A 60,948-nucleotide genomic window follows, 5' to 3' on the forward strand; every position below is an offset into this window, starting at 1 on the left:
GTCCACCAGCCATCTCATAGCTCTTTCCCCCTGCAGTGAATCCGTGCAAACAGGTCAATCTCAGAATTGGGGTGAGAGAACTGGCTGGGAACATAGTGGGTGGCAGAGAAGCCAAGATGTGGCAGGGCTGGGGCTGAGGAGAACCAACCTGCAAGGTGACCTGCTCCCACCCTGGTGTCAGGGGCAGTGGGATGGGGAGGTGGCCAAGTGAAGGTTGAAGGGGCCATGGTTAGGGGGGCCTAAAGGAAGCCTGCAGAGGGATGATACTCATGCATGCAGAGGGGAAGGGCAGGGTTACAGCCCAGGGAAAATCAGCTGACAGTTTCCAGCTGGAGCTCTGGTGGGAGCTCCCTGGCTCTCTGGGAGAGAGGCTAAAGCTTGGAGAGTTTGCCGGGGTTTACTCCAAGCCTTCCAGGCACTGGGGCTGGGAGTGAGGAGTGATTGCTCCTGCCTACCTCCCTTTCTGTCCTCCTCATGGACCACCTCCCCATGCCCCTGTGCCCCCAGGCCCATTGCTGGTCCTCCAGCACACCCCGCGCCCCTCTGCCTGGGATGCCCTCCCCACATCACTGGCTCACTGCACACAGCTTCTGCTTAACTGTCACCTCAGCCAAGAGAACTTCGCTGTCTGTCCACGGGAAATATCACACATCCTTTCCCATCCCCATCACTCTCCAGGCCCCTATTTTCTACACAGCGCTCATCACCCTCCCACCCATGACACATTCGTTGGTGAATTTGTCTACTTCCTACACCACGATGTATGCCCCAGGAGGGCAGGGCGTGCTCATATTGTATCCCCAGAGTCTAGACAAATGTCAGCACTTGAGCGCATAGCTGCTCAATAAAAATTGGATGGATGAAGGAATGAATGAATGAGTGGGTGAGTGAGTGAATTGTCAAAACCCATCTGTTGGTCGGTAAAGGACACTAACATTCTGAATTGGCTCCAGAACTGGAGAGGACTGAGTACTCATGGCCTAATGAAGATCACAGGTACTAGGTGCTGTGCCCTGGGAATGGGGAGGATAGGCTGAGCGTAGAGAAGGCAGCAGCTCATCTGGGGGCTCCCCTCTATCTGTTTCAGGTATCCATCCAGGGATGTTCTTATTAGGAGGCTCCTGTGTGCTGAAAACTTCCTCTTGATTCAATGGCCTGAATCCCTGATGGTGGGACTTTAGGCACCGTGGCTGGGGGGCAAAGGTGTCGAGGTGGTTGGCTCACCCAAATCACACCTCTGAGTCACCTCATGCCTATTTAGAAGGCTAACTCCAATAGCAACCAATAGGTCATTTATACAGACAAGTCATTAGAGAAATTAGAAAATTTAAATCATAGTTTTCAGTGCGTTACCCAAATAACTGACAGTATGTAGCTAGGGCTTGGATGGAGTTCTTGCCCACAGGCCAGGATTTCTTCTCTCTGGTGCTTAAATTCATTGCTTGGGAAAGGACACAGCAAGCCCAGTAGCATTACTATGAACAACTCTTAACACAGTATGCAAGAATATCCAGGCCCCACCCAGATGCCCATGGTCATGACGCTTACCCAATCTCATGGCTGAATCCATTGAGAGGAATTATTTCAGAACCAATAACATATTTCTCCAGTTTCCGTCCATATGTGAGGAGAAATGACAAATGCCTCTCTCTGTGACAGTGCCCAGAAAGAAGCAAGCTCTCACACTGGTGCATGTGAGGGAAACCTCACCCGCAGCTGTGGCCAACATCTGAGAGGCTTTCTGGGGAGCCTCCTTGAAGAAGCAGTGATATCTTCCTGAGGAGGGTGCAGCACATAGTGATAATATGGAAGGGGAAAAAGCAGACGAAAGAGCCATTCTCAAAGTGTGGGCTCAGAAAGCGGGGACTCTGTAAGAAACAGTCCTTTGGGGGCATGTAACCGCTGCCTCTCTTGTAGCTGCTCAGCCTTCCCTGCCTGCTGTACCCCAGGGCTTTGCATCCCTCCTCCACTGTGACTAGTTGCAACAAAGCCCCATTCCCACAAAAGAGATGCATCTTCACTTGAACATGTTTTGATTTATGCCTGGAGAAGTACTCTAGCTTATGTCCACCTCAAAGTTGTCACCAATCCCCACCATAACTGGAGAGGAAATGGAGTCTGCACCTTAGTGCTCCCACTTAGCTGTGTGACCAGGACAAGCTTATTAACCTCCCTGAGCCTCAGGTTTTTCATTCGTAACATAAGATAACCTTATGCCCATGGGGCTATCAAGATTAAACATGATTAAATGCAATTACATACATAAAGAATATATAAAATGCCTGGGAGCTAGCAGGTTCTTAACAAATATACTGTCCTAATGCCTCCTTATCTTGCTTATTAAATGATGTTACATTACTTTGTAGTGGATTATTATTTATTTTAACTTCCAATCTAGACAGCCCCTCTTAGCTTCTATTTTTGTTTTAGATAATGTAGGATAGGAGTTCCCTGGTGGCCTAAGGACTCACCATTGTAACTGCTGTGGCTCAGGTTCAGTCCCTGGCCTGAGAAATTCCACATGTTGCGGGAGGGGCCAAAAAAAAATGTAGGATATGTTTGGTTTTTAGTTATAATAAAGTTATATGTTGGAACAAGCTCAATCTAATAACACTCTCAAATAGTAGAGTGATTTCAGGGACATTCATTCCCCCATTAATTCATTTATATCCCACCTTGTTCCAAAAGTATTTTGAAGGGGCTCACAAAAATAGATACAGCAGGATACAGAGAGATAAGATTAATTGTTACAGATTGTTCACAGAGTTAGTCCTGAGCTTCCCAGAAGCCAAAGCAAAGAGGGAAAGCCGAGCAATACTAAGATTCACAGTGTTTGCAAGATACCAATTGCTTCCAGGAAACAACGTGTTTCCTATATTAAGTCTCTGTGAACTCCATCCCATCCTCAACAGTATCTCTATAGAACAGCTACCTCTGATCCTACCTGTTGGTATAAACCAGGACACCACACCTGAGGGTTGCTCAAGAAAGATCCAAGCAGAGTGGGTTTCTATTGGTCTGTGAAATGTGTATCTGTTCCAGCTACCATAGATTCACAACAAATCACCCCCAAATTTAGTGACTTATAGCTACAATTTTATTTTGCTTACAATGTTTTAAGCCAGAAATTTGGATGGGGTACAACACAGATAGCTTGTTTCCTCTCCACCATGTTGGCAACTCACCTAGGAGAAGCTCAAAAATGGGAAAATAGAGGCATCTTCACTTACATGTCTGGTAGTTGATCTGGCTGTTGGCTGGGACAGGAGGGCTCACACGTGACCTCTCCTTGTGGCCAAGGCTTCCTTGCTGTGTGGCGTCTTCAAGGTAGTTGGAGCTTTTACATGGGAACTCAGGGCTCTGAGGATAAGGGCCCCAGAGAGGCAGGCACAAGCTGTAAATTTTGCATATCTCTTGTCTACCTCAGAAGTGTACAAAGTCCCTGTCACTGAAGTCCCTGTCACAGCTAGTTACAAGCAAGTCACAAGCCCACTTAGATTGTGGGGAGAGAACACAGACACCACTTCTTGATTGGAGACCTGTTAAGGTCATACTGCAGAAAAGCATGTGGGTGGGAGATACTGTTGTGCTATGCTTTAAAAAAAAAATCTGCTAGAATATCCTTTAGCAATCACTCATAAATACTATATCTGCCACCAAGGCTTTGATAAGAATTAAGTAGATCTAAAGGGCTTAAAGGGAATCTTTCTGATACCCTTTAGGAGGTCTTGGCTTGGTCTAAAGAGCATACAGGTAGCTTTAGAGTCACAGTGACCATATGCTAAATAGATCAAAAGATCTAGGTCTCCATGCATATTATTCTGCTCAGACCCCATATGAAAATACCATAGACTGGGTGCTTAAAAAACAGAACAGTTTACTCACAGTTCTAGAGGCTAGAAGTCTGAGATCAAGGTGTCAGCATGGTTGGGTTCTGGCTAGAGTTCTCTTAAGTTGCAGATGGCCACCTTCTCACTGTGTGTTCACATGACCCCTTCTTTATGTGAGCACAGGGAGAAGGGGAGAGGGGAGAGGGAAGGACGGAGAGAGAGAGAAAGCTCTCCGGTGCCCCTTCCAATAAGGGCACTAATTCCATTTATAAGGGCCCCAACTTCACAGCCTCATCTAACACTAATCACCTCCCAAAGAATTCATCTCCAAATGCCATCACAATGGGGGTTTGGGCTTCAACATACCAATGGGAGCACAAATATTCACTTCATAATACCATGGCTAAAGACATGCCAGCATTCAGTAGAAAATGATGTCAATTCCCAAATATTTCCAAATATCTGGAGTCTTTAATCAAGTAGATAAATCACCCACACATGTGAATTTTTCACTTTCTTTCCAATTTAGTCTTATAGTTAAAACTCAAGCCAGAGACTATGACACAGATATAAATAGAGCATCATTATATATAATTTGGAAAGGATTTCACTGGTGTACATCTGTAAGCAGTTCAGGAACACTTTCAAGCTGTGTTTACATGATATCAAACATCTGGATGAAAACTGAAAAAAATAATCAACTTGGATTGGAAACAAAACAGAAGTACAAATCTCAGTGCACTGGCCCTTGGAATACTGAACACAGAGCTGATCTCCATACCCCAGGAATGAGATAATGGTGCAAAGAAGGGCCATTGAAATGGCCAAGGCAGACTTTAAAAAAGGAACTCCATTACGCAAATGGGATGGGAGGGATGGAATCAAAGACTACGAAAAACATGAAGAATACAAATCTCAAAGAATCCAACTGCAGGAACCAGGAGCTTTGAAGCTTGAAAGCAAGGCTTTTAGTTCAACTGAAAACCCAATACATCCTGACTCTGAGGTAAAGGGGCATCCAGGAAACTCAAGCTTCTAGACAGCCGGCGAATGATTCCTTTCAGCATTACACCCTATTTTTACTCCTTCAGGCAAAAACCTTTCTAGAATTGTGTACTTACTTCTCAGGCTTCCAAAACAGAACACACTATCCTCAGATCAGGACTAGAGCCCTCAGGGCGGCAGTAATTATGTCACATTCCCTTCTCCCAAAGGTCCCTGCTAAATGAGCCCACGGCTCCGATACTTTACCTCTTGCCCCTACTTTCTCAAAGTTCTTCTATTGTTTCTCTCCATCATTTGACAGACTTTTGTTCTTGCCACGTGATTTAGGATAGCTCCCTGAGACTTGGACCCTGAAATGAGGACTTGAGGGCAAGTTGTTTGTTTGGGTGGTGATTCCAGGACACTCCAGCAGGGGGCCAAGAGAGCAAGAGGGAAAGGCAGGCAGCCCACACCAGTGCACTGCTTACTCCTGAAAAGTGATTGACCTCCTAGGGCAGCTGGGGCCTCTACAGGACTGTGCAGAGCTACCCCAGGAAAGGCAGGAGCTAGATTTTACCCCCAAAGTCTGTCTGCCATTCCTGGAAGGCTGCTGCCATTAGTTCCCCGGCACTTCCAGAAGCTGCAGGTGTTTGCACTGAGAAGCCAGCAGGATGGAGGGGAAAGTGAGTGCCCAGGGGATGTGATCAAGGACAGAAGCTCCTTCACTCTGGTTCCCGTGCTATCTGGAGTGGCCGCTCCCTTTCTCCCTCTTGTCCTCCCACCTAACAGAATTTGGAGATAGAGAAAGAAAACTAGACTATAAGTGAGCTGGAACATAAGGGACTCTCCTCTGACGAAAAGATAACTTTTACTTTTCTGATATCTCAAGATTCTTTACTTCCTGCCTTCTCCTGGTTCTTGGTTAAATCCTTAATAGGTGCTGTAAGACACCTGGTAGTTTAAAAAAAAAATGAGGCCACTCAAAAATATCCAATCTAGGATTCCTTTGTAACATGGTGGGTTAAGGATCTGGCATTGTCACTGCAGCGACTCGGGTTGCTGCTGCTGCAGTGCAAGTTCAATCCCTGACCCGGGAACTTCCACATGCTGTGGGCAGGGCCAAAAACTCCAATCAGGAGTTCCCATCATGGCTCAGTGGTTAACAAACCCAACTAGTATCCGTGAGGACATGGGTTCGATCCCTGACCTCGCTCAGTGGGTTAAGGATCCTGCGTTGCCACTGTGAGCTGTGGTGTAGGTCACAGACATGGCTTGGATCCCAAGTTGCTGTGGTTATGGCATAGGTTGGTGGCAGCTACACCTCTCATTCGACCCCTAGCCTGGGAACCTCTATATGCCTCGGGTGCAGCCCTAAAAAGAAAAAAAGACCAAAGGAAAAAAAAAAGGCAATCGAATTAATTTTTGAAGCAAAATAAGAGTCTACAAATAGCAGGTTATACTGGGAAAAATCTCTGGAAATGAAGACTGCCATATTCATCTTACCTCAAGTAACAGGAAATGGCCAGACCTCAGAATCAGTGTCCAGAATGAGGCCATCACGCCAAGAAGAACACGGGAGTGAAAGTAGGGAAATATGCAGGACCCAAGCACCCTGGTTTATATAGTCTATACGACAGAACAGAAAGAAAAACTAGATCACTGAATATGCAGGGTAAGCTTGAAGCCACAAACAAGATTCATGTCCTCCCTTGTCCTGTAGGAGGAAAGGGAATTGGTCAGCACAGGCCCAGCACAGGCTCAGGCCCTAACAGGGAGTGTTGGGTATGTTCAAGGCAAGCAAGTTGGCAAACTGAAGGTGCTCAGAACTGGCATTTGAAGAGGGCTGGGTTAGGCAGCCCTGGTTATTTATTTATTTATTTATTCATTTAAATGATTTTTTTTTTCCCCATCATAGCTGTTTTACAGTGCCCTGACTTAATTAAAGTCACACATCAAGTCCATGAACAGCCAGGACAAAAATCCAGGTGTCTTCCCTCCAACATGGCCGAAATTACCCAACACTTAGTGGCCTAGAGGCAAAACCAAAAAGATGTAGGTTCCAGGAATACCAGGGCACACTGGCCCAGATTTCCCATGAGGATAATTCTGGGGAGAGGGGCCTGAGGCCAAGTCACAGAGTCAAAACCTCCAGGCATCAGAGCAAAGCATCCCCACTGGCAGGAAGGAAACAGGCCTTTCCCTGGGGGCAGGAGTAGGGAGGGGCCCACGTATCAGGGATGGAGCTGCAGCAAACTGAGAACTGAGAAATTAAGACAAGGAGAGACTGAAATGGGGTGAACATGGAGCAAACTCATCCCTGCTTAGAGTCTGGCTAGTTCTTTGTCTTGATATCTGTCCAAGGCTTTCCGGTGTGTACGGAGCAGAGCAGGAGGGTAAAGATGCAAACTCTCAGATAAAAGCGACTGGGGTGTTCTTGTTGTGCTTCAGTGGGTTAAGAACCTGACCCGTGTCCATGAGGATGCACATTTGATCCCCGGCCTCTCTCACTGGGTGGGCATTGCCACAAGCTGTGGTGTAGGCCACCAGCTGCAGCTCCAATTCAACCCCTAGCCTGGGAACTTCCATATGCTGCAGGCGTGGCCCTCAAAAAAAAGAGTGACGGGTGAGGGAGGTTGAGCTCTGGCTTGGGTGTGGTGGGATTTGGGGAAGGCTGGAGAAAGCATTGTTGCAGCCATTAAGACACAGTGAGGGAGTTCCCATCGTGGTACAGTGGTTAACGAACCCGTTTAGGAACCATAAGGTTTCGGGTTTGATCCCTGGCCTCGCTCAGTGGGTTAAGGATCCGGTGTTGCCATGAGCTGTGGTGTGGGTCCCAGACACGGCTCAGATCTGGTGTTGCTGTGGCTCTAGCATAGGCTGGTGGCTACAGCTCCGATTAGACCCCTAGCCTGGGAAACTCCATATGCGGCGGGCGCAGCCCTAGAAAAGACAGTAAATAAATAAATAAATAAGAATGAAGTTATTTAAAAAAAATTAAAAAGACACAGTGAGGATTCCCGTTGTGGCACAGCAGAAACGAATCTGACTAATAACCATGAGGTTGAGGGTTCAATTCCTGGGCGTGTTCAGTGGGTTAATGATCCAGGTCACAGACATGGCTGGCACCTGTAGCTCCAATTCAGCTCCTAGCCTGGGAACCTCCACGTGCCTCTGGTATGGCCCTTAAAAAAAAAAAAAAGGCAAAACAAAAACAAAAAACAAAAAAAAAAAAGATAAGTGAAAAGCTGGGAGGAAAGAAACTGTGGATTTGGAAAGGAAAGGGTAAAATCCAGGGACTTGTAGAAGAAATAACATTAGAATTTGATAGGACTGTGACTGCCAAAGTGGAAATAAGACAAAAATCAGAGAACTAACTTGAAGACTACAAGTCTGGGGAACTGGGAGGCAGCTGGCACCTTGAGTAACTATGGAGATTTTGGAAAGATGTGATTGTTTGGAATTGAGAGTTAGCGTTGCTCTGACCCCACCCTCTGCTCCATATCTAGGCGAGGAGAGCTTTATGGGGTTAGCATCCTATTGTCCAAGGCCGCCCTCTGTCCTCAGGGCCATTCCCCATCCCTGTTAACTCTTGCAGCTGTATCACCTGGACTAAGGAAGGAGACAGATGTATAGAAATCCAATATTTGATCCTTGGACTTAGCAACTTCATCAAGAGGTATTAAAGTATGAGTTACAGGATTGTGAAGGGTGAACAGAGTTCCTGGATTCTTGACAAGTATGTGACTTGATAAAATCCACACTGGAAGAAAGTAACACAAAATTTGGAAGGATAGAAGAATGGAATTATGGTGTCAATGTGTCCTTTTAGGGGTAGGATTACTTCACTTGAACAAGGTCACTGTGACTCAAATGTATATTGTAATAATGTAATCCTTAAAGAGCTTCCATAAATCTAACCACTCATGAATGTCTAGATAAGACGAATTTGGAAAGATCTAATAACTGGCTAAGACTGATACTGACATCCAAAAGAGAAAGTTGTTGAAACACTGGAAATTCCCATGGGATGATATGTGGGGGTTTTTTGTTTTGTTTTGTTTTTTCGTTTTTTGGTGTGTTTTTTTGTTTGTTTGTTTGGTTTTTTTTTTTGTCTTTTTCTAGGGCCGCACCCACGGCATATGGAGGTTCCCAGGCTAGGGGTCCAATCGGAGCTGTAGTCACCGGCCTAAGCTACAGCCACAGCAACACAGGATCCAAGCTGCCTATGTGACCTACACCACAGCTCACAGCAATACTGGATCCTTAACCCACTGAGCAAGGCCAGGGATCGAACCTGCAACTTCATGGTTCCTAATCGGATTTGTTAACCACTGAGCCATGATGGGAACTCTGATATGTGTTAATAATTTGAAATAAAATAAATGTTAGGAGTTCCCATTGTGGCTCAGCCATAAGGAACCCGACTAGTATCCATAAGGACACGGGTTTGACCCCTGGTCTCGCTCAGTGGTTTAAAGGATCTGGCATTGCTGTGAGCTGTGGTGTAGGTCACAGACAAGGCTCGGACCCCAAGTTACTGTGGCTGTAGAGTAGGCCAGTAGCTGCAGCTCTTCGACCCCTAGCCTGGGAACTTCCATATGCCATAAGTATGGCCCTAAAAAGACAAAAAACATAAAAAATAAAAAATTATTTTTTGGCTACAGGAGGATTTTCTATCTATGCCACAGTGTTTCAAGTATTAAGATAGTGACATCCAAAATCAAGAGGCCAGGGAAGTAACAGGGATAGGGTCCAAGGGTCCTGCCAAGGAATGACATTGATTTATGACTTTCCTCAGAGATTGATCAAAGGTTTATGGCAACCAGGAGTTAGATCCAGTGTTTGAAAGATTTCTCCCTTAGAAGTGTTGATGGATTCAACTAGGCGGATGGGCTTTGAGCACAAAAGGGAGGGACCAGTTAAAGGACATCGCCAAGAGAAGACTGGATGGGAAAGAAAATGTTGGCGAGAGAGGAGAGAAGAATGGGAAGTGTGAGGATCCAGAAAAGAAGGGGAGGGAAGGAAAGGGGAGGGAAGGGGAGGGAACCAAAGGAAGTCATTGATGAGATACAGAAACTAAAAAGAGGGATTGTTTCAAGTGGAGACAGGCTACTAAAATACCAGCAAGCAGGAGTTGAAAAGAGGGGGAAGAGCAACACTGGGGAAGAGATTTGGGAATTGAAGGCAAAAGCAGATTGAAAGCTGGATGTAGTGGAAGAGAGTAAATGGCTCATAAGGGAGCACATGGTGGTATGATGAGTGTTTTGAACTCAGCCCTCAGACCTGGGTTCCAGCCCCACTTCTGCCTCTGTTCCATCTTTCTGAACCTGTTCCTTTACATCTAAAGCGATCAGATTAGACTAGGTGACCTTGAACATTCCCTCCCTCTTCTGCAGCATAGACATTATGAAATCAGAGACTTACATAAATGGAGCCTTCCAGATTGGAACATGTATTTAGCTTTTCTAAGTAGAAAATGCTTTGAAGGGAGGGAAAAAAGGTTCCACTCAACACTTGGCGAGCAGTATTTGTTCTGTAAAATAATTAGTGAGTGAGTATTATTGAAATAGGTTCTCACATAATTATGAGAAAATTTTAAAAATAAAAGGATTTAGGAGACTCAATTTTCCCTCCCATAGATCATTAGAGTGATTAATGTAAACCATGGATGGGTGATTAATATATATGCAGGTGGAGAGAACTAGTATGAAATGAGAAGAGTACTGATCCAGGGTCAGGAGCCCTGAAGCATAGTCCCAACTTTGAAAATACACAATTTTCAAAAGAGTAATGCAGGAACCAGGCTACTTAGGTGGTCTAAGAGCTGAGAAGCCAGGGGACAGTAAGGCAAAGTAGATATTAGCAATAGCAGGAAGCCCCTGCCACCCTGGGCTAGAGGGACAAAGGGGAGGAGGTGCAGTGACTGGGACCCAGAGGCTGTGGACACCTGATGGAAGCTGGGACTACAGTGGGTCCATCTGGTGGGAGCTGGAGCCACAGAGGCTATGCAGCCACTGTCAGGAGCACTAGGAACTGAGGGATAGCGGATTGGAGAGACTATCCCTGCTCTCCCTCTCCCTGCCCTCCAATCTTTGCCAGTGCTTCACACTGGCTGGACCCAGCTGGAAACTAGCTTAGAGGATGGCAATGCAGTCTGCAAGGGCCATCTCCTCCATGCAGAAGACAGAAAGAACAAGGATAGAGCTAGATCTTCACACAATAGAGGACATTCTTCCTGTCATGTCTTGTTTTCATTCTTCCTAAGTCTGACACTCAAACTTCCTCCTACAGAATGTTTTCCAAACTTCCTTCATTGTTTTGGTTCCCCTCCTCTGGGAGTTCCCTGGTATATCTCCTTAAAGTGTGGTACCAGCTCACAAGACCCCTGGTGTCCATAATACTAGCTCAGATACAGAGGAGTATTCTTGCCCTTGTTGTAGCAAAGCAGCTGCTATCCCATTGCTGACTCATGTGGAGTTTATGGACAATCAAGACCCATATTTTTTTCCATATGATTCCAAGTCTCCCTGACCTGTCCTAGCAGGGTAGCTATACATTTGATAAGCCCAACCAAATTCATCCTCTAAATCACTATAAAAAAAAAAAAGGAGTAGAATAGATCAGAGCCAAGGACAGAGCATGTGTCATTTCACTGGAGACCTCCCTCCAGGTTAACTTGGAACCATGAAGCAAGGCTAACTGGGTAGGGTTGTTCAACCAGTTCTAGGTTCACCTAACAGCAAGAGAATTGTGCAAGACTTCATCAAGTTCCTTACTTAAATCACAACATGGAGTATCTGTGGCAGTTAAGTTCCCTTCACTTTTCACCTAAATCACAGAGGGTGCTTAACTCATATTTGCTGCCTTGAAGCTTAATAATATTATCTTGATTTATACACCTATAACCCTGTTTAAAGAAAATTAAACATGGTCCTTTTAATGGAACATTGATAATGAACTCGTGTTGACTGCTGGTGATCACAGTTTTCTTCTTTAAACATCTATAAATCTGTGTGTTCCAGACTTTTGCCAAAGTGACAAAAAGACCATCAGTCTTTTATCCTTTATTCTCTTTTGTCTTTTTAGGGCCGCACCCATGGCATATGGAGGTTCCCAGGCTAGGGGTCTAATCAGAGCTATAGCAGCTGGCCTACACCACAGTTCACGGCAATGCTGGATCCTTAACCCAGTGAGTGAGGCCAGGGATCGAACCTTCAACTTCATGGTTCCTAGTCGGATTCATTCCCACTGCGCCACTCCGGGAACTCCAGACTTTTATTCTTGAAATCCACTCTTTTCTTACTTTTGAAAACTGCCACAATATTGCCCCTATCCAATCTTGGGGTGATCTCCTACCTTCCTAAACCATAAGGACTCTCATTGCTGTGTAATTAAGCCTTGTGGGTCTTGAGTCCTTCTTCTCCCTAGTAGGAATAAATTGACTCTTCCCACGTCACAGAGCTGTGCAAGGATCCAGGAGGATGGGAAGACAAAGAACATAGCTAAAACAGTCACTTAGGGTGCCCATATAGGTGGCACGTGGAACGTTGTAAGCATAGCTTCAGTACAGCACGATCACATCCTGCAGCCCCCAAAGTGAATGCCACAGAGACCAAGACACCGCATGCAATCCACAGAGACTCTTGGCGAGGCTAAACCTGTGATCCTGGTCCTGCTGTTTAAAAGGCTTACAACCAACCTTGGAGGAAGCTGGGGCCAAAGCACAACAGAGACCAGGGCCATAGAGTTTTCTTCTTTCTCCCTCTTTTCCTCCCACCACCTCCCCACCCCCCACCCCCATCTCAATGTCTCAATTTGCCTCTCCCTCTTTAGAGTCACTGTCTCTGCATTCACTGCTCAGGAAACCATCTGGTACGCAGCTCATGAGGGCAGAAGCTAAAAGCCTGGGAAAACAGCCTCATGGCCACACTGCCAGCCTCAGCCACCTCTGCCTCCCACAAGCTGTCTGGACATGGATGGGCCTGTGTAAAGGACACACTGCCCACAAAGGAAATATAGAAGGATGTTTTCCATTCCTCTCCTCAACCTATGGGAATGCCCTCTGCGCTCAGTCAATTCTGGGTAAATGCAAGAATGAACTCAACTAACCCACCCTCTACTGAGAGGGGTCATGTCCATTAAAATTCTTGATAACATTAACTTATCAGGATATATATAATAATTATTTGGTTAGGTAAAATTTTCTGTCTTGTTTCTTTCTCCCAAGAACAAAGGAGGCTGCTGAAGTTTCACAGATATTGATTAAAGATGTGCGCAAAGATTTGGACATGAGGATGTTCACTGATGTGTCTACCAGAAAAATGGAAACAACCTCTATGCCCAACAACAGAGGATTGTTTAAACACCTTATAGTACACCTATCCAATAGAATACTGTGCATCTATTAAAAATCATATTGTTCACTGCTGTTAAAAGGAAAAAAGCAAGTTACACAAGCAGAATGCTATTCACACAGAGAGGGAAATTTTTGAAAAGATATGTTAAATAGTTATCGCAACTGGTGGAATTATGAATGGATTTTTAAAAAATTTTTAAATTTATTTTCTGCTTATAAGTGTTTTCGAGTTTTTCTACAGTGATATGCCCTGCTTTTAAAATAAGGCACGGTGGGGTAGGGCAATATAACTTGTTTTTGCTAGCCAGGAAAAAAATATAGGAAAAGCCCCCTCTTTCAAGATTGTCTTCCGGCATCTTGTTCTGCCAGACGGATATGAAGCGAACTCATACCCCACAGTCCAGCTTGTCTAGAGCCCCACAGAGGTCACCTTGGCTCTGGGAAGAAGCTTCCTGGTGCCAGCATACACCTTGAAACCAGTTATTTAAAATGAGGCTACCCTGGCTAAGGTCTCGCTCCAAAGTACCAAAGGCTACATCGGCCCAGAGGAACAGCAGTTCCAGAACTCTGTGGGTTTTCAAAGCAGAGTAGCAGCCCTAGATTGTGAGAGGAACCTCCCTCCCTCCCTCCCTCCTCCCGGCTGCCTGCTGAAGGTTTGCAGACAGCTCCCTTTCCATCCCACAAGAGGAGACAGGCAGATGAGTCATAGCACTGGCTCGGATTAAAGGAGTATTATTGTGTTAGCAGAAATGGATCTATTTTATTATCTGTTTCTTGACACCTAACAAATAGATATGCTTTTCTCACCAGACAGGCAAGTTCTTTAAAATGCCACTGATTTTGTTAACTGAAGCTAAGAAATGACCAAGAAGAGTTAGAAATTTTTGTGTTTGAAGAGTAGCCAGGCTGAAAAGATGTAGTGGAAACACTGAGAAAAGCGGTTTATAACCCTCAGACTCTAGATTCAAGTCTGCAAAGTGATGCCATTCTTCTAAAAATACACAAAGGAACTATGGAAGTCCTTCCCCCTTCTCTAAGAGCTTTCTCTTTCTTTCTTTTAAAGAAATATAAAGAAATATATTAGGATTGCTTAGTAAAGGAGATTCACCATCTCACTGTTTTCATGGGGCTGATGGTCAGGGGAATACTATTTTAAGGACTTCCTTCTCTTATACAGATTTTTTCCACACTGTGAGGGCAGATAAGGTGTGTTCCACTAATGTTCCTCATTAAACACACATGCGTGCCAGTAGTCATTTCCCTTTGTCTTGCTATCCCATGACAACAGATTTCATATCAGAGGAAATTGGAATGAAGACCTTATTTAGTTTGGATCTCTCTTCTCCATTGTTTAATTCCACATTCAGTTTTTCATTCTATGTCTGTCTCCTTTTGCAGCAATAGACTTCGACTGATTATAGAGACCAAAATATGAATAGGTGTTGTTTATTAAAGGCTCACTTCATAGATTTTTTCAGCCTCCACAGATCAGCACTTCTGCTCCCTCTGCCTCCGGAATTTTCTCGCCAGGCTGAAATGTAGTAGGTACTCAGTAATGATCTGGACATATCTGTGTTGTAGGTCTGTGCTCCCAGTACTCTGTCTACCGTTCATCCAATTCCAGTACCAAGCTTCCCTATTTGCACTGAGATGCATAAATGGCTCAATGGTATTTCTGTCTTCAGTCCAGACCACCTGTCTATTAAAACAAACAAATAAGCTAGAGTTCCCTTTGTGGTTCAGCTGTAACAAACCCAACTAGTATCCATAAGGACATGGGTTCGAATCCTGGCCTCACTCAGTGGGTTAAGCGTCCAGCATTGCCGTGAGCTGTGGTGTACTTCAAGGACAAGGCTCACATCTGGCATTGCTGTGGCTGTGGTATAGGCCGGCAGCTGCTGCTGTGATTCTACCCCTAGCCTGGGAACCTCCATATGCTGCAGGTATGGCCCTAAAGAGCAGAAACAAACAAACAAAAGCAAAAAAGCATCCATCAAGTGCTAGGAACAGAGGTCGAAGGGGACAGAGAATGTTTCATATTTCCTGTTGTTGAATCTAGGCACGGCCTTTAGAGGAAGCTGGATGCCTTTTCAATCCAGTATGCTCTGTTCTCTGACACTATCATCATTGTTTTTCCTTAAGACTGCAAAACTATGATGCCAAACTTTTTATAAGATTCCCAGCTATTTGTTTTTTGGGGGTCAACCTTTATCCAAATGTTGCTGTTACTTTTTTCTTTTTGCTTAAAAATGTGATTTTAAAATATTTTGTGGGAATTCCCGCTGTGTTGCAGTGAGTTAAAAGGATCCAGCATTGCCACAGCTGTGGCATGACTCGCAACTGTGGTTTGGATTCAACCCCTGGCCCGAGTGCTGCCAAAAATAGATAGATAGATAGATAGATAGATAGATAGATAGATAGATACATTGTGTGTGTTTCTAAATAGGATCTATTAAATCTATGAACTAATGTTCTTTCGATTCATCAAACATCAACTGTGTGCTAGGCATTGGGTACTAATTTTCATACTCATTAATTCATTTACTCTCTTACAACCACCCTATGAAGGAGATGCCAGCACCTGAGGAAACTGAGGGAGGTTAAGCCATTTGCCCAAGATCACAGTTCTAGCGGTGGGTTCTTTTCACCCTTTCATTGAAATCCATCCAATTTTTACCAGCTGAGGTCCAAGAATTTGGCCATCTAGAAAACATTTTCTGAGAAGACAGCGGAGAGCTGTATTTGCACTCTGTGAAGCCCATACCTTCACCAAAGGAGGCAGCCTCCAGGTAGCCAAGAGGAGAAGCTCACTTGTGACACTATACCCTAGTGATCAGGAGCATGTTGGGACATCAGATAGTCGTGGTTTCAAGGCCGAGCTCACCCACTTTACTGGACCTGAGACACAGGAAAGTTATCTACTCTGAGATTCAGTTTCCGCATCTCAAAATAGAGATAACAATATAGGTTAAATTCTACGAAACTGCCAACATTTTTGACCTCCAAAAAACATTTTGAAATTGTTCGATCTAAATTCCTCACTGGGCCATCAGAGATTAAGGAGTGCAAAGAGAAAACACTAAATGGTGATTTTTCATAGGCTTTTCTCTTCCCAATTTCATTTTGCTCAGGTCAATAAAGCGAGTTTGTATTCCCTGCCCACAGTTTATATGGCGAAGAGCTGGCCTGAGGTTATGTAAACGTTGGAGGAGCCGATAATTCAGGGTGAACAAAAGACTGCGTGGATAATCGAGAATTAACAACAAAAGAACCCCTCTGGTCTTAATGCTCTGTGCATTTTCCCCCTATTTAGTCTCTGAATTACTAAATAAATATACAAATGCTTCTCTCGCTCTATTTTTTTTTTTTTAAGAAAATGCAGGAAGGGGATATTGAGGAGTTTAGCACTTTGTGTTAAAGACAAAGCAAAGGTTTAAAAATCAATTCTTGCCCCTCAGGTCAGGGCTTGGAAGTGGCCAGGCTCCCGCCTTGGACAGCGGCTCCCCATCTCAGAACCAGCTCCCGCGCGGCCTTCCCAAACTGCTGCTCCCGCGTCCATGTCCGCGCGGGGGAGAACCACCCGCGTCAGCATTACCTGCTGCGCGTTGTTTACTTCCTCGTGGGGTGCCAGGCCTTGTTCTCGGCCCCTTACATGCATTATTTTTATACTCCTCTTACAACATATCGGACAAAAAGGAACTCTCATTTCTCCCATTTTCCAAGTGAGGAAACAGACACACGAAAAGTTAAGCCACTCTCCCAAGGACCAGGGCAGGAGACTCTAACTCGAGTTCCTGGACTCAGGACTCCCACTTGAACCTCTCCTTTTCCTACTTGAGTAGAGGCGCTTTTCAACCTAAGAAACCTCCAAACTTGGCCACAAGTGAAAGGGGTCCGCCCCGCCGACTCGCACGACCCCGCCGCGCTCTGCCAGTCCCGGGGTGCAGACGCCCGACTCCGGGCGCGGGTGGAGGAGCGGCACCGCCCTCGGGTATTTAACCCCAGTCCGGCGCACCCGGAGCGCCGGACGCTCCCGCTCCTCCCAGCTCGCGCCTCCCCGCCCTCCTCCCCGCGCTCTCCCAGCGCGCCCCACCCTCAGCCCCGCGCTCGCCTCGCGCGCAGGCACCGGCCGGGGAGCGCGGGGAGCCGGGCGCGGGCGGCGCTCGTCTCTGCCGAGCCGCCCCCTGGCCGAGGCCGCCGCGCACTGCCTGGCCCGAGCGAGACGCGGCAGCCCGAGCAGGACGCCGGCCCGAGCGCCCCGCGGACTGGCAGCTGTGGACTCCCAGCTGGCAGCCCGCAGCATGGATTCGGATTCGGGCGAGCAGAGCGAGGGCGAGCCCGGGACCGCTGCAGGTATGAGTGGTCGCAGCTTCCCGCGGGGAGGGCTAGGGCAAAGAAGAGGGGAGCCGGGCGGGAAATCGCGAGTATCTCCCGGAGATACCAAGCGGGAGGCCGATAACCAGCAGCCCGATCCCTTCCAGGCCGGGACTGGGATGGCTCTGCTTTCGGGCTTTCTCTCCATTGCACTTGGGCGCGGGAGCGAGTAGGTGCGTTTTCGGGTGGCCCTCCTCCCTGCACGAGCCCGTCCGTGGGCTCGGGTCCGGGGCTGGGTGGGGGTGGGGCGGGGTTCGGGAAATCCGCCTCTTGTAGTTTGCTGCAGCGAGGGTTGCAACACGTCTGCTTTTTGAAATAACTTTCCGAGCGCTGGCCGGGCCCTCGAACCCCGGGCGCCAGGGACGCTGCGGAACAGGTGACCCGCTCCGAGGGCATGGCAGGAGACTCCGGGAAGGAAAGGCCCCTGCGGGTGGGCGGGTAGGAGTCAAATCACAGCTTGTGGTTGCGGTTCCCGAGGCTGCTAGAGGAGCTGGTGCAGAAGCGTTCGCCCATCTCTGCTCAGCACACGCGGAGGAGGTCCCCGCAGAGAGTCCGTGAACACAGACCCGGCGGCTCGTGGGGGCCGGGCTTCTCCTTTAAGGGGCGCCGCCAGCTTTTCACAATCGATAGTGTATCGAAGCGATGGGTGGATGCTTACTTAGGAAAAAATGAATGTCCTCCCCCGCCTCTCCCTGATACTGAGCAACAGGAGGAAGCCACCCACAGCCTTGGGTCGATTTACCGCCAGGCTCTGCCCACCTCCATCCTCTACACCTCCCGCTCACCGGTCCACCGGCAGGAGACCTGATCGCCCTCCCACGTGCCTGTGGCTCCCCCGGTGCCCGTGCGGCCCTGAAAACTAGCCCTGGCCCGCCGACCTGAGACCTGAGAGTTGGGACCCTCAAGGTCCTGGACTAGTCCCCACTCTGCCCAGCGTCAGACCGGCGTCCTGAGGGTGGGGACCGAGTAACAGGAGGCACCATCAGCCCAGGCGTGGGTGCAGGAAAGGCAGGCTCAGGAATCAGGCAGGACAGTGCCAGGAGCTGTGCCAGGAGCCATACATATATTATTTCCCTTCATCATCACAGCACCTAGCCAGGTGGTTATTATCTCCATTTCACAGAGGTTTAGAAAGCCTAAGTGGCTTACCAGCAAATTTCAGCCAGGGAGTAGGAGCAAAGGGCAGAGTTACTCCTTTCTACTGCATCATACCCCTCAGCCTCTCTCAGCTGGGTGGAAAGGGATGAGGATGGCAGAAAAGAAAGATGGCATCATCAAGATGCCTGTGTGTGAGGATTCCTGTGTGTGTGCAAGGGCCACCTGCTTTGTGTAGATATGTGTGGACATAATAAACATGAAGCCCTTTGCCAAGCTGTATGTTTTTGTGACTATGAAGCACCAAGATTTTTTTTCCACAGGTGGCTTATGGATCTCTTCACATCATTTAAAAGTTGCAGTGGGTGTTTTGTGTGCATCTAAGTATATCTCCAGAGCTCAAAAGAAGAGGGGGGTGGTACATTGACACTGACACTTTACTCTCTCATAATCCCAGGAACTAACATGATCTCCCTGCCCCACTCTCACATCTCTTATGCCTGATGGAGAAGGAGAGGAGGAGAAGGAGGCTTTGACAAAGAGGAGGGGAGGAGGAGAAGGGGAGTGGAGGGATACACTCAGAAGAGTTGGTACTTGGGTGAAAGGGAAGGGAAGGAGTTCTTAAGGGCCAGGGTGCTTCTCCCCCAAATTTGCAAGCAAAGAGTATCCCAGGGTGTTCATGACCATTTGTGTCAAAAGACCTGGGCACAGCTAGGAGTGGATGTGACCACTGAGGTTGGATGGGTCTGATGAAGAATAGGGCAGCCAGCTCTGAGACTGGTCACCATTTGTTTGTGCCCTACTGTTTTCTATAGTCATTTCTTCTTCCTCTGTGTGCTTGAATCTTACAAGTTGAACATTTACTTGAGTGTCACAAGTTATTCTGCTACATGGCATTCAGTCTCACTCATTATTTTCAGTCTTAAAGTATTCTTCTTGACAAAGCTTCAGAATTAGATGCTACTTCATCATCTTACTGTGGCTGCATCCTACCAAACAGAAACTCTTGTTGCATCTTCATTTACAGGTTAAATTGTCCACATGGGTTGACCAGTGTCCCATTGTATCTGTGCAAACTGGATGGATTTGTAACTGAGGACCGCAGAGAAAGTGGGACTTCTGGGAGTATCCATGTGTGTGTCTGTGTGTGTACCTACCTCACAGGGATTTGAAATGAAGGGCTGCTTCCCTCTCAGTGCCCTCCCCTTACCTGAACTTGTGGAAAAGCCCTGTCATAAAACAGACCTTATTTAAGGTCCAGAGCCTGGACTCTGGAATCAGAAAGACCTGGGTCTCGATCTCTATCTGATGGCTAAATAACTTAAACTCTGTAAACCTCAGCTTCCTCCCCTAAAATAAAAATGGAGATAACACCACCACAAGGTAGGGGTGGGGGTGGTGTAAAGATTAAATAACTCATAAAAAGTGTTCAGTGTTCCTCCTGGTAATCATTCGATAAATGATAGCTGCTATTTTTATTATCACCTGATTGGATTATTTGCTGTAAGAATACTCCTAAATAATGTTCCCCAGGGCTTTGTAAAACATCAGTCACTAGGCATATGTAAAACAATTAGTTTTATTGTCATTACTATCACATTAATTTAACTGCCTAAGGAGATTTATTTTGAATTTTCTCCTTTTCACTCCCTCTTTCTCTCTCTGGGGGCCGGGGTGGGGGGTGGGGGGGAATACGCGCGTGCATGTGTGCACAAATGTGTTTGCTTGTTTCATTTTTTAAAGTTACCTCTTCTCATCCCCATCATCTTTGACATCAAGGCATAAAGATGGGAACATTCGAAACTAAGGCTTTCACCATCCTTTTCTTCCAGCTCTAGGGAAAGTTGCCCAAAGTAGAAGATCCCTTACCCAGCCGGCCTACTAACCTGGAGATTAGCCACTTTCAAGCCACTCCAATAGAAGAAGAGAGGTTAATCCCCTCCCACATACTGGTGCACCTTTTCCCTTCAAGGTAACAAAGGGGAGGCACTCACTGTTCTCCCCTCCATTTTTGCCCATCTGGTAGCCTTCCCAGTCAGAAATTGACAGAGGAATGAGGAAATCTCTGAGCACCGCATACTCTTTACTGTAGCCCTTTCGGGAGACTTTTCCAAAGATCTCCCCAGTATCTGCTGCGCAGCTTTCTCATCGAGCAATACCCTGCATAGGGAGGTAAAGGAGGAAGGATGAGATTTGTCTTAATCTGCATTCTCTGTTTTTCGTGAAGCACAGGATGGTGCTGCTATATCATCCTGCTGCCTGCAGTTCTCCTCTGCCTTTCTGTTGTTTTATGGTTCTTTCTATGTTTAGAAAAAAGGAGAGAGGATTTATGAAACACTGGATCCTTTCCAGAGACCCAGCTTGGCAGTCTCTCCTTTGACAAACCCACCATCCATCTCTCAGGGATCCCAGAGCTTAGTATATTAACTCGGCAATAATTGAATCTTTCCTAAGAAGCAACAAGCAACTCAACATTAGCGGTGACAGCTTTTCCCCTTTCTGTCTTATGAGACTGAGATAATACATCCAGCTGAAGGCAGACAAGATCCTTCCATTGGAGGGAAATGGTCTGGAGCAGTCAAGCTGATGGGGTGTCCCTGAGGCTGCATAGGTGCTACAGAAAAGCATTTCCATGTGATGGAGTCAGGAAATGGGAGGGGAACTTCAAGATAATAAAAGAAGTGGGAAAACAGCAGGCCCTTGACTTTGCCCTTCCTGTCCTTTCCATCTCCTAGGTGCTAAGCTTGGTCCATGTGGACAAAGTGGCAAGGAGTGGGAAGGATTCAGTTGGTGGCCAAGAGGAGAAAAGGCATTACAGAAGTCAGACACCACTTGAGCAAAGGCATAAATAAACAGGGAGGCGACTGGAGTGGAGGGCGCAACTAGGGAGTACTGGGTAATAAAGTTAGATGATGTGGGGAGGGCCGCTTAGTAGAGGAGGTCTTAATAACTTGGTTCTGATGGTGCCAAGGGAGCCCCCATTGAGCTGATAGTAGAGTGGAGACGTGATCCACTGAGAGGTGGGTTTTCAGAAGCCACATCCATCCAGCAGGACAGATGTAAAGTGCAGGGATGGCCTGGGCTTGGAGCCTCAGCTACCAGGGTGAGGCCACAATATCCAAGGGGGTGGTAGCACTAAGTGAGGCAGAAGAGGAAGGATGCAAGTGCCATTCCAGAGAAACAAACAACAGAAGCTGGTGACAGATTGTACAAAAGCAGTAAAAGGAGAGAGAGAGTGGAAGGAGACTGGTGTGTTGAGTTGGGCTGAGTCAGGGAAATGCAGGAGATAGGTTTTCCCACCCCACCAGTGCTTCCTCTCTTTCCATCAGAAACTTAGTGATCACATAAATTTTGCTTCAAGGTGCTTTTCCCTTGTAGATTGTAAATCATGCTGGGGCATTGGTTTCCAGGGATCTTGAAGTTCTGAAATTTATTGATTCTCCTTTTAGGTAATTTGTGGAGGCTGCTCAGTAACCTTGGCTGACTGACAGATTGAGAGTTGATGGACTGGCTGACCAAGCTCAGGGACCACCTGGGGATGATTACTCATAGCCCCAGGTCTTGTTCTTGCTTGTGGACCTTTTCAGGGGCCTCTGCCTTATCCATACAGTGGGCCATAGCTGCTTGGAGGGTCTGGACCATGTGCTTTCACATTCCCAAGATTTTAAGCGCATAATGGATGAATGAGCATTTTGAGAAGCCTCCTGAGGACTCTGCACTAAAAGGCCAGACAGGGAGCCAGAAACCTGTGTGTGCTATAAACTAGAACTGCCAACACTTTCTTCCAGTGTTTAGTTTTGCTTCAGTGTTTTAAGATTTCTTGCACTGTCTGGGACTCTGTGTTGGGAAGTACGGGGAATGCAAAGAGAGATATAGACACAGTCCATCCTGTCCCCCAGGGCTTGGGATCAGATGGGGAGATAGGACACATATATCTAGGGCCAGAACTTAAGCCAGTGCAGACTCTGACCCTCTTGCCCTGGGATTATACCTTGGCCAGGTCTCTGTTTAAATGTTCCCTCTCTCCCTCTTTTTTTTTTTTTTTTGCTTTTTAAGGCCACACCTGCGGCATATGGAAGTTCCCAGGCTAGGGATCAAACTGGAGCTGCAGCTGGTAACCTACACCACAGGCACAGCAAAGCATGCTCCAAGCCACATCTGCAACCTATACCACAGCTCATGACAATGCCAGATTCTTAACCCACTGAGTGAGGCCAGAGATCAAACCTGCATCCTCATGGATACTAGTCAGGTTCATAACCCATTAAGCCACAAGAAGAACTCCTATATGTTCTCTCTTGACACCAGCATCTTTCCATTGTGTACATGTCTCATTTTTTATACTGGCCTTAGCTCCCTAAGGGCAAAGCTTAGGTCTTTTTCACCTCCCGCCAATACCATCTGTGTGCCCTAAAGACAGTAGTATGCTGCTGGCTGGCTGGCTAAATAGATGGATGGATGGGAGATGTTGTGGGTTGGTTCTCCAGGAAGCAGACTGTGAGGTGGAGGTTAGCATGCAGTGTGTTTATTTGGGGATGCTCCTGGGATAAATATATGGAGAAAATAATTGGGAGGAGAGACATACCAGACAAAGCAGAACAAGAAGCTGGGCTTCAGTGCATACCCAGCAATAGCCTCAACCTCTGGAGCTGGAAAACCCTTCAGAAATGAGTTGGGGTGAGGGGTCTGGCCTTTATATCTCCTAAAATCATGATCAGTCATTAGATTCAGGCCCTCCCTGCATCTTGGGCAAAGCTAGTCCCTTCAGCTGAGAGCTATCTGCAGGCAGCATTCCCAGCAGCTGGTGGAGTGCCTGGTCCAGGAAGGGGAACCTGGGCAGAACACCACAGCATCCACCGCAGGTGGCTTCCAAAGTTCTTCAGGAATGTTTCATGAGGGATGACAGCCCTATCTAGTGGCAGAGTTCAGGGGATAGTTGTTAAGCTATAAACTCTATTTAGACCTCATGAGGACAGTTTAACTTGCCAGATGAAAGCAGCCATTCTAGACCTCAAAGATCTATACCCAGCTGTTCAGTCCATGCAATCCAATAGATATTGACTGGTCACCTGTTTTTGGAGTGCTGTGGTAGCAAACAGAAATGGAATTAGATGTGATCCTGCTCTCAAGAGGCTTGCAGCCATGTTAGGAAGACAAAACACCCACCCAAAACTGAATTGCAAGACTAGGAGGCATCAGCAGTAAACAGGGTAGGATTTGGAGCACAGGGTGTTGTGGTTTGGTGTTCTGGCTGGAAGGCTTCTGAGAGGAGATGGGCCTGGAGGAGAGCCTTGAAGGGGTGAAGGATTTAGATGAGGGAGAAAAAGACCCAGAGGAAACAGAGAAGGTGGCAAGGACAGGAGCCTGTAAGAAGCCTGGCCTGGCCTGACCTAGCGGGGCTCCCTCAGAATGATAGAGAGAGAAGAGGGTGGACATACTCAAAATGTAAACTGAGTGTTGTGGTGGTTGTGGCCAACATGTAAGTTTCTGGAAATGGAGGGAGAATGTGTATGAATATGTAAATATAAAGCTCTATCTCCTACGTTGTTTTCTCTTAAAATATATGGCACCTGCTTTTTTATTTGTCAGCAAAACTGAATTATAGTCACACTTTGTATTAGCACTTTTCTCTAACTGGTTCGTTTTCCCCCAAGTTATCATTGGCTCCTGTTCGAATTCACATGTAAATTTCTATAAAGACACCATATACATCATTTTGTTTTGTTTTTCAGTCATTTGGCTTCCAACTCTTTTTTCTGTAAAATGCCTTTGTAGGTGGGTGTTTATACTGTATTCTGTACAAGTATGGAAATAAAGGATAGACAAGACAAATTTTAAAAATAAGTTTCCTTTGATAACCCAATCCAAGAAAACATATAAGGAAAGTGAATATACTTTTCCCCTCACATGTATTAAGACATACCCAAAAAACATACTTTTTTTTTTTAAACATCAGAAATGGTCTTTTTGGCAACTGCATGGCACAGATTCTGAAATTACTTCAGAACAGTCTTCACATTCATATTGGGTTTCCTAAACATCATTGCCTGGGAATAAATTTGAGCCTGCTCATGGAAAATCTAGTGTGCAGACGATAAAAATGGAAGGCTTGGCAGCACAGAAAGTGCTAGACACACCCTAATAGAAACCAGTATTTTGTAATTCAGTTCTCCAGGAAAAAAAAGGAAAAAAGGAAAAAGACACTTCGATGGTGTCCAATACTGGTTTAAACAGTTGAAAAACCACAAGAGCAGCCGCTAGCTTCTAGGTTGTCTTCTTGAAAGTAAAATATGCTTTCTGGGAAACTTTTCTAGCCCTGAAAGGAAACATTTTGGTGATACGAAGCTTTATGAAGACTCTCACTTGATATTTTTACAGTTGAGGCATCCGGTTTCCCGTGCAGGAGGAAAGTCTGTAAAGGGTTGTTCTGGTGGGTACCCCCAGGTGGGGCCTGGGGGTTATGCTGGGAAAGTACACACATTTTCAGAGAAGAATATGGGTGGGGAGTGATGGGGGTTCCTGCAGGGCATCTCTTTCCTCTGCAGCATCTCTTTCCTACCACGTTTGATCTGGTCCCTTGGTTTCCTTGGAATAATACTAAGAAAGGCAGGGAAAGAAGATTGGGGTTTGGGTTACAGGGTAGAGAAAGTAGGCTGAAGAAGTTGTGGCAAATATCAAACAAGAGAAATTATGAGGATGGTCCTGCCCCAGAGGGATAGTACTGAATGTAAAATAATAGTGCTGTTTTGAATTTTTACTTATTTATGTATTTATATTAATTAAGCACAGGTATTTGAGGCTGGGTTAACTGTTTATATGATACTTAAGTCTTATACAGGTCTTCTGGACCAGGTACTATAAATAGCCCCATTTTATAGACCAGGCACAGAGAGGTTAAGTAACTTGCTCGGGGATTTACAGCTTGTCAGGGGATATGAAGCCAGACTAACTCCAAAAATGGTGCTCTTGTACCAGGCAGACTGTGTAATTAGATGGATGGATGCCACACACTCCTTTACATCCCCCACCAGCTCCCACAGGGCCCTCTGACCCTTAGGTTCCTTCATTAGGCTCCTTCTGGTAGGTTAGGACATTACATCTCCAGAAGGCTCTGTTTTCAGCTGCAGACATTACCTGCATTAGCCCGATAACACATGTACAAGGATGGGCTGTCATGGGCTCCATTTGAGGGGCTGGTGAGGGTGGTTTGGGAGGGAAGATGAGGAGAGCAGCACAAAGTAGCTGTCAGGGAAAGAAGGTTCTGGAAGGATCCTGCAGTCACATGCATGTTTAGGGTCCTAGAGACCTGGTGGGTGGTGAATGTGGCAACACCAAGAGGAGAGAAGGACTGAAAAGCAGGGTCAAGAGAGCTGCTGAAGACAAACAAATGTTCCTTCTATCAGAGTGTACTTAAGCTGGGTCCTAAGGCAGTTCCCCCCCTCCACCCACTCCAGCATTTAAGTTCATTTCAAATACAGAATCCCCAGGACATGGTGACCAGTTAGATTCAAGGGCGAGAGAAAACTCAAAGATGAGACTGCAGCACGGTGACTGCAGCACTTGAGATTCTGAGCTCGACGAGATGGGTTGGGGTTTCTGGCACTGGCTCTTACTTACTGCTTTTTAGTAACGTTATTTTCCAACCAAAGGAATGCAAGCTAGAATATATGAAAGCAGGACAAAGAAGAAAAGTAGATCAAGCCCTTAGACTTAGATGTGCTTTTCTCAAAGAAAGAGTGCAGTCCAAAAGCAATCCTGAAAAGATGCAGAGGGCTTTATTTAGGGAGGGAGGGGGATTTATAAGAGAATAAGAATCCCCCTCCTGAAATGTTTACTTGTGGACTCTAAAAACATTGGACACCACCAGGCAGCATCCGAATCAGAATTGGAGCCAGACCCTCTGGCTCCTCTATTGTTCCCCAAAAACATATGTAATTTTTAAAAAGGATCCGAGTTATTCTGGGTTTGGGGATATCTAAAGGACCTCCTGCTGGATTTCCTTCCAACACCATCCAGTGTGTTCTTGCTGCCTCCGACCCCTTTTCCTCCTGAGCTTTCTCCCTCCTGGCACAGCTGCCCAGAGGTCAGACACCACAGGCCCGCACCAGGCCCTTCCCTGTGCCTGGCCCACCTTCCCAGTCAGGAGAGCCCTACGCAGAGCCCTCCGAAGATCTGTACATTTTTTAATACCCCAGAGGAATTTGGTAGGTTTTACAGATACTCAGTGACAACTGCAAAGGTTAATTTACTTTGAGTTCAATAGCTTTCAGCTTCAGGAATAGATTTATTGGCTTCTAGATCCCCAATTATGTGTTCAATCTTTGTTTAGATTGACTTTTTATTTTTGTAAGGAAATGGGGGAATTTGTTCATCTGTGTTAGCCTCGCTTACCCCTGGGATTTAGAATTCAGTGATCTGATCTCAGTCAAATGAAGCAGGTAGAGCTAAGATAATACTGAATCAACTTTTAGAGCGCCCAGAGCAGTATCTGAGGAATCAAACCTGAAGTTTCTTGACCTTTTTTTCTTTTTGATTTCTCTGACTGTACATAATCCTGGTTTCCCAGCAGCCTTCCTCAGGTCACCTCCCACATCCCTCATTAATACGTTTTCCCTACCTGTGTCTCCTAAGGCCAAGTTCTTGGCCTTGTTCTTTTCTGACAGTACACTTTCATCTGGAAAAGACCACTGATTTTTATAGCATGAAGCTAGCATCCCCCAAGGCTGTGGTTTAACCCCTTCCTCTCTCCAGAACAAGAATCCTGCCTTTCAAGGTCCTTTAGACTTCACCTCCTCACTGTCCAGAAACACCTCAACTCAGCACAGTCACACCCAGACTGTTACCTTTCTGTCACCTTCTTTCTACTCTTCAGGTGGTCTCGACAGCGACCACGTCATTTAGAGTTAAACTGTGAAGTCATTAAGAACAATGAAATATCCTACATATGTGATTGCATAGCAAAACCAGGACATGGACAAAGCAGTATTATTATTCATAATTTTCAGATGAAGAAACAGACTCAGAGATATCAGATTACCCCCAATCACAAAGTAAGTAGTGGATTTTACTGTTTAAAGCTGTTCCCAGAAGTTCCTGTTATGGCTCAGTGGGTTAAGAACCTGACATAATGTCTGTGAGGATACGGGTTCAATCCCTGGCCTCACTCAGTGGGTTACGGATTCTGCATTGCCACAAGCTGTGGTGTGGGTCGCAGAAGTGGGTTTGGATCCTATTTTGCTGTGGCTCTGGCGTAGGCTTGGCAGCTACAAATCTGATTCTACCCCTAGCACGGGAACTTCCATATGCTGCAGGTGTGGGCATAAAAAGAAAAAAAAGCTTTTCCCAGGACTCCCCTCGTGGGTCAGGAGGTTTGGGATCTGGCATTGTCACTGCTGTGGCTTGGGTTACTGCTGGGGTGTGAGTCACTGCTGTGGTGTGGGTTTGATCCCTGGCCTGAGAACCGCTGCATGCTGCAGGCATGGCCATAAATAAATAAATAAATAAATAAATAAATAAATAAATAAATGTGTTTCCCCCAAAAGGGGGCAGAAACAAACCCAAATATCCAACTTAGACAATTAAATACCCAATCAAATAGTTATTGAGTGATTTGACGCATAACGATACCTCTGCACAGTGGAATATTATTCAGCTGTTAAGAAAAATTAATTTGAAAAACATATAATGATACAAGTGTTTGCATTATAATGTATAAAGAAAGCCTAGTAATCTGTGATCCCAATTATGTAATATACATATATGCATATACATTTATATATACATACACATACACCCCTATAACATACATATAGACACTCTTTTTTTTAATAGAGAAGGGGGGGAAACTTGATCCCTCAATCACACACATGAACTCTTTTTTTTTAATGCTGGAGCAGAATTAACAATGCTATAGGATGAGTTTACACGTGATTTTAATTGCCTTCTATGTACTCTCCTTGCAATTTTCTCCTCAGTGGGTATGTCTAACTTTCAGCAGTATGTATTGTTACTGTAAAACAATAAATGAGATCCAGTGGCCTTGTCCACTGCTCATCCTTCTGATGTTCTTGCAGTTTTGTCCCAGGTCCCGATCTTTTTTCCTTAAAACTCGTTCTTTCCTTCATTCCCCAGATCCTCTGCCCCCTCAGACCAGCCCTCCATGGGTGCTTCTCCTGGCCCCCAGCTGGCCCACTGGTGGGAGCAACTCCAGGCTTCCCTCCTCAGTCCTCTTCCTACTCACGCATTGCCCTGGCCCTGGCTCTGTCCTCTCTGTGGTGTCCCATCAACACCCTTCCCTCTGAGCCCACCCAGCCTGGGCCTCAGGGGTCCTCATGCCAGGATGAGGAAGTGTAAATAGTCAGGGAAGATAAGGAGCTTATAGATTTGAAGCCAAGGGCACCAGAGTCTCACAGGCCACATGGACCTGCAGAATGAGCCTGTTGGCTCAGCCATTTAGCTCTAGACTGTGGCCTTGCTGACGCTCGCTTACTAGCAGCATGTGCAGCTGGCACCAGTGACCCCCATCCCAAACATGAATGGCTTTCACTTTCCACTTGTTCATCTACACATTGATTTTGTGTCTTTATTATTCTCGCAATCCAAAAAAAAGAGGAGGCATTTAAAATTATTACAGGGTATTAGCTTTAAGGAAGTATTGGTCTGCCACTCCCAAGTGTGGTCTGTCTTTTCTTTCTTTCTTTTTTTTTTTTTGCCTTTTTCTAGGGCTGCACCTGCGGCATATGGAGGTTCCCAGGCTGGGGGTCTAATTGGAGCTGTAGCCACCAGCCTACGCCACAGCCACAGCAACGTGGGATCTGAGCCACATCTGCGACCTACACCACAGCTCACGGCAATGCCGGATCCTGAACCCACTGAGCAAGGCCAGGGATCGAACCCGAAACCTCATGGTTCCTAGTTGGATTCGTTAACCACTGAGCCACAATGGGAACTCCTGGTCTGTCTTTTCAAAAAAATTCATTATTGAAAGGTTGTCTGATATTAAACATTATATGTATTTCTGAAGGAATTAGAAATGTATTGAGAATTTCTTATGCATCATGGAGCTGAAAATAAGAGATGTCATGGCTCTGATATTCTTTGCTTCTTTCCTATCTCCACCTTATTTTATGCTAGTCCATTAAATAGGGGTAGCCCAGTCAGGAAGGTTGTAGGAAATAGAAGTGCTCACCCTCTAGACTCACGTTTATCACAGTTTTTTTAACCTAGTTTTTTGTTTGTTTATTTAAAATTGCATATATCGGAGTTCTCGTTGTGGCACAGTGGGTAACAAATCCGACTAGGAACCATGAGGTTGCGGGTTCGATCCCTGGCCTTGTTCAGTGGGTTAAGGATCCGGCGTTGCTGTGAGCTGTGGTGCATGTAGGTCACAGACGCAGCTCGGATCTGGCATTGCTGGTGCTGTGGTGCAGCTGTAGCTCCGATTCGACCCCTAGCCTGGGAGCCTCCATATGCCACAGGAGCGGCCCTAGAAAAGGCAAAAAGACAATAAATAAATAAATAAATAAAATTGCATATATGGAAGTTCCTGGGTTGGGGACTGAACCCACACCACCACAACAACCCAAAACACTACAGTGAAAACACCAGATCCTTAACCTACTGCACCACGAGAGAATTCCTAACCTAGTTTTAAATTAGCCCCAACCATCCTTAATGATTGGTATCCTCCATCAGCCAGGATTTTGTCTATCTTTATTTTCTTGGTTTATATTATAAAAATTACTATTTTGGAGTTCCCATCGTGGCTCAGTGGAAACCAGTCTGACTAGGAACCATGAGGTTGTAGGTTCAATCCCTGGCCTTACTTAGTGGGTTAAGGATCCAGCGTTGCCATGAGCTGTGCTGTAGGTCGCAGACACAGCTCGGATCCTGCCCTGCTATAGCTGTGGTGTAGGCTGGCAGCAATAGCTCCGATTGGACCCCTAGCCCGGGAACCTCCATATGCTGCTGGTGCAGCCCTCAAAAAACCAAAGACAAAAAAAAAATATTATTTTATCCCCTTTCAAATATAAAAAGATAAAATATATTAATGATGCATTTTCACTCCCCCAGAAAAGTTCCTCCTTCCATTAAAGAAAATCACCTTGGAGTTCCCGTCATGGCGCAGCGGTTAACGAAGCTGACTAGGAACCATGAGGTTGCGGGTTCGATCCCTGGCCTTGCTCAGTGGGTTAAGGATCCCGTGTTGCTGTGGCTCTGGTGTAGGCTGGCAGCTACAGCTCCAATTAGATCCCCTACCCTGGGAACTCCATATGCCGCGGGAGCGGCCCTAGAAAAGGCAAAAAGACAAAACAAACAAAAAACCAAAAAAATCACCTTAATGTTCAATGGAAAGTAGCATCAATTTCCTTATTAAAGCAGCCATATGTTCTTATTACAAGTGACTATAACTACTGTGATTTTTAAAGGAGAGATGAGAAAATAAGAGAGGCAGAATGATCGAGATGGAAGTGAATTCTTAGAGATTGCAGATGTTTATGTGGAGAATGATGGATGGTACATCCTAAGACCAGAAAGTGTAGTAACCACACAAGCATTATCTCTAGAGAGCCATCACCTGGCTTTCCCTTCACCTGAGGAGCTAAGTTAGTGACGGACCAAGGCTCATGGGTGAAGAAGTCCAGTTCCAGTCATCCGTGGTTTTCTTTGTTGGTTTCATTTTCATTAAAAAAACAAATGTCTCCACATAAAAAAAATACCTCTGCCAAATGATTATATCCCAATGACAGGTCTGAGGCAAGTCTGAAGTGGGGTGAAGGTTGGTGACCATTAGGGGCTGAGACTGTCATGCAGGCAGAATGGAGGCCAGAAAAGGACTGAGAACAGCTGGTTAGGTGGTCAGGGTGTCAAGCCATGTGGCTGGGAAACCAGAGGGACGTGAGGCCATCCTCTTGAGAGTCACTTGACCTGCACAGGTCTGCCAGTCATGGCTACCCTGCCTTCTTGGGCCTTTCCACCTGGAGAGTAGCCCCTTTTAACATTAGAGTCCAAAACTTTGAGGAGAGATGACTTCCAGTGATGGCCTACTGACCTCTCGCCTTCACCTCAGAAGCAAGTCCTCCTCCTGACCTACCTTCTAGCCATGGCCCCAGAGCTCTGCCCCATCCTTGATGCTTCCCTTCCCTACAGCCCCTCCCCCCCAGGTGCTCCTCTGCATTTCCTCTGCCTTGGTCCTCCTCACCCACCCCACAAGCCCTCCTGAGTGCTGGAGGGACTAAGGAGTGGGAACTCTGAGATGTGTGGCTGTGACTGGAGACTTGTCTAGAAGCAGAGATCTTAAAGGTTTCCAGAGAGAAAAACCAGGCCTTTAGCCATGCAGTGCTTTTCTAAATAACAACACTGAGGCCTAAACAACTGTGGTGCAATGTTTTGAATTCTCAAAGTGAATAATTGCCGATGTAGCGTTCTGAACCTACTCAAATGGGCAGGTAGACTAAAGTCATTTTAAGGTAAGTTAGATTTCAAAAAACTTACCTCACCATGTTCCCTTCCTTAGGGAGATGCTCCATCAGGAGTCCACCAACTGAGGCCTCCAGGTGGTCTAGCCTGTCAGCTGTTTTTGTGTGTCCCACAAGCTAAAAGCATTTTTCTTTTTTTAATGGTTACGCTGTAAATGGTTATATAGCTACCTTTGGTACTTTCAGCCTTTTATTCTCTGACCCTTTAAGGTAGTTAGCTGACACCTGTGCTGGACGAAATGTTTCCCCTGACATGGGGAGCAAGTTAAGAAAGAGGAAGCCATGAATCCCAAGAAACAGGAGATGGACACAGGAGGGAAGTGATGAAGAATGAAAGGAGAACTGGGCCAGCAGCCTGGACCAGGCTAAGAGGGAAATGTACCCAGATTTAAGCCAGGGCACAGGGCACTCCCAGAAGCATCTCCAAGAAAGACAACTGAAGTGATAGATTAGTTGATGTGTCTGAACCTCTTGAGGAGACCTTTATACTGTGCTAAGAACTTTGAGAGTGAATTAGTGCTAGATAGATAGAAAACAAATGAAAAGAAAAACAAGGCAGGAGTTCCCTGGCAATGCAAGCGGCTTAAGGATCTGGTGTTGTCACTGCTACGCACAGGTTCAACCCCTGGCCTGGGAACTTCCAGGTGCTGTAGGTGTGGCCAAAAAGAAAGAAAGAAAAAGAAAAACAGGGCAGTGTTTCACTCCTGGGAAAACAAGATTAATAAGAAAGGAAATGCAGTCATGGAAGTGATGGAACATACATGACTCAGTTATGAATGGCATTTCAATCACAGCAATAAAATCACTGAAGTTTGATTTAACCAAATATTGAAACAGAACCAAATTGGAAGGTAGAATGGAAAATGGATGGAGAAGAGAGCTATATGAATGGCATTTCAATCACAGCAGTAGAATCACTAAAGTTTGATTTAACCAAATATTGAAACAGAACCAAATTGGAAGGTAGAATGGAAAATGGATGGAGAAGAGAGCTATATTCTCACCTTCCATGATAGGAAATTAAAAGCAAATAAAATCAAGGACTAACAGTATAAAAGCATGTAATTTAGAGAGGGCTCTTACAGGAGTTCCCATTGTGGCACAGTGGTTAACGAATCCCACTAGGAACCATGAGGTTTTGGGTTCAATCCCTGGCCTTGCTCAATGGGTTAAGGATCTGGCATTGCCGTGAGCTGTGGTGTAGGCCAGCAGTTGTAGCTCCATTTGACCCCTAGCCTGGGAACCTCCATATGTCTCAGGTGTAGCCCTAAAAGGCCAAAAAAAAAAAAAAAAAAAAAAAGAAGAAGTGGGGCCAGAGGATGCTACATTTTGTTATAAGCCTTATAGAATGATTTGACTTTTAAAATAATGTACCTGTATTACTTTGAAAATAGAGTTTAAAAAATAAAATGAAAAGGAAAAGTGACCAGGGCAACCATGCCCAGGTTGGGAAGATGCACAGTGGGGGTGACCTTGGGCTCCCGTGTTGAGGAAGCAGACTTGAAGTGTCCCAAGGCCCCACCTGCTCTTGTATCATTGTTGTTCCTGACATGAGAATGAGTAAATTTCAATAACATGGCAAGACTGTTAGCATTCACTCATGCAACAAACATTCTCTGTTTCAAATCCCTGAAGAAACCATGATTCCTGCCTTCAAGGAATTCACAGACTTGTGAGATATAAAGTCACTCCACCAGCTAATGGATGATCAATCTCCATGGTGATAAGAATATACTAGAGGGAGAGGTAGTTGTGGAGAAAAGTCACGCAGAGATCAGAAGTCCTTCAGGGAAGTCCTGGAGGTTGAATAGGAAGTGGAGGTGAGGAGGGAGATGTCCAGGCACAGGGGAACAGAATATGCAAAGGCACAGAGGGGTCCCAGGTATAATGGAACAAGACAGGTGACACCTATATATGACCTGGAGTCAGGAGCTCAGAATTTGTAGAGGATGAAGCTGGGGAGGTGAGGAGAAAAGATTGATCATCAGGGAGTTTCTTGGTGGCCTAGCAGTTAAGGATCTGGCATTGTCACTGTGATGTGGCATAGGTTCAGTCCCTGGCCCAGGAACTTCTGTATGCCACAGGCGTGGCCAAATAAATAACTTAATTAAAGTTATAAATTAAAGAAAGAAGATCATGCAGTTTAGCGACCAGCATGCCATGCCCAAGAGCCTGGACTTTGTCCTCAAGGTTATGGAAAGCCAGTCACTGTTCTCCCTAGAGGCACAGCATCATCAAAGCCAAGTTTCAGTGCAGCGTGGAAAATAGAAGGGAAGCCAAGGTAGAGAGATGAGTGAGGAGATGGATGGTCATTTGGATGAGAAATGATGAAGGTTGGTACTAAGATGGAATCAGTGAGACAGAGAAGTCGGATATATTTGAAGATGTTATGATGGAAACTAATGCCCCATTTGATGTAGAAGGAGAGGGAGATAAAGAAGGCAGGGGGGGCCCCAGGTTCTTGTCTGGATACTGGGCAGGTTGCAGGGCCACATGTAATACAAGGAGAAAGGTGAAGGGGGTGGGATAAAGGGGATGAGGGAAGTTTTGAACCCGTGGAGTGTAAGAGGTCTGTGGAAATCAAGGCGGAGAGGTCTTGGAGGCAGTAACATGTGGGTGGGGGGCCTCAGCAGAGACTCTTGGGCTGGGAGACATTTCAGGAAGGGCAAGGGGTGACATCTCACACTCAGGGAGAGTGAGTGGCAAGGGGAAAAGGGCCCTGAGTAAACTCAGAACACTAGACTTCAGGCATGGGCAGAGGAAAGGGGGCCCTGGAAGAGGGTGAGAAGGCCCAAGAGGGGGATGAGGAAAGCAGAGACCGACCCTGGGAGGCTCACTTGTTACTAGGGGTCAGGTGATCAGAGGACCAAGGACTGTGTGTCCCAGGGGGTACCACTGGCATTTCCTGTCCCAGAAATGACAGGGAAGTTGGCATATCTGGCCCCACCTACTAATACCTATAGAGCCTTCTGAGCTATGACAACCAAAATGGCTTCCCATGTTTCCAAACAGTTGTCCTTGGGGACAATTAGAAGGTCGCTTGGTGACCTTGTGAGGGCCATTGCCATTGAGTTTGGGGTGAAAGCCAGGGAAGGACAAAACTACCTCTGTCCTTCTGTGGCCACCTCTCCTCAGGCCTCTTCCTGGCCCCCATCTCTCCTCTCCTCAGTCCTCACCCTCTTCCCCATGACATCCCTTGCTGGGATAATCAGTGTTGGGTTTTGAGGTTTAAAGCTATTACTAAGCTCCTTCTATGTGCCAGGGTCACCATGGTGGACACACCTCTCCTAGAACTTCAGTGAACACACAGGTGACATCAGGTGGAAGGTCCTTGAACGGGCCCTGCATAAAGCATTTGTTCAGGAGAGGGCTTGGAAGGAGGACAGAAGGGGGTGCTTGGATTTGGGGAGAAGATGCACCCAGCAAAACAGGTGAGGCTGGCGAAAGGATGACCACTTTCTCTTGGGCACAGAGAAGTGGGATGCCAGGGACTTGAGGCCTGGAGGGAAGAACTAGTCCTGGGGTTTTGGATGCAACTCCGGTTTGCAGCTGCGTCAGCACAGGGCAGCCTGCTGGGGCTGGCTGTCTGCGGCTTGGTCTGTGGGCGCTGAGGTCAGCACAGGGAGAAGCCTTGGGCAGAGCCTGCTGACCACTGCTCTGTGGCAAGCACAGGCTGACGCCTGGCAGAGGAGTCGAGGGCCCCAGGAAACGGGGCGGGGGGAGGCATTTTGGAGAAAAGTCACAGAAAAGGAAAGCTGGAGGCTCCAAGGTCAATGCCCCAAATTTTCAGAGGGAGGGAAAAGCAGGAGGCATTCTAGTGCTGAAGCACTGACAGATGCAGAGCTGGGAGAGAGCTTGGTGGACAGAGGGGAATCCGTGTGAGAGGAGAAGAGCTGAGAATCCCTCCCACCCACGTGGGCTCTCAGGAATGCCCAGGGCTGGCTTTCTATGGACTTAAAAACTCAGTTTCTGATTCTGAAGAGGCTGTCATTAAATTGAGAATTTAGGAATTTGTTTAATGTTTGTTTTATATATAACAACTTAGCAGAATCATCTAGTCCAGCTCCCTCATATAGTAGAAGAAAGCAGGGCGGAGAAGACCTGGGCCCACACAAACAGCAAGTGCCTGGGGGTGTGGGGGCAGCATGGGCAGGCCTGGGGGCCCAGCTCTCTTCACACCCTGCTGCAGGTTCAGTTCCTAGAGTCAGGAGCAGGGCTGAGTTCTCTGGTTTTCCCTGTATTTGGGGACTGACTCCATGGTTATAGCCCTGACAATTTGACACCCTACCCCCACCCCCCGGAGATCCTTTATCAGCACCTTAGAGTGACTGTGCCCAGTGACATGATTTGAAGCAATGAAACTTTTTGCTGATACAGTTTTACATGAAGCATATATAATTTTATTTGGAAGCTTTGATTGTCTTTGAGATAAGTATGGGGAAAGTTTAATTTGGAAAGGAAACCTCAGGAGTTCCCGTAGTGGCGCAGAAACAAATGGTTCCTAGAAACAAATCCATCTAGGAACCATGAGGTTGCGGGTTCCATCCTTGGTCTCACTCAGTGGGTTAAGGGCCCAGCGTTGCTGTGAGCTGTGGTGTAGGTCACAGACACATCTCGGATCTGGTGTTGCTGTGGTTCTGGCATAAGCCGGCGGCTGTAGCTCCAATTAGACTTCTAGCCTGGGAGCCTCCATATGCCGTGGGTATGGCCCTAAAAAGAAAAAAAGAAAGAAAGAAAGTAGAGGAAGAGAGGGAGAGGGAGAGGGGGAGAGGGAGAGAGAGAGAGAGAGAAAGAAAGAGAAAGAAAGAAAGAGAGAGAAAGAAAAAGAAAGGAAGCCTCAGAGAAAGGCACATTTATGAGTAACTTCCAGAAAGGCAAGTCTCCACAGCTCTGCCTCTGTTCAGGGTGATTCCATTGGACTAGGGTTCTCAGCAGAACTAAGGAGCCCAGCCCCAGGGGACCTTGCAGGAGCGCATGCTGTCCACCATCCCACCTCTCATCCACAAACTACACGCCTCAACATCACTAATCCACTGGGACAGATATGACCCTGTTACCAGTGATAGCCAAAATGTTTCTTGACTCACATATCAGATCTCAAAACCATGAATAAAAACCCGGTTACTACAGAATACATGTAAGAGGTATTGTAAGCAATATATTACATGTGCCCCTTTCCTGCTGTTTCACTCTCAAATTGAAATCCAAAAATGTCATTGTACGAAATTCATATTTCACTAAAAGTTATTAAGTAGAACATTGAGCAAGGCATAGTGCTGTCTGCCAGATCCTCTCCCATCCGGAAGTACCTTCTGGTTTCTTCTCCCTTTTGTGTTCCAACCCCTCTAGTATAGCTAACCATTTATCTTTTTTTTTTTAAGCTCACTAAACTGAGGGTGAATATATTACTCTATTAATCTAATTACAGCATCTTCTAAGAACCTCAGTTCTTTAGGCTTAAATATCACTGTCTCAGGCCATATTTTGTTTAATTTTTTCCCAGTATAGATTGGAGTTTGTTCCATTTTATTGTCTACTTTTTTAAAAAAATGTTTTAGGTTTTATATCTATCCAAAAATTGGAGAATTCCAAAGACTGACATTTTTATTGCATCAGTCTATTTACTAATTTCGCATATTACCAAGTTGGCATCCTCCCACAGCTCTGAATGTGGTGTCCTACTGGTGTCCTTGTTAGCAGTCTGGTGGCCTCTGAGCCTGGGTTTTTGAGCGCCTGCCGTGGTGAACAATTTGCCAGCAGAGAGAGAGGATCACCCAGAGAGACAGACGTGGCCTGTACTATTCTGATCCCCAACAGCTCCTGTGTATTAAAATAGCTTGTGAGCATGAAGGGACGTGAATGGGGAGGCTCTGGGGGTGGAAGGAGGGATGAGTGCTGCTGCCTGGGAGAGAGGGTTCCTGCTGGGGTTGAACACTGAGGATGTGGTGGGGTGATGCATCTGGGTCCCCCAGGTGATGGTGCTGCTTGTGGGGTGCAGACAGACAGAGCCTGACTGGCCAGGCAGGCAGCTCTGTGTGAAAGGCAGGGCATGGACCTCATGCTGAGTTCAGCACATCTTGGGTTTGTTTTTTTGTTTTTTGTTTTTGTTTTTTTTTTTTTAGTGCCTTTGGTTTAGCCTACAGTTTGTGAATACACACCTCGTTCCAGTATACATTCTGAACAGATAGAATCTGGGCCATCAAGAATGAGAAAGGAACAGGCCAAATCATTCAGTCACTCATTTAACAGAGATTTGTTGGACTACTTCTACACGCTGGATGCCACCTTCACTGTGAGGGTTCATAGGTCCTCTGAGCATCAGTCCTATAAGAACACAATGACGGTCACAGCACAGCATGGGGAAAGGAGTGTGCTGGAGTTGGGGGCAAGGGCTACCCTTCCCAGGAAGGAGTGAGAGGTGGCCATGGGCTGACAGTGTAAAGAGGCCTTCAGTTGGAACAGACAAGCCAACTGGATTGCTGGTACTTGTTTGGCTCTCTTCCAGTTGACTGTCTTCAGCCAGTTGGGCTAGGGCTCAGCCTTCCTCTTGAAGGGGTGAGCCGCCCTTTGGCTTCTGATCTCAGTAAGACTTCTGACTGACGTGGACAAGCAGGCCTCCAGTGGGAGGGCAGGGATGAGGGGAGGTGGAGCCAGGGGGTCTCTTTGTGGGGCTCCCCCTTAGCGTCACCTGCCACCTCCTTGCTCAGGAAGGAGCACTGGGAGGGAATACTGCCATGTGCCAAGAGAGACCTTAGACATTCTTTCCCTCTACATGCAGCCTGGTGCTGGATCATTTGTTACTTTCCACAGACCCTTTATAGCACAAACTGGGAACAGATTGGAGTCTATGAGGAGGGAACTGGGAGAGGAAGGGGTGGCACTCTCTGTCATCACATGTAGTCTCTGTCTGATGTAGGCTGTTTATTGACATAGAAAGATATCCTCAGAGTGTTGAGTGAAAATGCAGACTAGAAAACAGTGTTCATTGATCCCATGTCTGTGACTATTAAAGAGCACATTTACTTTATATGTACTTGGGAAAATGTTTGGAAGAATATGTACATACTAACCATGGTGCGTGGTGGAATTGTGAGGAACTGGTTTTCTTCCTTTAGCTTATGTCTTTTCTGACTCTTCTCAGTGCTCATGTATCATTTTTTATAACGAAATTATTAAAGAAAAAATAGTTTGAGAAATAGCTCCTCGGTCTCCCCCTCTTAAAATAAAACTAGGAGACTAGTATTAAAAATTATACCAATGGATGATGTTTATCTCTTTATTCCTGAGAGTGATCTACCATTCAAAATGACTGCTTATTTATAAGTGGCTGCTTTAGGGAAAGAAAGAAAAATCTAAAGAGCTTTAAATAGTTGTTAAATAAAACATTGTAAGTGTGTGTTGTTTTAGGGGATTTTTGCTCTTCTACACCTGAATAAACATTAAAGAAATTGATTCTCCACTCATCCCCACTCTCGTAATACACACAAATCACAAGTGGCATTATGGGCAAGTTTTACTAAACCTTAAAAAAACTGTAAATCCTTGTCTGACACATAAAGTCTCAGAGAATAGAAAAAGAGAAAGAAACTCAATCCCTTTTATGAGGCTAGTTTACTCTGACATCAAAATCAGACGAACTGTACTAGGAAGAAGCTATAGACCAATATAACCTTTGAGCATAGTTGCAAAATGCTACTAGAATTCTAGTAGTTTATTAATTACATGTGCATCATGACTAAGTAGGACTTATCCTGGGAATGCAGTGATGTTTTAAAGTCTTTTAATAATTGGTTATAAATTCACATATTAAGAGAGTCAAACCCTCCCAAGGGAATGGAAATAAAAGCAAAAATAAACAAATAGGAAATAAAACTTAAAAGTTTTGCACAGCAAAGGAAACCATAAACAAAATGAAAAGACAACCTAAGAACTGGGAAAAAAAATATTTGCAAATTATGCAACCAAAAGGGCTTAATTTCCAAAATATACAAATAGCTCATATAACTCAATAATAAAAAAAGCAAACAACCCAATCAAAAAATGGGCAAGAGATCTAAATAGATATTTCTCCAAAAAAGACATACAGATGGCCAATTGGCACACGAAAAGATGCTCGACATCGCTAATTATTAGAGAAATGCAAATTAAATTACAATGAAGCAAGTTCCCATTGTGGCCCAGTGGGCTAAGAACCTGACATGGTGACCATGAAGATGCAGGTTCCATCCCTAGCCTCACTCAGTGGGTAAAGGATCTGGTGTTGCAACAAACTATAGCATAGGTCACAGATGTGGCTCAGATCCTGTGTTGCTGTGGCTGTGATGTAGTCCTACAGCCACAGCTCCAATTCGATCCCTTGCCCAGAAACTTCCATATGCCACAGATGCAACTGTTAAGGAAAAAAAAAAAAAACCAACAATGAGGTACCACCCCCACATTGGTCAGAATGGCCATCATTAATAAGTCTACAAGTAACAAATACTGGAGAAGGTGTGAGGAAAAGGGAACTTTCCTGCACTATTGGTGGGAATGTAAATTGGTATAGCCACTATGGAGAACGGTATGGAGGTTCTTTAAAAAACTAAATACATACAGAAGTCCCATACGATCCAGCAGTCCCACTCCTGGGCATATACCCAGACAAAACTATAATTCAAAAAGATACATGCACTCCTGTGTTCATAGCAGCACTATTCACAATAGCCAAGACATGGAAACAACCTAAATGTCCATCAACAGACGAATGGATTAAGATGTAGTACATATGTAGAATGGAATATTATTCAGCCATAAAAATGAATGAAATAATGCCATTTGCAGCAACATGGATACAACTAGAAATGATCATACTAAGTGAAGTAAGTCAGAAAGAAAAAGACAAATAGCACATCATTTACATGTGGAATCTAAAATATGGCATAGATGAACCTATCTACAAAACAGAAACAGACTCATAGACATAGAGAACAGACTTGTGGTTGCCAAGGGGGAGGAGAGCGGGAGTGGGATGGACTGGGAGTTTGGGGTAGCATATGCAAACTATGACATTTAGAAAGGATAAGCAATGAGATCCCACCATATACCACAGGGAACTACATCCAATCTCTTAGGATAGAACATGATGGAAGATGATATAAGAAAGGCAATGTATTTCTATGTATGATTGGTTCACTTTGCTGTACAGCATAAATTAAAAATTATAAATCAACTATACTTCAATAAAAAATTTTAAGATAAACCATATGATCATTTCAATAGGTACAAAGAAAGTGTTTTATAAATAGATACACATGTTTACCTTAAGACAAACCTGGAACCTTAGCCAACTAGGAACAGAAAGAAGATTCCTTTTTTTTTGGCCACATCCCAGACATGCAAAAGTTCCCAAAGGCCAGGGATCAATCACACCACAGAAGCCACCCAAGCTTCAGCAGTGACAATGCCAGGTCCTTCACTCTCTAGGCCATCAGAAGATTTCTTAGCTTGATACTACTATCCATTAAAATCCACAGCATATACTATGTGTGGTGGGGAAATTTTAGAAGCAACCCTATTAAAGTCAGAAACAAGTCAGGGATGCCAAATAGCACCCTTACTATTCAACATTGTGCTAGAGTTTCCCACCAGTGCAATAAGACAAGAAAAAGATAGAGGGGGTCGAAGGAAACAATCATTTTGTGCAGGCAATGATTGTCCACATAAAACAATCCAAGCAATGCCACGTAAAATCTATTAGAACTAATAAAAGAACTCAGGAAAGTTTTTTGTTTTTGTCTTTTGTCTTTTTGAGGGCTGCACCCGTGGCATATGGAGGTTCCTAGGCTAGGGGTCTAATTGGAGCTGTAGCTTCCGGCCTATGCCACAGCCACAGCAATGGCAGATCCGAGCTGAGTCTGTGACCTACCCCACAGCTCAGGCAACACCGGATTTTTAACCCACTGAATGAGGCCAGGGATCGAACCCCAACCTCATGGTTCCTAGTTTCAAAACTGCGCCACAACAGGAACGCCTCAGGAAAGTTTTTCAATTGAAGATAAATATAAAAGAATCAGTTGGGTTCCTATATATCTTTAATAACCATTTAGAAACTAATAGAAAAAAATTATACCTACAGTAGCAACCAAAACCATATAGTACCTAGAAGTAGGCTTAGTGAAAGACATGCAAGAGCTTTACAGAGGTGACTATAAAACATTACTGAAGGACAGAGGAGATATTCTAACTAAATGGAGAGATAGATTATGTTAATGGATAGGAAGTTCACCATCATAAAGATACCAGGTTACCTCAGATTAATACAAAGTGTTAATGGCATTTGGTCAAATGATCCTAAAATTCATTTGGAAGAATAAAGGCAAGAATAATCAAGACAATTTCTAAGAAGAATAAAATAGGAGGAACTCTCCATGGCCAATCAAGACTTATTATGAGTTACAGTAATTAAGATAGTGTGATATTGGTACTAAAATAGACAAATCGATCAACAGAATAGACAAACTCAGACCCATACAATATGGAAACTTGATAAGAAAAAGATTGTCTAGGAGTTCCCGTTGTGGCACAGCAGAAACAAATCCAACCAGGAACCATGAGGTTGCGGGTTCGATCCCTGGCTTCGCTTAGTGGGTTAAGGATCCAGCTTTGCCATGAGTTGTGTTGTAGGTCACAGACACGGCTCGGATCTGGCACTGCTGTGGCTGTGGCAGTGGCTGGCAGCTGTAGCTCTGATTCGACCCCTAGCCGGGGAACATCCATATGCTGCAGGTGCAGACCTAAAAAGCAAAAAAAAAAAAAAAAAAAAAAAAAAAAAGAAAGAAAGAAAGAAAAAAAGGCTGTCTAACAGATCAGTAGGAGAAAGATGAACTATTCAATAAATTGAAAAATTAAGAGTTCCTATCATGGCTCAGTGGTTAACGAATCCAACTAGGAACCATGAGGTTTTGAGTTCGATCCCTGACCTTGCTCAGTGGGTTAACGATCCGGTGTTGCCGTGAGCTGTGGTGCAGGTCGCAGACGCGGCTTGGATCTGGCACTGCTGTGGCTCTGGTGTAGGCCGGTGGCTACAGCTCCGATTCGACCCCTAGACTGGGAACCTCCATATGCTGCGAGAGCAGCCCAAGAAAATGGCAAAAAGACCAAAAAAAAGGAAAAGAAAAGAAAAGAAAAATTATGAGAAAAATGTATATAACACAATATTCATAAATAAGTTTCAGATGGATTAAAGACCTGAATGTAAAAAGCAAAATCTTTAAGACTTTTGGAAAACATTTAAGACTCACTTATTACTTCATGGCAGGAAAGGCTTTTTTAACACAAAATACAAAAACAACTAACCATAAAGGGAAAGACTGATAATTATTTTAATGATGGTAAAAATTTTAATTTCTATACAGCTAAAGACAGCATAAAGTTATAAGGTAATGCTACAGACTGGGAGGAAACTTTTGCAACACATGTGATCCACAGAGGATTAGAATCCATAAAACATAAAACTTTCTACAAATTAACAAGAAAAAAACATACAGTACAATTTTGGGGAAAATGAGTATATGAATAAGCAATTCACAGATGAGAAAGATCTGAATGCTCACTATACACACAAGCATATTGAATCTCAGTAGCAATCAGAAATGCATATTAAAACAAGATAACCATTTTGTACCTATCAAATTGGCAAAAATTTAAAAAGTGGATTAGCTGAAGTGTTGATGAGGAGGTGGATCCACAGGAACTCATACACTGCTGCTGGGAGTGAAAATTAGTGTAATGTTGCTGAAAGCATCTGGCAGTCTGTGGTACAGGATCTGGCAGTCATGTTTCTAGGTGTGGAACCTTGGAGGCTATTGTGTGTGTGCATAAGGAGACACTACTGTGGACTTTTTTGTTTGCAGAAAGTGGAAATAATGTAAATGCCCATCAACAGAAAACATGGGTATAGAATATAAGCAGGAGTTCCCGTCGTGGCGCAGTGGTTAACGAATCCGACTAGGAACCATGAGGTTGCGGGTTCGGTCCCTGCCCTTGTTCAGTGGGTTAACGATCCGGCGTTGCTGTGAGCTGTGGTGTAGGTTGCAGACGCGGCTCGGATCCCGCGTTGCTGTGGCTCTGGCGTAGGCCGGTGGCTACAGCTCCGATTCGACCCCTAGCCTGGGAACCTCCATATGCCGCAGGAGCGGCCCAAGAAATAGCAACAACAAAAAAAAAGACCAAAAAAAAAAAATAGAACATAAGCAACAGGGAGTTCCTGTCATGGCGCAGTGAAAGCAAATCTGACTAGCATCCATAAGGATGCAAGTTCAATCCCTGGCCTTGCTCAGTGGTTAAGGATCTGGCACTGCCATGAACTGTAGGTTGCAGACGAGGCTTGGATCCAGTGTTGCTGTGACTGCGGTGTAGGCCAGCAGCTACAGCTCCAATTTTTTTTTTTTTTTTTTTTTTTTTTGTCTTTTTGCCTTTTCTAGGGCCGTTTCCTGCGGCATATGGAGGTTCCCAGGCGAGGGGTCTAATCAGAGCTGTAGCCACCAGCCTATGCCAGAGCCACAGCTCGGATCATCTGTGTGGGTCACAGATGATCCGAGCCTCATCTGTGACCTACACCACAGCTCACGGCAACACCAGATCGTTAACCCACTGAGCAAGACCAGGGATCAAACCCGCAACCTCATGGTTCCTAGTCGATTTCGTTAACCACTGAGCCACAACAGGAACTCCTACAGCTCCCATTTGACCCCGACCTGGGAACCTACATATGCCACAGGTGCAGCCCTAAAAAGACAGACAGACAGACAGACAGACAGACAGAAAGAAAGAAAGAAAGAAAAAGAATATAAGCAACAAAATGCCTAAGTAGATAAATCTTGCAAGAGTGATGTTGAATGAAGGGATACAAAAGGATTTGTGCAATGTGACACCTTTATCTGAAATTTAAAAACACTTTGAACAATATAGTGCTGATGCAGGCATACTCACAAAGCAAATGTATAAAAACAGGGATGAGACTAAGACACTTCAACTTCTGAAGTGCTGTTAGATCTGAAGAGAAAGAAGGGAAAGAGATGGAGCTGAAAACAAAGAGGGCTTCACTTCCCACTCCTCTGTCTTTGAGGGCGGAATATTAAGATTTGTTCCATCTGGGTGGTGGCCACACAAGTAGAGTTTGTTAAATTATCTTCTCTTTTGTCTATATATTTAGAACATTTTATGGGTTTTTTTTTAATTAATTCTTCTGAGGAAAAAACCCACTTAATCTCCATGTTAAAGTGGGCAGTAATTCAAAGAAGCATTTAAACTAATTGATGTTTATCCTCCCATGAATGGCAATTTAGTGTGTAGGGCTGAAGCATAGGACTCTGGAGCAGCCTGCCTGGTCTATATCCCTCTCTGCCACTTCCTACATGGTAGCTCTAAATGAGCTACTTAATCTTCCTTTGCTGTAGTTTCCTTGGATGTAAAATGGTGCTGCTGTTAATGGTGGTGGTGGAGGTGATATTAGTGCCTGCACGTTGAGTTGTTGCAAGGAAACGATGCATAATGCACTAAATACATAGACTCTATTATTGTTATTGTGTCTGAGTATGACCTGCTATTCAGAGAGACACTAGTTACTTGTTGATGCAGGAGAGCTGGGGGAGGGGATGAATAAGCTTTGCTTATTAAAGAAATCATGTAAGTAGATGGTGTTTTTAGCGATGGTTGCTCTTCTACTGCAGTGAGACAAAAATATCTCTCAGATCTCCAAAATTAACCTGTTGAGTTGGAGATGATTCACACACACACACACACACACTCTCACACACACACACACCCCCCGCCGGAGTGACTTCACAATTATTTGCTTCAGTTAGCTCTGTGTCTTAGTCTCATCCCTGTTTCTAAGTAAAATTATTACTCATTCATTTTTCAGAGCTAGCTGTCAAATCAGTACGAAAGACAAAACCAATATGCAACTCTGTTGAAATATATAGCATGCCCTCTAAATATGAAGCTCCATCTACCTTCAAGTTTTGATGAATAGGTGGTATTGTTCTATCACATCATAAGACTGGCTTTTTTTGTATTTTAAAAAAAGGCTGAAATATAAATCTCATTGGTAGATGTGGATTTTAATTGAGGCCTACTTAATGTCTCAAATAAGTGATAAATCAGTCATTAGGGAGCCAGGGATAATTTTCTATAAGCAGAAGCAGGAAGGCAAAGATTGCAGGCTTTGTCTAGAGTTAATTTGAACTTTGGCCCAACTGCACCTCTCTTCCTTAGCCTCCTAGCTTTGAATGAATTATTTAAATCTGCTGTGCCTCAGTTTCTTCCTCTATAAAATGGGACTCACAGTCCTTCTCTTGCAGAAATCTTGTGAGGATCAAATAAATAGTATACACTACTTAGGGTACATAATCTGTGCCTAGTAGTTAACATTATCTCTAACATGATCATTACTGAATTATGAATTCCTCAGTGCTGATGGATGAGTGGATTGAGGGCATCTAAGATGAGATAATGAGCTGGAAAATCTTACAGCTGATCCTGCTAATGTTTCTTCACTTCACCCAAAACAATAAGTTATTGAAAGGCACGGGAATTTTTTTGAAATGTAAAAAAATACGTGGTCTTCATCTTGAAGATAATCAAACGCTGCTTTTAAAGTGTAATTATTCAAAGCGAGGTGTTGCAGCGATCTGAATCTGCTTTCCTACAAGAAGCACCCTATTTTGCCTACCACTGCCTTTGTATATCCTTGCTTAGCACCCTGAAACATCCAACACAGCTGTGAAATTTCATTATGTCTGGTCCCTGCAATGTCGAATCCTCACTCCTGACTGCAGGATGAACGAACCTCTAGGATTGAGCTGCCACCCAGACCAAAGCAGAACTCTGAGCCTGCTCCCAGGCCTAAGCCAAAGACAAGATTTCAGGGGCACTCAAGCCTGAACCAGAGACAGAGGGGAGGCAAAGGGGATGAAGACTGGCTAATGCGACATCCCTCCTTTGTGCTTGTCTCTGGTAATTCAGTCCTTCCTCCTTTTGCCTTCCACCCCAGCCAGTCCTACTGTACCCAGTCTACCTCGCACTTCCTACCTTCATTTTTTTTTTTTTGAAAAGAAAGATAAATTTATTGAGATAAAGGATAAAAGACACTGCTAGTGCAAGTGAATGACTTCCTGATTATCAGGGAGAGCAGACTCAGAGCACGTGTTAGTGTCTGTTTTTCTAGCCCAGGGACAGAGTTGAGAGGAGAGGTCTTACTAAACATTTGCTGGTTGGTTGGGGGATGGGTACAATGTCCCTATAGGGGCAGGATGAGGAGTGGGCCAAATACCGACCCTCGTTTTAAAATAATCCATTCTCCTGGGAGGGAAGGAGAGGTAATTTGGTGGTGGGCCCCGGAACTGGGAGAGAATCTCTAGGAGGTGTGGCTCTGACTAATAGAGACTACACTTTAACCAGCTAAATGGAAATTTGCATTTTAAAGGAAGAACCTATTTACTGCTCAGGATCTTTAATTGGCTAATTACTTAGGGAAGATCGATTTTTTCACATCTCTTGCTTGATGGCTTGGGACAGGGTCTGAACAAGGAAATGGGAAGCTTAGGGAAGGACCTGTTGCCTTGGAGGTGCCCACTATACAGGCTCATATGAGCATCTCCATCCACCCAGAGGCCCCGGGGCACCTGGAACTCAGCATGCCCAGGACTGAAGCCATCTTCCCCACACACCTTCCAGATGCCTATTTCATTTGGTGGGGCTTACTGCCCCCAACCCCACTCATTTCTCAAGCTAGAGGAAGCACTCAGCATCAGCCCTGACTCATCCCTCTTCCCCAAAGTCACCCAGGCTGTTCGTTAATGCCTCTCCCCCTCACCCATAGGACAAGCTCAAATGAAAATCACAGTGTGTCTAACCATCTTGCTAACTGCCATGGCTTCCTACTGCCTTGGGGAATATCTTGAGGCAAGTAAAAATGTGTGAAATCCGTACTTCAAATCATCTTATTAGAATTTTTGAAATTTTTATGGCCCATTTCTTGTCAGATCTAATTAGATCATTACTTTTACCTTATAATTTGCCTGCAGAAAAGCTCTTAATGATGAGGAGGCTTATCATCAGCTCTGCCATTTTCTTGCTCTTCCTTTGGGCTGGCATGATTAGCATATTGTCTTCGGCCTCAGTTTTATTTCTTGCAGGAACCTTTTGAAATCATTGGTCCATTTCATAAGGGTTAGTTTAGTTAGAACTAAATAATAATAATGAGTGAGTCTATTTAACCAAGCACACATGTAAACATACGTCAAAATAAATCAAAACTGCTGAAAGGGAACAAACAAATGAGAGATACACACTAAATACTCCCTGACCCCCAGGGAGCAGGGGGATCTTTCCCTCTTCCATTAGAATGCCACATACCAGTGGGTGCCAGGGTCAGCCTGTATGTTAAACATTAGTAAAGCTTAATCCATCTCATTAGGAAACAAGAAAATGGGGAGCTCCTGTTGTGGCCCAGTGGTTAACAAACTCAACTAGTATCCATGAGGATACTGGTTTGGTCCCTGGCCTTGCTCAGTGGGTTAAGAATCCGGCATTGCCGTGAGGTGTGGTAGAGGTTGCAGATGAGTCTTGGATCCCTCGTTGCTGTGGCTATGGTGTAGGCCAGTGGTTACAGCTCCGATTCGACCCCTAGCCTGAGAACTTCCAAATGTTGCAGGAGGGGCCCCCAAAAGACAAAAAAAGAAAACAAGGAAACGGAATTAAGGGTTCTAATGTTTTCATTTTTCCCATCCCCTCGTGGTGGCTGGGAGGCAGCTGCCCTTCAAGTTTTGGTGACCCACCCGCAGAACCCACAAGCTGCTTGCTTCTTATTGCTGGTGGTGGAAATTTTGGGACCTCAAGTCTTCTCACCAGCAAGGGTGAGCCCATTGGATATGTCTTCAAGGCAAGCACTCTCTTTTGGAAGGTGGGGAAGGGGCTAGACCTAAGAAGGCCTCAAGGATGTGCTGGATTAACTGGCAGTCAGAAAAGTCTATGTTTTAGCCCTCCTAGGTCATCTAAGTTTTACTGTGATGCTTTTAAAGTATCCCAAAATAACTTAAGCCTGAGAAATGCCATCTCATTCAAGTATGAAAGGGATTACACCTAACAGGGCATTTTTCATGAGCTACTAAGCTTTGATCATTTTCTGTGAGGAGAGAAGGGGAATCAAGATTTTTGCTTGTCTCTAACTCAAAGGCTTCATCATCCCTTGACCATGTCATTTCAGTGTACCTCCTCCAGTGCCATGTTTTTTCTTTAATATCTCAGCAGTATGCAAACCACAGTTTTATACAAAGAAGGAAAATATTTTTCAGTTTGACTCCACTAGAAATCAACAGTTCCATTAGTCTTTCTGAAAACCATAAAAGTGTTAGGTTTGCATTTCAAAAACCTACTAAATGTTCCTTAATAGTTTTGTCCCCACAGCTACATAGGGCCCCAGAACTTAAGCAGAGGCAATGTCTTCTCTAGAAGGTATTTATTGTTGTCATGAATATCCCTCCTGCAGACCACAGCCAACTCCCTCTTATCACTCACTCAGAGACCAGATAAGGAAGCAGGAAGGAAGAGGGTGGTATCCACCTGGTGCCTGGCCCCTCATTGGTTGTGAAGGATGGAGAGTGAGGAACAGGACTGGTCCAGTCAGCCTTGCTGGTGCAGGAGCAGGTGAGCGGAAGAATGGTGCTCATCGTGAAAGTTCACAAAATAGTTTGTGAGGCTGCTCTGTCTCAGGGAGGCCTGCTTGAGCTTTACATCCAACATGTAAGTATAAGGGATTGAGTCCCAGAAACTTGGACTACCACAAATCACCCTCTGCCCAGGTCTTACCTCTCCCCATGCCCTGGGGAGCCCCCAGCTTTCCTTGTACTCTGGGCCTCCTGCGTTGACAGGTGGTACTTATTAAGCACCACAGATTGTTTTTCTCAGGGTACCATCTCCACCCCTAGCTTCTACTTAATATTTTTAGCTAACTCTCTTCCTTGCCATTATCCTAAGCTGTTTACCAAAGTGAATGATAGCACATGAGTGGGGGCTATTACAGATAGTTTTATAGTTCTGAGAGCTATCCATACTCACATATATATTTTCCACACACCCTTTAACCAGAAGTAGAGAAGTTACCGAACTCAAAGAGAAGAAGAAAAGAGCTAAGTCTGTCCCCCAGCCCCTCTTCCACACTACATCCTGGGTTGATGCTCAGAGCTCTTCCCTGGGCTGTAGCTGACAGCTGAGAGCCTGTCATCTTTCATAACCATCATTTATTTTTCCCACAATGTATTACCTTGCTCTTACCATGCTGAAGCTCATCTGCCTCTTTTCTACCCACTCATCCTTGGCTTGGTGAGATCTTCCTGCTGTGTATCACCACCAGCTTGGCATTTCACCATCTGGGAGAGATTATGTTTTCTAGAAATGTGGAAACATCACTTATGCTATGGCTGCACATCATTTACAGAAGCATCAGCTCAGACTGGCCCTGACACGTTACTATGCAGCGACAGACCCACTTGAATTCTCTTTTGCTTTCTCTTTCCACACTAGTTGACTCCCATTGTCATGCTATTTTACCAGCATAGTTCTGGTACTTCTCCTTTCTTTGTATATGTTGCAAGCATGCTTATTCTCAGAGCACTTACTTTATAATCCTTCCATTTGAGCTCTTCCATCAATTTTGGTTTAAAGAAGACCCGGTTTCTTTTCTACAAAGATGAACTCTGCAGCTTCCTCAGTCTCGTCTCATTGTGCCAGTCAGGTAAGCTGCATAATAATAGCTGCATAATCATATCTTATTTCCATTCTCAGGTACTGTAAACAATCCATTATTTTTCATGGCTAGAATGAGAACTTTTGCTCAAACCTAGTTAAGAGAATCATGGCTGACTAGAAGAGCCTTCTTAAGGCTCTTGGGAAAAAGAACAGTTTTTGCCATGACCTATTCTAGATCTCTTGGTGTTTCCCCCAAACAAACATGTGCATGCTAGTTAGGGCTGCTTCCCCAGAACTCCCAAGTGCACCCTTGACCTTGGCTTTTAAAGTTCACATCTTTCTCTTAGCCTGCAATGTTCCTCCCTAGTGGGTCACCAACATGGTTCTTCTGCAGAAGGAGGAGACAGAAGGATTGGGTGGAAGGAAACAAGCCCAAGATTTCCACCTGCAAAAGGTCTACCTCATCCAGCTCTCCCTTAGTACATGCACTCTCCCTTAAATCTTGCATGCATGTTGGAAATAGTAGTGTCTCCACACCCCTCCCCACAGATCCCTGGGAATTGTCAGAGTGGATCAGATTGATGTTATTTCTCTGAATCCTATCCTGGCATTTCCTATACCATAGGATGTTATAGGGAATATATATATATATGTGTGTGTGTGTGTGTGTGTGTGTGTGTATATACATATATATATATATATATATATATATATAAATATGTGTGTGTGTGTATTTTCTAACATCCAGTACGTTTGAGAAGGGGTAGACTAAACAAAACTACACAGGTATCTTTACTGTAGGGCCTCTCAAAGCCTTTAATAAACTACCTGGTATGGCACATCATCAAAAGCCAACCACAGGGCATAGTCATCTACAAACTCATTTAGCTGATCACAAAACCTTCTCTCTTGGAGCATCTGAGAGGACTAGTATTCTATGAGATACACGCTGGGGCATGCTGTGATCAGTGGGTCCTACATTCATGGTGTGAGAAACACTTAGGGAGCTCGTGATTACTGGCCATACTCCTAAAGATTTTAATTTAATAGCAATGGTTTGGGTTAGAGTGTGGGAATCTACTTGTTTGTTGTTTTTTCTTAAAGCTTCCTTTATCATTTTGATGATACATAATTCCTTTACCCCAGCATCTTGATCATTAAGACTTCAGAGATTGCATACCCATGACCCTCCTGAGCCCTCACCATAGCAGTTTGTACCACAAGTCCCTTTAAACATAAATAACACATTCTTTTACAAGGGAGATGGCTGAAAACGTATGAGGGAAACCATCAAAGTCCTTTGTGATTTGGGGGAAATTACTGGCTTGTTTCAATGACTTTAGAAACCACTTCCTGACAATGTAGCCTATCCACATTCAAGTCCACCTTCACAGCCCATAGAGCTTCCCCCCAGCTGTTCTCAATCATGCCAATTTGGGCTGTTTCATATACCTAAGTGTTTTGTTTCATTTGTCTACATCTTGCCTCCCTGCAGGACCATATTCAGAGTAGGACCCAATTAAATATTGGGGGGAGCAGGAAGGATATTCTTCATAGCACTTCATACAGAGTTGAACAAATTGTAAATGCTCAGTAATTGCAGAGAAAGCAAGGGACAAAAGACACCTTGGTCCCAAAAGGACAAAAAAGAGTGAAGATTGACTTTAGAATTAAAAAGCAAGTAGAGAATGATTTTAAGTGTCGCAACAAGAGTAAACAAACAGCTTAGGAGAGTTCCTGGTGATCTAGTGTTTGGGATTCTGCCCTTTCACCACTGCAGCCCAGATTCAATCCCTGGTCTGGGAACTGAGATCCTACATCAAGCTATTGCACATTGCGACCAGAAATAAATAAAAGAGTGTACATACAGCTTACCCTGCTAAGATGGTATTATCTTCAATATTAAGTATGTATTATTTTCTTCCTTCTTCTGGAATTCTTCCTTTGTTGCTTCCCTGTTTTTCATTTTTTAGGTCAATGACATATACATCACTAGTAGCTCAGGAATAGGGTGACCAAATTTTCCCAATTTGCCTGGACTTTTCCAATTTTAGTACTGGAAGTCCACCATACAGGAAACCCCTCAATCCTGGCGAATCAAGGCAGTTAGTCACTCTACTCAGCATGAAGTGTTTCCTGAGCAGATAAAACTGGGAAATGCTTTACCACATTCCACTCACCTGAATTAATTCCCTATAGCTGCTATAAGAAGTTACCACAAACCTAGTGATTTAAAAACATCAATAGTGGGGAGTTCTATAGTGGCGTAGTGGTTAAGGATTCATCATTGTCACTGCTTTGGCTTGGGTTTGATCCCTGGCCCAGGGACTTCTACAAGCCACAGGCGTGGCCAAAGCAAAAACAAAACAAAACAAAAAATCTACACAAATTTATCATCTCACAACTGTGGAGATCAGAAATCCTAAAATGGTTTTACATTTTAGAAATCCTAAAATGTGTAAACAGGACTGCATTTTTTTCCTAAAGTCTTCCTTTGCCTTTTTCAGCTTCTAGAGGCCACCCATATTCCTTGGCTCATGGTTCTCTCCTCCGTATTTGAAGCCAGCCATTGCATCCCTCTGACCCTCTGCTTTCATCATCACATCCCCTTTTCTGACTCTCTTTCTCCTTTCACTTACAAATAAAGACCCTTGTGATTACCTCATGTGCACTGGATAATCCAGGGTAATTTCTCCATCCCCAAGTACTTAACTGAGTCATATCCCCAGAGAATGGATATAGTTCTCAGTGCTATACAGCAGGACCTCATTGCTTATCCATTCTACATGTAACAGTGTGCATCTACCCAAACTCCCAGTCCTCCCACTCCCTCCTCCCTCACCCTTGGCAGCCACAAATCTGTTCTCTATGTCTGTGAGTCTGTTTCTGTTTGTAGATAGGTTCATTTATGCTACATTTTAGATTCCACATATAAGTGATATATTTGTTTTTCTCTTTCTGACTTACTTCACTTAGTATCTCTAATAATCTCTAGCTGTATCCATGTTGCTGCAACTGGCATTATTTTGTTCTTTTTTACAGCTGAGTAGTTCATTGTATATATGTACCTCATCTTCTGAATCCATTAATTGGCCAGTGGACATTTAGGTTGTTTTCGTGTCTTGGCTATTGTGAATAGTTATGCAAAGAACAAAAGATACATAGGGGTGCATTCATCTTTTTGAATTATAGTTCTGTCTGAATGTATGTCCAGGAGTGGGACTGCTAGATCATATGGTAATTTTATTTTTAGTTTTCTGAGGAATCTCCATACTGTTATCCATACTGTATCAATTTACATTCCCACCAACAGTGTAGGAGGGTTCCCTTTTCTCCACATCCTCTCCAGCATTTGTTATTTGCAGACTTACTAATGATGGCCATTCTGATTGGTGTGAGGTGGTGTCTCATTCTTGTTTTGATTTGGATTTCCAGATGAGGAGAGTTTTGATGGATCAGTTTATAAGTCCAATTCCTCTTTTTCACCTCAGTAGTCTTCTCTAACTCACCTGCCTGAGAAACAACCTGAGGTCAAGACATGGAGACCTCCCTTCTTTCTACTGTTTCAGTAATGGATTTCCCACCCCCCAAAAAAATCATATTGGGGAGTTCCCATTGTGGCTCAGCGGAAACAAACCCAATAGTATTCATGAGGATGCCAGTTCAATCCCTGGCCTCGCTTTGTGGGTTAAGGATCTGGCATTACCGTGAGCTATGGTGTAGGTTGCAGATGCAGCTCAGATCTGGCATTGCTATGGCTGTGGCCTAGGCCGGCAGCTGCAGCTGCAGATCTGATTTGACCCCTAGCCTAGGAATTTCCATATGCCACAGTGCAGCCGTAAAAAGAAAGGGGGGGGGAAATATTCTTACTGGGACAAATTACCTTGGGGTGTAAAATCTCCTAGTCAAACAAAGGGATGATGTGAAACTCTGGTGTTGGTGATGGCTCTTTTAATCAAAGCACCATTATCTGCCCCTACCCATCTCATTTGGAGGTGCATTTACTTTTTATGTTTAGTAAGTACTTATCAAAAGCTTAATACTTGTACTGCAAATAATTAGAATGATAACTCACTCCAGAAGGAATTTTTTAAAGATTGGAGATTTGGGTCACTAGGATCTTCTTTTAATTTAAACTTCAATTTGTGGAGTTCCCATTGTGGCTCAGTGGAAATGAATCCAACTAGAAACCATATGGTTGCGGGTTCGATCCCTGGCCTCGCTCAGTGGGTTAAGGATCTGGCATTGTTGTGAGCTCTGGTGTAGGTTGCAGACGTGGCTTGGATCCTGCATTGTTGTGGCTATGGTGTAGGCAGGCAGCTGTAGCTTGGATTCGACCCCTAGCCTGGGAACCTCCATATGCCATGGGTGTGGCCCTAAAAAGAAAAAAGAAAAAAAATAAACTTCAATTTATATGGATCCTTTGGTTATAGAGAATTATGACTGATAGACCAAATTTTTTCAAGCAGAAAAACATAAAGTTCTCTGGATGTTATAGAAGAGAGACACAACCTCAAGGAATAAAAAAGAACAATGTAACAGTTCTAATTTTTAAAGGAGAGCTTGCTCCTGTCATTTTAAAATGGACAATAATGAATGTTATATCACTGAGGTATGTAGGTTACATTGGACATTTTTAAAAGAACAATTTAACATGTTAACTTTAAAGTATTTACAATTTAGAATATCTAGACATTTATCTATTTAGAAATTATAACTATTTAACCATTAGGTGAAAATACTTACTGTCAGGTTAAAAAGTATTCAAGTAGATACATAGCTTTTGAAAATTATTTTGGGGAAATAAGAGCAAAAGGTGTGATGACCACTGCTCTGCAGAAAACTGCTGGGAATGCTGATGGTGAAAAGAGCAGGGTTTGGAATCCAGCTAGCCAGGGAAGCCTTGGTAAAAACTCCAGCTTTCCCCAGCTCTTAAGGTTAAAGCCATGAAGTGGCTGCCCCAGAGCCAGTGTTCCCACATCCCAAAGTAGCTGCTATGGGCCCCCAGTGCATTAGGCTCAGAGTCCACTGGAGCTTGGACACAAGTCCCTGCTCCCCCAGAGCTTACATTCTAGTGGACACTGAGTCAGTTGATCCATTACTTCTGCATAAATGTATGTGTGCTGCATTTCTAGAGAGCCTCTTAAAATACCTGTTCAGGCAGTTTTTGGTGTTGACAAAGAAATTACTGCTTTTTTGATATTCCAGAACCGATCCATCTAGATTCCACTTTTCTTGTCAGAATAATCATCTGAGGAGGAATACAGGGTCAAAGATCACAAGTCTTTAAGTTTCTCCTGTGGAGCTGACTTCAAAGCATATGGCACAGTCTTTTGAACAATGCTGTTAAATATTTGGGGAAGACAGATTTGATGTTTTTGGAACAAAGGTTATTTACATAAAGGTCTGATGACCATGGTAGATGATCAGTCTGAGCAGGAATATTACTTGTTTCAAACTCTGGAGGGGCATAAATCTCATGGTAAAGAATCAAGCATCACCATTTATTCCCTTCACACTGAGGCTGAAGGGGAAATCCTGGTCTTATCAGGGTCACTTGCTATGAAGTTGCTTGAAGAGTCTACCCTCTCAGTCTTTTGGGAGAGAGTTTCCTAGGGCTATGGGAGACCCATGCTGCCCACTGCGTTAGTTTTGCTGATCCTACTTTAGTGACCTCACTCCAGGCCATGACCATGGAGGCCTGCACCTGGAAGAGGTCCATGAGCAGAAGTGACTGTTGTGGAAAGACCCAGGGCTGGGCTGGGAGGGAGGGAGCCAGACCATGAGGGGACATGCTGGAGGAGGAAGCACTGGGGCCTTTGTCTAAATTGTGCTTGAGTGTTAACTGAATTTGTGTCTATGAGACCTAAGCACTCAGGGATTAATGACGTTCCACTGAGGGGATGAGTCTGGAGTGGGTAGAAGGGGTGGAATATGAGATGGGGAGGGACTGGACAGAATAGCAGAAGCTGGCATGTATGGCCATCTGTCTGTCCATGCTGCCTATCCCATCTGTCACTTCCATGTAGCCAGAGGACTGGACAAAAGGATCCTAGAGGGCCCTCAGTTTTCAAAGAAAAATTCATTCTTCTGCAGTATTTTCCTGGTCTTTACCTTAACAGACATCATCCCATCCCTGTGCTCAGAACTGAGCTAGGTGCTGAGGAAGACATTATCTTTGTCCTCCAGGAACTTGAATCCCCTTCAGAAAATAAGAATTATACACATACATACTGTCATAGTGAGGGTGGCCAGTGGGCTTCATTTCAAATGTCAGCTCCAGCTAATTGGTGACTTCATGGAGTATTTCATCCCACCTAAGACACTACTGATTCTAAGATACCTTTTCATGTGCTCTTAAAAAAAAAAAAATGCTGCCAATTAAATTGCAAATGATTGCTTTTTTATTGCTTAATATTGTATACTTATTGAAAGATCCTGTTTTAGAATTACTTAGACATAGTGTTATTTCTTTTAACATATGTTGTTCTCATTCCTTCATAAAATGGAAAGTAACAGGGAAATAAGTTGGCTTTGGTTTTCCTACACTTTCTCACATTCAGGGTACTACGCATCTGGAGACACCTTTGCTTGGAGCTGTTGATGTCTGTATTCCTACACAGGGTGGTTCTCTGTGCCATTGATAGCACTGGAGAGGCAACATTTCTTGTAAGAGTACACTTCACTTTTTTTCCAAATCTCTGTCTCATATTGTTTACGTTAATACACACATAGGTAATGCAACCAAAGCAAAACGGCCACCTGACCACAGTGACTATAAGACACATCCCAATTTTGAAGATATCAAACATGAAAAAAAATTCACCTTAGTAAAATATGGATTCTGAGACTCAGTCAAAAACACTACAGTGATCAAACATTTAGGTCTATACTGGGAATGGGGTTGGCATGGGTGCTGCATTCTTATCATTAAGCAATGATTTCCTTCATTGCAAAACTTGCAAATTTGCAAAACTTGAATGGTTCCAGTGCAGTAGTCATTGTAGAGAGTTCTTTGTGAATGAATAGAGTCAAGAAGGCTTTCTGCATAAAGTAGGTCTAAAAGTGTGAGATTTGGCTTGGGTGTGAGGAAACCTTGTTCAGAGAGGAAAGAGCACAATTTAAAAGATTCAAGAGGGTAAACAAGCATGTAATGTGGAGAGGACAGTATGGTAACCAGGCTGGGGTGGGGTTTCATTAAAGAGTTGTGGGGTATGAAGGCATGAATTTTTGCTGTAAAAATGTGAGTTCAAATTAGTATGTTTCACTTGTAGAAACAAAATAAATGGTTCTCATATTTCTGTAACTCTTCCCTCTTCTCTTACCAAAGGTCCTGATGTTTTTAGTTCAAAGAGCCTTGCCCTTCAAGCCCAGAAGAAGATTCTGAGCAAAATAGCCAGCAAAACTGTGGCCAACATGCTGATTGATGACACCAGCAGCGAGATCTTTGATGAGCTCTACAAAGTCACCAAAGAGCACACCCACAGCAAGAAGGAAGCACACAAGATCATGAAAGACCTAATCAAGGTGGCGATCAAAATTGGGATCCTCTACCGGAACAACCAGTTCAGCCAGGAGGAGGTGATTATTGTGGAGAAGTTCAGGAAGAAGCTGAATCAGACTGCCATGACCATTGTTAGCTTCTACGAGGTGGAATACACCTTCGATAGGAATGTGCTCTCCAAGCTCCTACACGAATGCAAGGACCTGGTACATGAACTGGTACAGCGACATCTGACGCCCAGGAGCCATGGGCGCATCAACCACGTCTTCAACCACTTTGCTGACATGGAGTTCCTCTCCACCCTTTATAGTCTGGATGGGGACTGTAGGCCAAACCTCAAGAAGATTTGTGAAGGAATCAATAAATTGCTAGACGAGAAGGTCCTTTGAATGTCCTCCCTCTTCCTGGACTTGGCTGCATTCATGTTACAGCACCCAGCGTGTCCCGGGTGAGAATCAGGAAAACGAGAAGAAGCCCTTGTCAAAGATGCTTGTGTTCTGTCCTCGTCATCTCTCTGATGTTGATGCTGGAATAAGCACAGATGTGCTTATCCCCTGAGCTTCTGATGAGGTCTGTACTCAAAAGCCCCTTTGTTTGCAAGCTCAAAGGACATTTCACCTGTTCTATGCAGAAAAGCTGCCCTGCTCATCAAGGTGGGCAGGGTCATCTTGTAAAGTGGAAGGAGCCCTGGTCCAAGGGTCAGAGGACATGGATTTGGTTCCCAGCTCCACCAGTTACAATTCCGTCCTCGTTCTCTAGATCCTGAAACCATCATGCCTGCCTGCCTACCTCCCAGGGCTGCTGTGAGGATTGAATGAAACTATGTATGTTCTCACTTTTAAAAACTCGAATATAAGGTCCTGCTAGTTTCTCTGTGGGTTGTGGCAGGGATCAACCCGGAATCTAGACTATTAAGCAGCAGAGATAAGAACAATAGTTTCTAATGGGCTGGGTTTGCAGTCTGTCTCTAGATGCGCTATTTCAAACAAAATAAAAATGAACTCAAAGGTTTGAAAAACTACAGCTGCAAATGGGAAAGAATGTTTTTTGAGAGTTGTGTTTTTAGGTCTTAGATGTGCAGGTTTATGGTCCTGCAGAGGGAAACTTTCCAGGGGTTGAGGGAGTGGAGAGAGAGTTTCCCACCCATCACATAGAGGCAGAGAATTGTGCACCCCTACCCTGCCCCTATCTGAGGCGTACCCTCCATGAGGTATAGGGGGTAGGGGGGTTTTATTCCAGTATGCACAGGAGGTTTGGGCAGAGTGAACCCCTATCCGTCTTTCATGGTCTTTCACAGTCATTTTGTGCTGTTTTCTTTGGTTTGTTAATAAATTCAAACAACCCTTCAAACAAGATGTTTTGGAGTTGTGATTCAAAAATCAAATTCCTTGGAGTTGGATTCAGTGTTAAAAGGAAGAAGAAAATGAGGAGCAAGAGCTCTGCACTCAGACCCTAAGGGAAAGTAGCCCCAGAGGGAGTATATATAGGGTGGTGCCTGTGCAGAGCTGGTCCATGGACACGGTGACCGCTTCTCTGAACGTCTCAAAGCCTCACTTTGACACAAAGTAGTTAGTGCTTTATTTGCCTGGAGGACATCACCTCTGTCCTTCTATGCTTCCCTTTTACCTGAGGATAAGGTAAAAATACCACATCAGGTCAGCCCCAGGTTTCATTGCACTCCGTGGTCTCTCTAGCAGGAGCATCAATAGATGGTTTGGGGGAGGCTGTGAAACAATGCCAGTGAACCTACTATGGCTGTTTGACCCCAGCTGACTCCCAAGTCAACATTATATAAAGCATCTGGTTAAGTTTTTCAGCCACCAGCACTCAAAATTAGTTCACAGGAAGGATGTCCAGGGGTAACAGGGACTAATGAAGTTAGCCCCTGTCTCCATGTTTGACAAACGGGGCCCAGCCCCTCCCCACGGTCCTGAGGAGTGAGCAGATGCCCAGGGCCCGTCTGGACTGAGGAGGTCATTGGTCATTTGGGCAGTGCCAGTGGAAGCTGTCCGGGATAGGTTCCTTCCTTCCTACCTGCCCACTAGGCAATGAGTGGCCCAGAAGTAGCCAAATTACAGAGCCCTCAATGCCTGCCTTCATGTACTCATCTGATTAAGGACCACTTCCTGGTATAACAGATGGTTCTTCTTTTTTCACTAAGCAGGTGGACCTACTCAGAGAAGTCAGCTCCGCCAAAAGGAATGGGTGCAACTGTCTTCTATCTACCTAAAACAGATAGGGAAGAAGGCAGGTTCCCCAGCCAAAGAGGGTTGCAGGTTCTCCCCTCTCCACAGGCCACAGCCCACAGCACAGTGAGGGCAAAGCCCACGAGCTTCTGAAGGAACAAGGTCCTTTTTGTTCTGATCAGAAAAGGATTAGCACTTCCACCAGCAATTCTCAGCAAATGCAATAGCAGTGTGGGTGGAAACATTCTACCACCTCAGGCTTCCCCACTGTCTCCAGCTTATCAACAGTAGCCAGGGGCAGTTGGGCACAAGTAACCCATCACTCCTCTAAAAAGAGCCACAACCTATAGCATGTATGCATTTCAAACACACCACTGACATGTAAATTCAAGTGACAAATGAGTTTCATCCA

The 60,948-nt window shown here is 44.7% G+C and overlaps 2 protein-coding genes across 3 annotated transcripts; one reads left to right on the forward strand and one right to left on the reverse strand.

The window, feature by feature from the left end:
* Window positions 16,625-17,940, reverse strand: LOC106508998 (proline-rich protein 18). Its single transcript, XM_013992997.1, has 3 exons — window positions 17,612-17,940; window positions 17,078-17,555; window positions 16,625-16,843 (listed from the first exon to the last, which is right to left on the reverse strand). Exons 1-3 carry the CDS (start codon window positions 17,938-17,940, stop codon window positions 16,625-16,627), a joined length of 1,026 nt encoding a protein of 341 aa, XP_013848451.1.
* On the forward strand, window positions 17,403-59,700 carry TNFAIP8L3 (TNF alpha induced protein 8 like 3). 2 transcript variants are annotated; one of them, XM_021095503.1, is made up of 4 exons: window positions 17,403-17,523; window positions 49,648-49,805; window positions 50,798-50,892; window positions 58,177-59,700. In XM_021095503.1, the coding sequence occupies exons 2-4, from the start codon at window positions 49,753-49,755 to the stop codon at window positions 58,737-58,739; spliced, it is 711 nt and encodes a 236-aa protein (XP_020951162.1). In that variant the 5' UTR covers window positions 17,403-17,523; window positions 49,648-49,752; the 3' UTR covers window positions 58,740-59,700. The 2 variants fall into 2 exon arrangements, with proteins under 2 accessions (XP_020951162.1, XP_013848452.1); XM_013992998.2 differs by having other exon boundaries at window positions 17,503-17,523; window positions 49,681-49,805.

This window comes from Sus scrofa, chromosome 1, assembly GCF_000003025.6.
Source record: "Sus scrofa isolate TJ Tabasco breed Duroc chromosome 1, Sscrofa11.1, whole genome shotgun sequence".
Taxonomy (NCBI): domain Eukaryota; kingdom Metazoa; phylum Chordata; class Mammalia; order Artiodactyla; family Suidae; genus Sus; species Sus scrofa.

Bases quoted from the DNA above. Each gene is read 5' to 3' on its own strand.
- LOC106508998 (XM_013992997.1), bottom strand. From the start codon at position 17,940: ATGCCCTCGGAGCGGGTCACCTGTTCCGCAGCGTCCCTGGCGCCCGGG. The intron at 17,556-17,611 runs GTATCTCCGGGA...TCTTTGCCCTAG, and splicing joins GGTTATCGGCCTCCCGCTTG to CCCTCCCCGCGGGAAGCTGC. The intron at 16,844-17,077 runs GTCGGCGGGGCG...ATATGTTGTAAG, and splicing joins AGCGCGGCGGGGTCGTGCGA to AGGAGTATAAAAATAATGCA.
- TNFAIP8L3 (XM_021095503.1), top strand. From the start codon at position 49,753: ATGGAGAGTGAGGAACAGGACTGGTCCAGTCAGCCTTGCTGGTGCAGG. The intron at 49,806-50,797 runs GTGAGCGGAAGA...CTTCCATTTGAG, and splicing joins CCTTGCTGGTGCAGGAGCAG to CTCTTCCATCAATTTTGGTT. The intron at 50,893-58,176 runs GTAAGCTGCATA...CTCTTACCAAAG, and splicing joins CGTCTCATTGTGCCAGTCAG to GTCCTGATGTTTTTAGTTCA.